General features: G+C 39.5%; 3 protein-coding genes across 4 annotated transcripts; 2 read left to right on the forward strand and 1 right to left on the reverse strand.

Moving 5' to 3' along the window:
- The first annotated feature begins 14,414 nt into the window (after nucleotides 1-14,414).
- LOC119778620 (GTPase IMAP family member 4-like) lies at nucleotides 14,415-16,095 on the forward strand. The gene is made up of 2 exons (XM_038277950.1): nucleotides 14,415-14,535; nucleotides 14,804-16,095. Exons 1-2 carry the CDS (start codon nucleotides 14,493-14,495, stop codon nucleotides 15,853-15,855), a joined length of 1,095 nt encoding a protein of 364 aa, XP_038133878.1. The 5' UTR covers nucleotides 14,415-14,492; the 3' UTR covers nucleotides 15,856-16,095.
- A 2,370-nt stretch (nucleotides 16,096-18,465) lies between these two features.
- asah2 (N-acylsphingosine amidohydrolase 2) lies at nucleotides 18,466-42,205 on the forward strand. Its single transcript, XM_038277953.1, has 21 exons — nucleotides 18,466-18,568; nucleotides 20,244-20,372; nucleotides 21,701-21,780; nucleotides 29,106-29,249; nucleotides 29,703-29,879; nucleotides 30,195-30,322; nucleotides 35,214-35,291; nucleotides 35,854-35,974; nucleotides 36,428-36,553; nucleotides 36,642-36,728; nucleotides 36,864-36,968; nucleotides 37,168-37,249; nucleotides 37,338-37,453; nucleotides 38,036-38,130; nucleotides 38,240-38,279; nucleotides 38,360-38,458; nucleotides 38,611-38,706; nucleotides 39,808-39,954; nucleotides 40,380-40,436; nucleotides 40,568-40,656; nucleotides 41,723-42,205. Exons 2-21 carry the CDS (start codon nucleotides 20,249-20,251, stop codon nucleotides 41,925-41,927), a joined length of 2,196 nt encoding a protein of 731 aa, XP_038133881.1. The 5' UTR covers nucleotides 18,466-18,568; nucleotides 20,244-20,248; the 3' UTR covers nucleotides 41,928-42,205.
- Nucleotides 42,206-45,905: 3,700 nt separating this feature from the next.
- LOC119778621 (protein FAM13A-like) lies at nucleotides 45,906-59,308 on the reverse strand. Of its 2 annotated transcripts, none has more exons than XM_038277951.1 (11): nucleotides 58,473-59,308; nucleotides 57,525-57,840; nucleotides 55,347-55,488; nucleotides 54,016-54,097; nucleotides 50,736-50,796; nucleotides 50,350-50,470; nucleotides 50,178-50,261; nucleotides 49,948-50,043; nucleotides 48,465-48,676; nucleotides 48,241-48,342; nucleotides 45,906-47,008 (listed from the first exon to the last, which is right to left on the reverse strand). In XM_038277951.1, the coding sequence occupies exons 1-11, from the start codon at nucleotides 58,684-58,686 to the stop codon at nucleotides 46,885-46,887; spliced, it is 1,554 nt and encodes a 517-aa protein (XP_038133879.1). In that variant the 5' UTR covers nucleotides 58,687-59,308; the 3' UTR covers nucleotides 45,906-46,884. The 2 variants fall into 2 exon arrangements, with proteins under 2 accessions (XP_038133879.1, XP_038133880.1); XM_038277952.1 differs by having other exon boundaries at nucleotides 57,525-57,837; nucleotides 58,473-59,307.
- Between the last annotated feature and the right edge of the window lie 1,640 nt (nucleotides 59,309-60,948).

Consider the following 60,948-nt stretch of genomic DNA (forward strand, 5'->3'; position numbering starts at 1 on the left):
AGTTACATCTGTCACGTTGACCAACTGATGAGCAAACTGGACCAGTGACCTTTTTAACTGTGTGTGCATACAGCTCTTGTAAGGGTAAGCAGCAGCTCACCGTCAGCCATTTTTGTCCAATAGATAGATAGAAAAACTAAGAATCACAGAAATAACATATAGTTCTTTCTATCATAACTCCTAAATATTACCTATATAGACCTTCATTCAGAGGAGACAGAGAAAGTGTTTAATGCAGTGTTTTAGGCATTATCTCCCTGCTAAGCTGCTATATGTCTGTTTAAGGTTGTTCCACACAATCTGCAGGTACACACTCTAAAGTTCACCAGCTGTATTTCTTGCTGCTCATAGCTTTGATGATTACAGTAGCTCCAGATATACCTGATTATATAGCTAATAAATCAAAAAGGTTTTTTTTATTTTTCTATTTTATTATTTTTTTTATTTAATCTTATTATTCAATCTTGGGGGTAAAAGTGTTAATTTATTATCTTTTTATACTCAGAACAATAGTATACATAATGCAAGCCTCTGAACCCTGTTACAAAATTTAGTGGGGATGTTTCTTGGAAATCACCAAATGTTGTACTCCCCTCAAGCTCAGGATCTCCTACCAGCAGTGGTGGGTGCTCAGGAGCTTCAAGACCATCACTACTGACTTAAAATCAATCCGAAACACTAACCTACATTCATAACCTTCTTTCCAACTGTATGCATTTCTTCAAAACCATTCTCTTAATTTTATCTATCTATCTATCTATCTATCTATCTATCTATCTATCTATCTATCTATCTATCTATCTATCTATCTATCTATCTATCTATCTATCTATCTATCTATCTATCTATCTATCTATCTATCTATCTATCTATCATCTGTCTGTCTGTCTGTCTGTCTGTCTGTCTGTCTGTCTATCTATTTAACAAAAACGGCTGACGGTGAACTGCTGCTTACCCTTACAAGAGCTGTATGCACATGCAGTTAAAAAGGTCACTGGTCCAATTTGCTCATCAGTTGGTCAACATAACAGATGTAACTGTTTGGCTCTCAATGACACACACATGATCAGGAAAATTACACAACATTTGATTTAGTTAGATAGATAGATAAAAAAAAAAATAGTTTCATCCATGAGATGACAATACCTTACATATAGTGAGCCACCTGAAAAATAGCCTCTGCTCATTCAAATAGCATGCCTTATGAGATGCAGAACTACTGTTGAGTTGCCTTTATGCCCTCCCCTTGCCTTTTTGTTTATTTCCTTTTACAAAGCTTTTAAATTCAGAGTTATCGAACTATTTTGTATATTTAGGTGTCATCTTATGAGTATATATCAGGGGCCTGAAACTTGCACCTCTATAGCTTTAATTGGCTACTCGGACTCTGTACAAGGTCTCTTAATAGTTGCTAAAATAAAAAAGGACCAACTACTGGTTTTGAATATAGTATATCAATATATACAAATCTTAGAGGCTTTTTCAATTTTTAAGAATATTGACACAGAATTTTCAAAACAGAAGTATTGTATGTTGTTAGATATATTTTTCTCGTCATTGGCTTGGAAACTTTTCATTGTTGTACATAATGTCCATAAAAAATTTAACCCATGCTTACTTTTTAAGAAATGTTTATTTTTCAACACTAAAACTTTTTTTTTTTAACTATTAAAAATTCTGGCTAAAAAAAAAAAAAACACACTAAATTAGATTTTGTTTGTGCCATATATGATACATTGGATATTTCTGTACAATCTATGATGGATTGTTTATTCACTGTGTGTGTCAGATTGAACAATTTTTTAAGAACAAAAATATCACTCTGATGATATAGAGGTCTTAAAAACTCAAATATGATGCACTTGGTACTAAATGGTTAAAAGATAAAAAAAAACAAAATGTTGTTTTATAAAATGGCAAAAAAAAATCCTATAGCAGATATTCAACAAAATTAATAGGTTGTGTTTTATTTAAAGGTCATGCAATAGTTATGTCTCAAATGCTTTGATTTAGTAGGGCTTGTAGTAAAATGGCTCTTTGGATTAGAAAGGTTGAAGAAACCTGATTTACTGCATTGTTGAGTACTGTAGATACATGTCAACTGGTTGCATTGGTCTAAACACAGCTCTGCCACAGAGATTAAGTGTTTTCTATATAGATGATTGTAATTCAATGGGAGTTGTCTTTGAGCGTGTGTGATTTCCTTTTTTCCTAGGTTTGTTCTGGAGGTGGGCGCTATTTAGAGTGTTATTTATTTTAGTTGCAGTACTTGTAGGATGATATTTTATTATAACTGGTAATCATATTTTCCTATTCAAATATCCATCAAAGATTTCCTATAGTATTTAGGTGAGTGAACTCTGTTTCCATTCTGTTACATTTTAGGAACACTGAAACAAAGCCTTGATGTACTTTGGGTCTACTTTAGCTCGCTACCTATAAAGTGTATAAAACAACAAGACAAGATTAAAGTTAAAGGGATTTTTTTGGTGACATTAATTGGTGTAGATCAATGGATAAATGCAGCAGTCCTCCTGAAAAAGAGGTGATGGTTAGAACACCTTAGGTTGAATTTGCATGTATAGGTTTGACTTAGATTTAGTCTTCTTTCAGAAAATCAGATTTCGAACTTGCCCCATACTGGCCCAGTTAGGGGGCCACCCAAACATCAGCATTTTATGTCCTCTGATTGGTCAGTCAGACCAAAATGTTTACAGCCAAGTTAAATTAGTGACAATCTGCATTTTACATTCACTTTTGGTAAAGGTTTTTTCTGGCCCCAGTGGCTGATATTAAATGGAGATACTAAAACTTCCTGTACAAAGACAGAAGGATGAATTTTGTATATATATAATCAGTATCTCTAGTAACAGTGATATATTTTATTTTCATGCTTTTGTGCTATTTTATCTGGTAATTAGATGCATATTGGTGCCCACTAAAGGCCTATATGTACCGCCCGCCGCTGCCTACCACCTTCACAGATATAAATCAGCTGGCAACTAAGACTAAATCTCATCAAACCTATACATACAAATTCTACCTAAGGTGTTCTAACCATCACCTCTTTTCCTGGGGACTGCTGCATTTATCCATTGATCTACACCAATTAATTTTACCAAAAAAAATTTAAAGGAAAATTTTCTGTAGTGTCCAGGATGAAATCGAATGATCGACACCAAAATTTTGACGATTGGTCCTGTCTCTGCTATTTGGCTCATGCAGAATCCCCCCCTGGCTGCTTCAGAATGGCTTCCATAGTGCATGTCCGATAATGTCCTTAAAACAACCTTAAACGTTCTTTTTTTAAAATATGCTACTCACCGGGTCGTCAGCGTTGTTCAATGACGTTCCAAAAAAAGTTTTGTGAAGAAAAACCGTTCCTGTCTTGTTTTATTTAGCATTTTGTAAATCCCAGAACTATTTTTTTCCGATACATCACATCCGCTTATAAACTTCCGCTTCCCGTTCGAATCTGAAGCGTTGCACACTCCAGACCACTAGTTGGCGACGGTATCCTCTACCGTCAAACTGAAAGTCCAATATGTCCTCCTCAAGAATCCACCTTTCGTATTCCATTTTCAGAGTTTTTTAAAGTGTTTAACAGAGACGTTAGCACCTCGACGTCGGAGTACACAGAGTGAAGCAAAAACACTTGGGCCTTGCGAAAAGACTACAACTAAGTGTAAACAGGCCCCATTTCCGTTTCCGGTGGCGGAGGGATATTGACTATTCCAACAGAACTCAATGGGATTTACAAAATGCTAAATAAAACACTACAGGAACGTTTTTTCTTTACGAAACTTTTTTTGGAACGTCATTGAACAGCGCTGACGACCCGGTGAGTAGCATATTTTAAAAAAAGAACGCTTAAGGTTGTTTTAAGGACATTATCGGACATGCACTATGGAAGCCATTCTGAAGCAGCCAGGGGGGGATTCTGCATGAGCCAAATAGCAGAGACAGGACCAATTGTCAACATTTTGGTGTCGATCATTCGATTTCATCCTGGACACTACAGAAAATGGGCTAAAAGTGTTAAAAACTGGAATTTTCCTTTAACTTCAATCATGTCTTGTTGTTTTACACACTTTATAGGCAAAATAAAAAAAAAATAAAAAATAAGACAAGAGTCTATGAGATGGAATATCTTCTACTTATTCTAGTATATGTTTCCAGTGTATTTTGCTGCCCTCTGCTGTTCAGTTCCTGTCTGATAAAAGATGCTTTGCAATGAAAATAATTTTTCAGTTTTATTTGATTGATTTCCCATTTAGAGCATGATAGGTTTTATTGCAAATCTCTAATGACATCTGTATCTTTCACGAGCTGGGATATTATAACAGGCACCTTGAGCTGTAGTTCAGGAGAGGGAAAACTGGACATTCATTTAACCACTAAGAAAGAGTCTAAAGAAGACTGTGAGAGAAAGAGACCTGAGGATTTGTATCAATTTGACTTTTACATCTTCAGCAGTCTCTCTAAAAATGTCTTGAATCTTTTGGACTGATTTCTTTTCCTCTTCAGTGAACCTGTTCAGTGCAATGACCACCAGGAAAATGTAGGGCCCAGGAGCAGCCAAAGGAATGCAGAGGCTAAAATCTTTCACTGTTTTATACTCATTAAACCTGGTATCAGACAGGCCAGGTGTGTCAATAACAGCAATCTGGTTTCCATCAACAGCTGTGTTACATTTGGAGCAATCCACAGTCAGTGATCTGGGGCTGCATTTAGACTCGAAGCACCGTCGCCCAGAGGAACTCTTCCCACTTCCAGTCTTCCCCACTAAAACAATCCTCAGCTCTTTGTTGTTTGTCAAGTTTGTACCAATTAAGAATAAAATTAATTTGCATGTTTATACTGAAATGTAGAAATAAAGAACATGAAGCTCGTGTTCATGTTCACATTTAGGATGTTTTAAGCTGAAAAGAGGAAAGGCTGAAACATAGTTATACTCAACTGTAGAAACATGAAAAGAAAAAAAAATGAAACTCTGATACTCTGTTCCTATTTTCCTCCCTTCTCATTCATCTTCTTTCTATCAGTCTTCTAATCTTCTTCCTCTCCTATCAATATTACACTGATCTAAAACAGGGAGATAATACAATAAAACTCCCTTCCAAAAACATATGATCTCATCATACATATTATTATCATTATGATGGTGATTATTATTACTATTATTGCTGTTTTTGCTGTTGTTATCTTACCCTCTTTAATACTAAAAAGTAGTTTTGCACTGATACCGATACCAGTATCCGGTGGGGCCCCGATGCAGCACTAAAATGGTGGTATCAGCGAGTACCAACAAATAGCAAAAAGTGAGAAAAAAAGGTGCAAAAAGTTTGTTCAGCTATTATCCCCTACGGTGGCCCAGAGGGGTTGTGATATGTTAAAGATTATTATCATATTATTTCTGACTTGTCTTTCATGTGCTTAAAATGAGATCTAAGGAGCCTCCTATTCATTCTGACTGCAGCTGTCTGAACTGTGGTCTGGTCCAAGATGGACTCCCTTCAGGCACATCCGCCGCGCTGTCGACAGCTTCCAATGAGGCATCTACATATACAATATAGATGTGTATAATGACCATTGTTACGTAACTTCCGTTGTAGTTTCATATTTCCGTTGCGGCTTTTACATTTCCGTTTAGGCTTTCATATATATCTGTTGCGGCTTTTGCATTTATATTGCAGCTTTGTATTTGTGTTGCGGCTTTTGTGATTGTTTCGTGGCTTTTGTATTTGTGTTGCAGCTTTTATAATTGTGTTGCGGCTTTTTTATTGCTGTTGCGGCTTTTGTATTTGTGTTGTGGCTTTTGTATTTGTGTTGCAGCTTTTGTATTTGTGTTGCAGCTTTTGTATTTGTGTTGTAGCTTTTGTATTTATGTTGCAGCTTTTGTATTTGTGTTGCAGCTTTTGTTTTAGTGTTGACATCTCTGGGCCCCCGTAATCACTGATTCCAGGTAGACAATAAAAGTTCTACTGGATTCACTTCATATTAGTCTGCTTCACAAAGGTAAGCCGCTGCTTGACAAAGCCATGGTGGCAATTATTTTACATCCAAGGAGTATGCAGTTCTTCATACATACACACATCGATTTCAAACAGATAGTATCGGTTTGGTATCGGCCAAAACTGCACAGCCAGGTATCGGGTATCAATATCAGGGCCAAAAAATGGCATCAGTGTAACACTACTAAAAAGGCTAATCACCAAAATATTGGGAGCTACAAGTAAAAAAAAAAACCTAACAAATGAATGTTAAACAGGTGTTTATCTCATTGTTATTCTCAGATCATTCAGATCTTGTCTCATTCAGTTTTCCTTTTACTGCCTCTTATCTTTTATAATGAGGAACTCATATATCCAATCTGAGTGGTAAAAAGCAGACCTAAGACAGGAAGTCTATCTCATAAATCACAACCATGAAACAGCCAAAAAACGTGTAACTCTACTTACAATAACTAACTATTGGGTTAAATTAACTAAAGATCACCAATAAGTTCTACAAACATCTTTAGGCAAACCCTTGTTTACCCCTGGAGAAAAACCGTACCAGATTGGCCCCTTACAAGGAGTTTTCGGTCAATCTGTTTAATCTTATCTCAGTCTATTTCCTCAGGTCAGCTGCAGCCAATGGTCTGTCTCTCTTTTTGTCGATTAGCTCTATTTACATACAAATTACATTTCCGGTCCTCATCTTTAGTAAAACAGACACATCAAAGCTCTTTTTTTATTGACCTGTATGATGATCCTCGCACTGGAGGTGATTCTGTTCTCAATTAACACTCCGGTTCATTCTCCACCCTCCATGCAATTAACCTCTACTGGTTTCACCTGTCGCCACCTGCATGTAAGTTCTGTCCTGATCATTTCGGGTCAGGCCAGTAAGAACCTTCCAGCCCTTGTTATTGAAGACCAGTCTGTCTGCCTGCCTGCCTGCCAACCGACTTGTCTTTGTCCCTCGTTTCTGAGCCTACCTGATCCCTTTCTGTTGGAGGCTGGAGAAGTTCCACCCTTCTCCAGCAGAGTCCGCCGTGGATCCTCCTGAGCAGAGCCTCCTGCACAGCTGCTGCTCGTTACCATCATCAGAGGATCCACTACTTAAGCTGTCTTCAGACCTTGCCTCAACGCCGCAGTGTTGATCCAGTTGGTTAGCACCTAAGCCTAGAACCTCTGAGGACCTTTTGTTGACTTTTGAATCCAAGCTGGATTCTAACGTTATCTCTGTCTTTCCAGGAAACCAGTTTTTTCCCGCGGAGCTCTGGAAGAGCTTAACCTGCCGAGCCTGCCCTCTGAGCCAAACCTGAAGACTCCCTCTGGTTTTCTATGCAGCTCTGGACCAAGAGCTGGAAACACTAACCAAGGTCGGCTACCTCCTGAGAAGCAAGACGCTGAAACAGCTAGCGGACTCTGCTACCAAACCTTCTCCAGTTCCAACAACCTCCCTCTCCAAGCTTCATTCAAGGACCCACAAGGTACAAGCCAGAAACAATCCTAAAGACAAGTCCCTAAGTGCTCCGCTAACTAAACTTTCCTCCACACAGACTCCGGTGTACCTGTCTCCCAGGACCAGAACCAGAACCCGTTCATTGTGCTTGTGAATAATAAACTCTGTTAAACCTTTGAAACTGTTTCCGTCTATTGGTGTTCTGCATCATTGGGTCACATTTGAGAGCCAATCATGACAGAACACTGCGGCCAAACACAAGGCCCAGCGGATCACCTCACCCGTCATCTGGAAGAACAGGCGGCCCAACTCAATGGACACGCCTTGGCCTTACGTGAACTAAACACCCGCATTGAGATGCAAAACCAGGTAATCCACGGCTATGCTAACTATGTAAACAGTGCTAACGCCACGCCAGCAGCGCAACCATTTCCGGGTCCGGTTCCCCCTCCGAGGTCACCAGCCGTGACGTCACCTGAGTTCCGTCCTTGCCTCCCTGAGAGATTCTCCGGTAATATGAAGGATTGCAAGGGTTTTTTATTTCAGTGCCGGTTACTTTTTCAAAATTCTCCCAACAGTTTTTCCATGGACTATAAAAGAGTAACCTTTATTCTTTCCCAACTTATAGGAAGAGCTCTGGAGTGGGCTCAAGCCAGATTCCCCTCTGATCAAAGTCTCAACTGCCGATATGCTGACTTTATTTCTGAATTTTCCCAGGTTTTTAACCAGGAGACGGACCAAACAATTGACTCTCGTTCCCTTTTCAGTTTAAAACAGGGAAATTCTTCTGTGGCTGATTTCTCAATCAACTTCCGGGTTAAGGCAGCCGCTTCCGGATGGAACCAAATCGCTCTAAAGGGGGCTTATTTTATGGCCTTAAATGAAAATATTAAGGACGAACTTGCTACTCTCGACGAACCAGCTTCCCTCGAAGAATTAATCAAGCTGACAATAAGATTGGACAACCGAATCCGAGCTAGAAGGAGTTCCAAGCCAGGAAATCTAGGATCTCATTCATCTGCTCCTGCTTCAAATAATGTGTCTGTTATTTCTCCTCCCACAGAACAGTTGCCTAAGTTGAGACCTAAGGTCCAGTCTCTCCCTCTGACTGTTCAGGCTTCTCATTCTGGTGACATGGAAGAGGTACCTATGCAGGTTGGACACACTAGGCTCACTCCTGAAGAAAGACAAAGACGTTTTCTGAGTAAACTCTGCATTTATTGTGGTGAGAGTGGACACTTCATCGCTTCCTGTCCGGCTAAGTTAAAAGCCTGGGCCCGCCAGAGGATCTGAGGAGTTTGGCGGGCCGAACTAGTTCTAAGAAATCTCCTCGATTGTTTCTCCCAGCCACCTTGTTTTTTGATAATCAGAACCTCTCCTTCTCTGCATTTATTGATTCAGGCTGTGAACGGAACCTCATTGATTCCTACCTCGTTCAACAATTAGGAATTGAAACTATTCCACTTTCTCAACCACTTCGTGTCTCTGCAATTGATGGGAAAAAACTCCACCAGGTTACCCATCAAACTCAACCCCTCGAGCTACTACTCTCAGGTAACCATCGTGAAACCATCACATTTTTTGTTTTTCCCTCTGCATGTTCGCCCCTGGTGCTCGGCTTCGAATGGTTGGAGAAGCACAATCCACGTATTAACTGGTCCGACCGTCACGTGGAATCCTGGTCTACATTATGTCATGAAACATGCCTTCGTGCGGCAGCCCCTATGGTGGGGCCTCCTAGAGGTGGGGGGGAGATGGACTCTCCTGACCTTTCTACAGTTCCCCCTGAGTACCATGACTTGGCTCCGGTCTTCAGTAAGGTCAGTGCTACGTCCCTTCCACCACACAGACCATATGACTGTGCCATTGAATTACTACCTGGAGCACCGTTACCCAGCAGCCGTCTATACAACATCTCCAAGCCCGAACGAGAAACCATGGAGAAGTATATTAACGAGTCTTTAGCTGCTGGAATTATTCGCCCATCTTCTCCTCTGGGTGCAGGGTTCTTCTTTGTTGGCAAGAAGGATGGTTCTTTAAGACCTTGCATTGATTACAGAGGTTTGAACCAAATAACAGTTAAGAACAAGTACCCTCTGCCTCTCCTAGCCTCTGCCTTTGAGCCTGTCCAGGGGGCTACAGTCTTTACCAAGTTGGATTTGAGAAATGCATATCATCTCCTCAGAATCAGAGAGGGAGACGAATGGAAGACTGCCTTCAAAACCCCCTTAGGTCAGTTCGAATATTTGGTGATGCCCTTTGGATTAACTAATGCCCCCGCCTGCTTCCAAGCTCTAGTGAATGACGTCCTCAGAGACTTTCTAAATGTGTTTGTGTTCGTTTATATAGACGACATACTCATTTATTCAAGAAACCTATCTGAGCATAAGAGACATGTCCGCCTGGTGTTACAGAGGTTATTGGAGAACAAGTTGTTTGTCAAGGCTGAAAAATGTGAGTTCCATCAACCTTCAGTGACCTTTTTGGGGTTTGTGCTCGAGGGCGGGCAGGTTAAGCCTTCTGAAGACAAGATAAAGGCGGTTTTGGAGTGGCCGGTTTCTGAAAATCGCAAACAGCTACAGAGGTTTTTGGGATTCGCCAATTTTTACCGCCGGTTCATCAGGAACTATAGCCAAACAGCTTTACCCTTAACCTCATTAACGTCTGTTAAAAGAACTTTCCAATGGTCTCCCGAAGCTCAAACTGCTTTTGAAAAGCTGAAATCCTTGTTTTCCAGAGCACCCGTGTTAATTCAGCCTGACCCTTCTAAGCAGTTCATCCTGGAGGTTGACGCTTCTGATTCTGGCGTTGGAGCCGTTCTGTCCCAGAGACTCGACACAGACCAAAGGATCCATCCATGTGCTTTTTTCTCTCGTAGGCTCTCTTCAGCAGAACAGAACTACGGCGTCGGAGATCGTGAGTTACTGGCCATTAAGTTGGCATTGGAAGAGTGGAGACACTGGCTAGAGGGAGCTGAGCACCCGGTTCTAGTTTGGACAGATCACAAGAACCTTGCTAGCATCCAGTCAGCCAAACAGGCCAACCCTCGTCAATCCAGGTGGTCCATTTTCTTCTCAAGATTTAATCTCATTATCTCCTACAGACCCGGATCTAAGAATGTGAAACCAGACTCCCTCTCGCGTCTTTACTCCGTCGACCAACCTGAGACACCTGAGCCTGTCCTTCCGGCATCATGCACTGTTGGAGTTGTGAACTGGGAGATCACTGATCTCATTAACTCCGCCCTGGCCTCGGAACCCGACCCAGGTAACGGTCCGGCTAACAGAACCTATGTTCCATCTTCCGTCAGGTCCCGATTGATACAATGGATGCATGCTGCCAAATTTTCCGCCCATCCGGGAGTCAGTAGAACCATCGCTCTCATTACAAGACGTTTCTGGTGGCCCTCGCTTCACAGGGACGTAAAGGAATACGTGCTGGCCTGTCCCACTTGTGCCAGAAACAAGGCCTCGCACCAGCCACCCTCGGGTCTGCTACAGCCTCTTCCGACCCCTTCTCGCCCTTGGTCCCACATTGCTATTGATTTTGTCACCGGTCTCCCAGTCTCTCGAGGTATGTCCACTATATTCACCATTGTTGATCGTTTTTCCAAGTCATGTCATCTCATTCCTCTCAGGAAGCTCCCCTCGGCATTCCAAACGGCTCAGCTTCTTGTGAAACACGTCTTCCGGTTACACGGAATTCCCCAGGAGATTCTGTCTGACCGTGGTCCTCAATTCATATCTCAAGTCTGGAAAGCATTCTGTGCGGCTCTGGGCTGCAGGTCATCTCTGACTTCTGGCTATCACCCACAAACTAATGGTCAAACCGAACGTATGAACCAGCATCTCGAATCCACCCTCCGCTGTCTAACCTCCAACAACCCCTCCGACTGGTGCCAATATCTACCTTGGATTGAATACGCCCATAACTCCCAGAGATCTGCATCCACCGGTCAGTCCCCGTTCCAGGTCAGTCATGGTTACCAACCTCCACTTTTTCCCGCAGATGAAAAGGAGATATCCGTCAGAACCATCAATCTGCACATCCGTCGCTGCCAGAAGATCTGGAAGGAAACCATCACCACCCTCAACAGATCCTCTGAAACCACAAAACGCTTCGCTGACTCCAGGAGACGTCCCGCTCCCGAGTACTCCATTGGACAGGAGGTATGGCTGTCTACCCGAGACATCCCCCTCAAGGGTATGTCTCGAAAGTTATCCCCAAGATTCATTGGTCCGTTTAAGGTTTCCCAGGTCATCAACCCATCTGCAGTTCGTCTCCAGTTACCTCCTACTCTACGCATACACCCCACCTTCCACGTTTCTCAGATTAAGCCCGTGGTTTCTAGCCCCCTGTGCCCACCATCCGACTCCCCACCACCCGCCCTGGAAGTCGATGGCCATCCTGCATTCACCGTCCGTCGCATAGTGGACTCCCGTCGGCGAGGTCGCGGCTGGCAGTACCTCGTCGACTGGGAGGGCTACGGACCAGAAGATCGTCAGTGGGTTCCTGGCTCTTACATCCTCGATCCTTCCCTGATCGAGGAGTACGAGCGTTCCTGCCCATCAACTTCCTCCGGACCGCCAAGGGGCGGTCGTTGAGGGGGGGGTACTGTTGGAGGCTGGAGAAGTTCCACCCTTCTCCAGCAGAGTCCGCCGTGGATCCTCCTGAGCAGAGCCTCCTGCACAGCTGCTGCTCGTTACCATCATCAGAGGATCCACTACTTAAGCTGTCTTCAGACCTTGCCTCAACGCCGCAGTGTTGATCCAGTTGGTTAGCACCTAAGCCTAGAACCTCTGAGGACCTTTTGTTGACTTTTGAATCCAAGCTGGATTCTAACGTTATCTCTGTCTTTCCAGGAAACCAGTTTTTTCCCGCGGAGCTCTGGAAGAGCTTAACCTGCCGAGCCTGCCCTCTGAGCCAAACCTGAAGACTCCCTCTGGTTTTCTATGCAGCTCTGGACCAAGAGCTGGAAACACTAACCAAGGTCGGCTACCTCCTGAGAAGCAAGACGCTGAAACAGCTAGCGGACTCTGCTACCAAACCTTCTCCAGTTCCAACAACCTCCCTCTCCAAGCTTCATTCAAGGACCCACAAGGTACAAGCCAGAAACAATCCTAAAGACAAGTCCCTAAGTGCTCCGCTAACTAAACTGTCCTCCACACAGACTCCGGTGTACCTGTCTCCCAGGACCAGAACCAGAACCCGTTCATTGTGCTTGTGAATAATAAACTCTGTTAAACCTTTGAAACTGTTTCCGTCTAGTGGTGTTCTGCATCATTGGGTCACATTTGAGAGCCAATCATGACACTTTCTGGATTTCTCTGCCTTCCTGAGTCTTGCTCTGTGAGATTCTAGATTCTGGATTGACCTCCTGTGTTCCTGACCCTTTTTCTGCCCATGGGTACCTGAGCCTGCCCGCCCCCTTAACTTTCTGTGTTAATCGGAAATTGGACCTGGCACTGGAACCGGAGAAATCTGCTGGATTATCCCCCTGTACCTCTGCTGCATTATTGGACCCTGTTATCGGACCTGAACTACCTCTGGACAAACGCCCCTGGAAAGCCCGCACTGCCTGTCAGTTTGTCGGCCACTCAACAGCCAGTCCCCACCAACAAGCGGATGCCTCCAGTCCCTGAAGCCTCCTGCCTGTCTCTGGTTAGTATCTCATCAATTCTTCATTTCTAACCTGCCACTGCAGCCTCTAATCTGTCCCTCTGCCTCTAGGACGTTCTGGCCCGTTAACCAGAGCTGCTCACCCGAAAGCTGGCACTGTTTAACCCTGCCTTTTCAATAAACTTTTTAGGCATCACTGACCTGTCTCGATTGAATCTTAGGTCTGAATCCAGTACATTACAACCTGGACATGAACCAAACATTTATCATAATGATCAGCCCAATTCAAATCAAATGAACCGATTAACACACTCACAATAATACAGGGCAACTGTGTACGGATGTGATAATGAACTTCCAAGTGTTATTAAAAATTGGTGCGCTCTGCACCCTTATATGTGAACAGCTGCCAACCAGCTAGCTAAAAGCTGTTTCTGCACATAGCATGCTCTCGCTCTCTTCCTACCGTTATTAACTGTCTACACACAAAATTTACCTCTTCATTCATAAAACAGCAAAATCTGTGACATTTCCAGGGACAGCTTTAGCCTAGGACAGGTGGTCCAAAACGAGGACTGTCCCCAGAAATCGGGGACATCTGGTCACCATACAGTAGTTGACAGCCACTCGCCTTTAAGCCGTCACGGCCACAACGAAACACCAAACACCTCTACACAGCATCTCCCCACTAATCAAATAAATCATTGCGCTGCGGGAAGGGCTGTTGTGGTTTGTTTAGGATCTTACAGATTTTGTTATCATGGAAATGAAAATAATTTTCCATTGTTAATGTGATTATAAAGCAGTAAATGCATTAAAATTGGATAAAAACAAGCATGCATCATCTCTCGATTCTAGAGTATTAATAATACATTAGTTTTATGTCATTCACATGGTGGAAAACTGTTTTGGAAATAAAACCATGTTCATTTGGAAATAGAAAATTGGTACAAGATTTAAAAAATGCATTAAAATAGAAATAAGTGTGCCTCATCTTTCAAGTATGAAAGAAAAATGTATGTCAATAAAAAACAACACATGAACGTTATCCATGGAAACCAGTGTAAAGGCTCTTGTCTCAGTGCAGGCACTGAAAGAAAAAAAAACAGACAGCCTTTCTGTGTTTTCAGTTTCTCTAAGAGTTGCCATTTCTTGTAAATGCTGCCGTTAGAGTAAGGGGAATACCAGCTTTAACCTCAGGGTAGGACAAATTTGAAGGTGCAGCTCAAATAACAGTAGGTGGAATATCAGTGTATATGGGTTTTCCCTTGAGGGTTTTCGTTACTGCAACACAAAAAAAAAAAAAAAAAAGAACGTTTCAGTTTCATTTTGACAAACTGGTTTATAAAAGGAGCAGGCTGCTTTCATAGTATTCACTACTGCTTCATCTCAGCATCCTCCCTGCTCTCTTTAGCCTGATCATGGAGAAGCTGGACTTCAGCTCAAACAAAGCCAACAACTCTGGTAAGTCAGGAAATACACACATTTTTTCCAGCTATTCTGATAGAACATAAACATACAGCATTTTGATATTTTCCTCTTTTAGGCTTGAATCATTATGGAAGTTGTATCAGTTTCAGTTTCTTTTTTATATTTATTTATACAATTGAGTATAACTATGTTTTAGCTTTTCATCTTTTCAACCTAAAACATCCTAGATGTTGTTTCTGAGCTTATGTTCTTTATTTCTACATTTCAGTACAAACATACAAATAAATTTTCTTTGTTACAGGTACAAACTTATCAAACAACAACGAGATGAGGATTGTTTTAGTGGGGAAGACTGGAAGTGGGAAGAGTTCCTCTGGAAACACCATTTTAGGGCGACGGTGCTTTGAGTCGAAATGCAGCCCCAGATCACTGACTGTGGATTGCTCCAAATGTAACACAGCTGTTGATGGTAACCAGATCGCTGTTATTGACACACCTGGCCTGTCTGACACCAGGTTTAATGAGGATAAAACAGTGAAAGATTTTAGCCTCTGCATTCCTTTGGCTGGTCCTGGACCCCACATCTTCCTGGTGGTCATCGCACTGCACAGGTTCACTGAAGAGGAAAGGAAATCAGTCCAAAAGATTCAAGAAATCTTTGGAAAGGATGCTGATAAATACAGCATGGTTCTCTTTACTCATGGAGACCTGCTTCAAGACACCACTATAGAAGAGTTCTTGGAAGAAAGCTCAGAACTACAGGAACTTGTAAAAACATGTAACGGCCAGTATCATGTGTTCAACAACAATCAGAGTGATAAAAAACCTCAGGTCACTGAACTGCTCCAGAAGATAAAACATATTGTACATAAAAATGGAGGAAGTCACTACACCAATGAGATGTTCCAAAAGGCTGAGAGAGAAATCCAAGAGAGGAAACAACGCCTGCTGAGGGAGAAAGAAGAGGAGATGCGAAAAGAGAGAGAAAAACAAGAGAGAGAAATAGAGGCACAGTATCAGAGAGAGATGCAGAAAATGAACGAGATTCTTAGAGCTGAGAGAGAGAGAGAGAGGGAGAGAGAGAGGAAGGAAAGAGAGGAAGAGAGAAGAATGGCCCAGCAGAAGCTAGACGAGCAGAAGAAGAAGGAGTTTGGGAGGCTAAAGGAAGAAATACAAAGAGAGAAAGAGCAGAGACAAATTGAGATGAAAGCCATGATGGATAGGATGAATGAACAAAAAGAAAGAGAATTAAGACAGCATAAAGAGAGGCTGCAAGCCCAATATGAAGCAGAAGCCAGAAGGGCAGCTCACTATCAGAGCCAGACGTCGCCTGAAGTATGTGCTATACTGTAAATATTTCACAGAAATCATTGTGTTCTCTTTCTCCCACAGTCTCCTTTAGACTGTCTTTCTTTTTACTAGTTGAATAAATGTGCAGTTTTCCCTCTCTTGAACTCCAGCTTAAGGTACCTGTTATAATATTCCACCTGAATAAAGATATAGATATAATCAGAGATTTACAAGCAATCCTATCATGCTCTAAATGGGAAATAAATAAAATAAAACTGAAAAATCATTTTTATGGCCAAGGATCTTTATTTATACCAGAACTGAACAGCAGGGGGCAGCAAAATACACGAAATAATTACAAATGATTCTGACTTTCTGGGTATATAGTTGAACAACCTTAAAGTAGAAGATATTCAGTCACATAGACTTTCCCTCTTTCTTTTTCCTTTTTTTGCCTACAGAGTGTGTAAAACACCAAGAACAGATGAAAGTTAAAAGGATTTGTTTGTAATGTTGTAGATCCTGGAGTCAATGGATTCATGCAGCAGTCCTGAAAAGGTGATGGTTAGAACACCTTAGGTTGAATTTGTATGTATAGGTTTGATGAGATTTAGTCTTACTTGTCAGCTGATTTATATCTGTGAAGGTGGTAGGCAGTGAATAATATCAATTCAATTCAATTTATTTCTATAGCGCCAATTCACAGCACATGTCATATGAAGGCACTTTACAGTTCACCAGATCATACAGTCAATTAATTGAATGTTTACCATCTTTTCCAAGAAAATCCAGTTGATTGCATCAACTCATTGACTCAAATGCAATCCCTCACACTAAGCATGCATGCAGCTACAGTGGAGAGGAAAAACTCCCTTTTAACAGGAAGAAACCTCCAGCAGAACCAGGCTCAGTGTGAGTGGTCATCTGCTGAGACTGGTGTTCAAGGATACAGAACCAGAGATACAAAAAGCAACCGTAAAAGGCGGCCTGGTCCAGAAAACACACAGCCAGGCAGACGAGCTCCAGGCCAACTGCCATGTCAAAGTATGAAGAGAGCACATCCAGCCAGTTGCGGTCAGAGAAACAGGAAACTGGAAAACATGCCGATCTCCAACATCTTTAAGCAAGGGTGTTGATGGAAACAGCACAGCTCTCCAGGATGGTGTTACAGCCAAACAGGAACATAAGAGGCAAAGGTACTATGGGAAAAAGCAGAGTGAGCATAACATTAGACATTGAACTAACAGATTCTGCAGAATGGGAGAATAGAGACAGAATGAAGCAAAATGATGAAATGGGGGTCCCTATATCCTCCAGAAGTCTAAACCTATAGCAGTGTAACTATAAAGATAGCTTAGGATAACCTGAGCCACTCTAACTGTAAGCTTTATCAAAAAGTTTTAAGTCTACCCTTAAAGTAGACAGGGTGTCTGCCTCACGGACTAAAATTGGTAGTTGGTTCCACAGGAGAGGAGCCTGATAACTTAAAGAACTGCCTCCCATTATACTTTTAGAAATTCTAGGAACCACTAGTAAACCTGCAGATTGAGAGCGAAGTGCTCTATTAGGAACATAAGGAACAATCAGATCTCTGATATAAGATGGAGCTTGGCTATTTAAGGCTTTATATGTGAGAAGGAGGATTTTAAATTATATTCTGTATTTAACAGGAAGCTAATGAAGAGAAGCCAGGATAGGCGAGATATGATCTCTCTTTTTTAAATTTTCATCTGAACTCTGGCTGCAGCATTTTGGATCAGATGAAGGCTTTTAACTACAGTTTGTTGACTTCCTGATAGTAAAGAATAATAAAGGTTTATACTTTAATTTGTTTTTGGAGCACATACTTTTTCACTTTTACTTGAGTAAAGAGATCACGTTGATACTTCAACTTTTAGCAGAGTGTTTTTAAACTGCAGTATCTATACTTCTACTTAAGTAACAAATGTGTGAACTTTTGACAACACTGATCATATTCTAGGTAAACAGGACCAGCTGCTCTGCTCATCATAGTGAGCTCATAAGTAGCTTTTTTTCTTGCTTGCTGGCCTCTAAATATCCAAACTGTCTGAGGGGCATTGGAGAAGGGCTGGGTAAGACACAAAAAGAAATAACTTAAATAACAGCAAAGTCCTTTTCCTTAAACTAAAAAGAAAACCAAAGGACAAGACAGGCAGTTGCTTCCTACGTAGGAAACCTGGGAAGGTCTCCTACATAGAAAAAAGAAAGAAAAAAAAAACTATCTTTATTTCTTTTCTCCTCTCTGCCATTCTCCCAGATCCACAGTAGGTTAGGCAGATGACGATAAATTAGACTGTTTGGGTCAAATTCTGATTTACTCTTTTGTTAGACATAAGCTTTATCTAACCCTTCAGCTGTTTTGGTAAATCACATCCCCACTGAATTGTGTTTGCTTTATACTAATCTTCTGAATAATATATATTTTATCAGATGGATGTGAAACGAACACTGTTATCCACAACGCAAAGAACCAAACCCCTGGTTCTGTATTGCAGCCACAGATGCATTCTAAGATTGAATAACAAAACAAACCTTTTTGATAACATCTTTATTAGCTATATAATCAGTTATATCTGTAGCTAATCATCAAAGCTATAGAGCCGTAAGAAATTCAGCTGGTGAACTTTGGAGTGTGTACCTGCAGATTGTGTGGAACAACCTTCAACAGACAGATAACAACTTAGCAGGGAGATAATGCCTAAAACGCTGCATTAAACACTTTCTCTGTTCCAAGCTGAGTCTCCTCTGGCTGAAGGTGAGTTTGATGTATTTGACTTTCTGAAGACTTTTATCACATCCGCTTGTTTCTTCATGTCAGAAACGAAGAGATAAAGCTTCCGAGATTGATTATAGAACACAATTGAACAGAATATGTGAGAATAAAACAGGTTTCAATGATAAGTTTGACGGTATAGAAAGAACCAACGTAATGCTTGCTCAATATTGTCTGATCAAACAACATTATCTTTATCTTATTTTTTCTATACAGAATGTTTTGTAGATGAGGTGGGGAAAAAATACTATGATTAGTTTAAAGATTCACAGCTTTAACATCAGGAAATTGGGTAACACAGCAATAAATCAATCTTGAAATAAATATAACCTGTATTGGTACTTAGAAAGTACAACTGTAAAACATCAAAAACGGTTAGACAATTAGTTTTAAAGCTCTACAAGTTTGAAAGTTTTATCATATATATGTTTTTTTAATTTAATAGTTTACCTAACAAATCTCCAAACAAACCATTTTTTTTTTGCAACATTAACCTATTTGGCTCTCACCACAGCACAAATACATTCATTTATCTTTCGTTTAGCTGAGGTTTTTGATTCTCCTCTCTATAAAAAAGAAAGTTTTAATCAGCTGCTGCTAATCAGAGTTACTCATTAAATTATCATTATTGATTTTAACGCTTCCGCAATATAAAATATGAGGTTCAACAGTTTATTGCATGAAGCGCACAGGTGTGTGTTTGCAATATGTGAAGTGATGATCCAAAAGAAAGGAATGTCACTTTGCATTTGTCTGAAAAGATATATTATAATTTTTTGAAAAGATATATTATAATGCTATTATTATAATCTTCCTGGGAGTGGTTGCTACAGTAAATTCAGCCCAATAAATAAAATCTATTGTACAGACCTTGACCTTGAAAACTAGAAATCATGCAGGACAGCTAGAGAACTGATATGTATGACCAGGTGAAGGGAAAAGAAGAATTTTCCCTCTAAAAGCAACATAGTGGCAAAGATCAGGTATGTAAATCTGAATCTAAAAGATGCATATCACCTTTGGAGCAATGTCCACGTTTAAAGAAACCCAACAGCATCACAACAAACCTTCTTCTACCTGCAAAGCATCGAACAAAGGGAGAGATAGTCGTTTTGTCTTGATTAAAAGGTGCAAGAACAGACTTTTTTGCAGTTTTGAATTAATCTTAAGGACTTTTTTTTGCATAGCATTAAATCAAACACTATCCATCAAACAGCTCAAGCTTGGCACTAATTTGGTTGTCAACAGGACTGTGATGTAAAAAAAGAATAAACATGACATCATGGCCTAGTCAAAGTTCAAACCTCAACCTGACTGAATTCCAGTGGAACCTCAGAGAGCTGAGCCAAAAGCTAATAAAACTACTAATAAAATAAAACCTCCACAGAGATCTGAGCCCTCAGAGATAAAATCAGTAGAAGAGGCTTTGAAGGAGGTTCTACAAGCTTTTCTCTATGAGTGCATGTTTAGTTCTAAATGCATAGTTTCAGTATTTTGATATATGAGACAAAGTATTCATCACCACTGCAGGCTATCAGGATCATTCTTTTTTTTGAATCATCGTGTTGGCTAATTTATTCAATTAAAGAAAATAAAACTCACTAAAGTTTATTGATAATTCCTTTTTTCCCCTTTTTCTTTTTTTAAACACAATCAGGCACGATGGCAGGCAAGAAGTGTTGTAGACTTTCTGCCCTTCAGGTGGTGCTGATCGTTCTGCTCGTCATTGTGACAGCTGTCTGTGTGGCACTGGCTGCAGTGTTGATTGTCAAGACAAACAAAAAAGGTAAACAAACAAACTGCTAAAACAGTATAAGCTGTTTCCTGTAAAAACAGCAGAAGCGTTCAGGGAACAAAACTGTCGCTTTTATTATAATTTTAAACCTGAATAAATTCTCATATAAACATTACACTACCAAAACTAAAATATATTTCTAAATCTAAAACAGTCTTAAACATGTTTATATGGTGTTTACACAGACACATAACAGTTTGCTTCCATTATTTCTTCATTAAAACACAATGACATTTATTTTCTGTCTTAAATCAGGATGAATCAAATTGTTTCAAATGCTAAATTAAATATTCATAACCTGTATAGTGCTTCTGGATAGATGCAACCTGCATTTTGTTGCTTTGTACTTGTGACAGTGTAAAGGCAATAAAGTTGAATTCTATTCTATTCTATTCTATTCTAATAGGTAGTGAAGTATAATTTAAGAAATTATTTTCACACCTTGTTAAGATCCAGAGATTAACACGAAGTTCCTCAGTATTTAGGTTAATGGTCATTAGCTGTTTATGTTAAGTCAAACATTTTTGACACCTTTACAAGATTCTTAAAATAATTTGCTGGAAATTGCGCCCAGTTTTCCTCAGAGAACTGGTGTAAGGTGACTTTTCTAACACAAAGTTCTTCCCACAGATTTTGTATTAGACTGGGATTAGAGCTTTGCAATAGTTACTTGTTTAACTTTAGTTAAACAAAGTCAGGCAGTTTGTCTAACTATTATTCCAGTATGCTTTGGGTCATCGTTAAGATATTCTTTAATATTTTCTTCAGAATTCTATCTCTGACCCCATATAACATAACAGACTGGTTGTTATGATCATACTTCAATTTTAGTTTCGTTAGATCAAAGGAAATGTCTCTAATTGGTCGTTTTCCCTAAGTCTATTTGTTACTGATTATCTGGTTTACCTGTAAGGCTGAGACAAGAGGCAACTTTAATAAAGTTAATTTATACATTCTTCTGTTAATAAGTCTGTCTTTATAAAGATGCAAAACAGGTTTATAATGTAGGTTAATAAAAAGATTTAGCTAAGTTTATCAAAAGTTCAGTTTATGTCTAAGAATGACTGCATTTTACTTTTTTCAGATGATTAAATAGTGTCATTTTTACAGCCTTTGAGTTTACCCAAAATCAAATTCAGATTAATGATAGAATTTGTGAACTTCATTAAACATTGACTGCCTGACTGCTGCTACTTTCACTGAACTGTTTCAGATAATCACTGGTTAATTTTTAGCTGCTTGAGAAGCAAAAAATTATTTAGAGTAAGGTGTTAAAAAAAAAAAAAATCAAAAGATTTTCAAATTTTCTTTTCCCTCAGAAACCAATCCTCAGGGTACACCTTACCTGATAGGCGTCGGCCGAGCAGACTGCACAGGACCACCAGCTGAAATCCCTCTGGTCGGTACAAACACACTCCAAGCACTTCATTATTCAGTCAGAGAAATTTTACTAGTTTACAAAACAGCAGACAACAATTGGTGAAGAATAACAACTCCCAAACCCTTTCTAAGGCATTCCTTAAAAGATTTCTTACAGAAAACATCCTTTTAAATTGCATTCTCAATAGTTATTTATTTTATTGAAGGCTTGTTGATGGCTTTAAAAATTGCAACATATGCTTTCAAACAAGTTAGAGGAAAATTATTACCGTATTTTCACGACCATAAGGCGCACCGTACTAAAAGGCGCACTCTCAGTTATGTGTCCCATTTCTGTATTTAACACACACATAAGGCGCACCGGACTATAGGGCGTGTTTTTTATATACAGGTACACAGTGTTGTGCCTGAACGCGTTCATTGAACGAAAGTTCATGAACTCGTATATATTTTGGGCAAACGTGAACTGAACGTACTGCATTATTTCCTGGTGAACGTTATTGTGAACTCGTTCATTCTGGTGTCTGTGAACGGCACGCTCTCTCAGTTCAACTCCGTTCAATAGGTTGCCAGATTTCTATAGAGCCCTCCAGGCGAAACCCCGGCTAAATCACACCGTAAACAGGCCTTAAGATGTAGCGGGGAAAAACACCCAATCTGGCAACACCAGCTACCAGCGTCGTAGCCTACAGCCGCGTGCGTCATCAAAACAAAATGCAGCGTGGAAGCCACAGCAGCATGGAGGCGACTTAAAACAGGTTTATGACCAGGTGGTCGGTGAGGATGATGGCAACAAGTTTGCCCGCCGGCTTTCAGTAAAAAAATCCGCACTTCAGTAACCTTAAATTCCTACCTCTACGACGGAGTATTAGGGCCATACATGAAGAGAAAAAATATTTTTGCCATGACGAGATTAAACTCGACATGTCGACTTTAAAGTCGACATGTCGAGAATAAAGTTGAAATGTCATGTTGAGTTTAATCTCGACGTGTCGACAATAAAGTTTAAATTAGTTCAAGAGAGCCAACCGCTGCACAGGATACATGCACAGAATCCTATACAGTTGCAGCACGTCAAAGACTACCTTCACTCTTAAAACGCAGACTGCAGCTGTGGAGCGCGGTTGCTCTTTTCTCCAAACTTTGGAATGTCGAGATTAAAGTCGCCACGATATATCAACTTTATTCTCGAAATGTCGACTTTAAAGTCGACATGTCGACATGGCAAAAATATTTTTGCCATGTCGTCATGGCAAAAATATTTTTTCTCTTCATGTATGGCCCTAATATTTCGTCGCATACCTCAGCCTGGTCCCTCAGTTTGTGTTAGTAAAATCTTCTTGAGCGGAGGTCTTCAACAGGGGATCTGCGACCCCTAGGGGTCTACGGAGGTACTGCATGAGGGTCTGCATGGTTAGTTGATATTTTTATATTCCCCCCCTGCATTTTTTTCCCCCACTAATTGAAATGTCTTTAAATACTCATTAACATGAAATCAACACACTGTAGTAAACAGATAAATGGAGGCAGAAGATGTCTTTCAGTCATCAATGCTCACATTCAGCGACACACAGGAGCTCTTTCAAGCTGGGCACCGTTTCCTTCACAACACCTGTCCCATCAACCAGGAATCAGAATCAGAAAAACTTTAATAATCCCAGGGAGAAATTAATTTCTTTACATTACTCCATCTGTAATAGAGTGACTATAGGACACAATTTCATACAATATATATAAATAGGGGGTCCCCGCTCCATCTCGCCATCAGTTTGGGGGTCCTTGGTCTGGAAAAGAAGACCCCTGTTCTTGAGGGTTTTACTATCCATGTAACTTGTTTGTTAAACCTGCCTGGTATAATTTTCCAGGATTCCAGTATTCCTTTTTAGGATGTATTGAAATGGAATTTCAAATGGAAAAAATTATTAAAATAAAAATATAAAACATTTGCACCTTAAAGAATACTTTCCTATTTTTCTTTTAATAATTACTCATAAAAAAGACCATTCAAGCAGCACATTTTTCCTGATGTTTTTGAGAATATACTGTAGGGGTGAAAGCTGCAGCTGCTACTAGTGTGAAGTGAATGGACAGCAACAAAGCATTAAAGCAACAATGGGGAAATGCTGTCCCCTCAATGCTAATGTAAACCCTGGTTGGATAAGGATTCAAAACTGGATATGAAGATGAAATCTGACGCACAGTTTCAGTGTTACAACTGATAAAATAGTTGCTGTCTGTGGTTCTACAGTAGGCTATGGTGTAATTGAGCAATATATGAAAAAAAAAGAAAAAAAAGAACTATGAACTAGTTCGTTTTTTGGAATTGTGAACTATGAACTGAACTGGTTCATTTTAAAATGTGTGAACTGAACTTTGAACTAGTTCACGTAGAAAGAGAACTTTCCCAACACTGCAGGTACATGTCCTCTACTACCTTTAAATAGCTCTACTGCATATTTAAAAATACAGCGGGGGCAAAACTGAGTATGACTGTGCTTTATTCATGTATTTATTACAAAGTATTAATCAAACCTAGCAGCTGGCCGTGAGACAGACCAACATCGCAGATGACACAGCGCTGTGATCATTCCTAAATTAACTTAAAATCCTGAAACCTGCCGACGGAATATGTTTGCTTTTATTGCCGGTATCCTGGTGCCTGCAGTTTAAATTTTTTAGATGAAAAACACCTGCCAGCTGCCGCGGTGAGGCTGCTGTTGAAGGGATTTACTGTCGGTGCACCGCTGGTATGTGGGGGTCTGAGCGCCTCCGACAGAAATAGTATAGGCACGATAATAATCTGGATGAACTGACTGCAATTATTAAGTTTTCAGGTGGACTTTCTCACTTAAAAACATATTAAAACTACTTTATTCCCACTGATCACAGCAAATATAGCTGCAAGATTTAGATTATTTAGATGAAAAAACACCTGCCAGCCGCCGCGGTGAAGAGGAGGAGACCCGCCCAGAGGCTGCTGTTGAATTAAGTTTTCAGGTAGAAAAATAGAGCGGGAGCAAAACTGAGTATGATTGTGCTTTATTCATGTTTTTATTACAAAGTATTAATCAAACCCATCAAAGTCATCATCCTGTGTTTCTGAATAAAACAGCTGCGCTAAATCAGACATGCCAATTTCCCCTTCTTCGCTGTCAGAGTCACTTTCCGTGCAGCGCGGCTCCTCAGAAATAATGCCGGCTTTTGCGAAAGCTTGAACAACAGAGCCAGCAGACACGTTAGTCCAAGCATCAACAATCCATCCGCAAACGGTGGCGTAACTTGCCCGGCGCTGCCTTCCACTTATCCTGAAACTGTGGTCTCCATCTGTCATCCATCGCTCCCACGCCGCTCGCAGCCTTACTTTGAACGGCTGCTTCACACCGATGTGGAGCGGTGGAAGTTCCTTTGTCAGACCCCCCGGGATAACGGCGAGCACAGTATCCATTTGATTCACCTTTTTTTTCACATCGGCTGTGAGATGGGCACGCAGCGATGGTGATGCGTGGAAAAAAGCACCTGGTCTCCTTACATACACCTGCCTCAGCCACGCTTTCATCATCTCCTCATCCATCCAGCCTTTTTCATTTGCGTTAATATCATATGTAATCAGAGCGCTGTGTCTGTCTCGCTGTCAGCTCCCAGATCAGCTTCTCTGATTGGTTGATGCGGCGCGTCCAGCAGCAAAACTTCAATTTTTCCATCTCGAGCAGCAGCAGCGCGATGCGCTGCGCCTGCTGCTCAAAAACGCGCTGCGGGACCTTTTGCTGCGCCTATACGCGCGTCAACCATTGACTTTGCATGTAAACTCGCTGCTTCTGCTGCACCTGCTGGGTCTGGTTCACACCGATGTCGAGCGGTTGAACAGCGAGCACAGCGTTAATTTGTTTCCCCATGTTTTTCACATCAGCTGTGAGATGGGCACGCATGGAGTCACATATTAACAGCAATGGTGATGAGTGGAAAAAAAACACCTGGTCTCCTTACATTCAGCCACTCTTTCATCATCTCCTCAATGAGGTGGTCTCAAAAGTCGCAGTTACAACACACATAGGGCGCACCGCACCAAAGGGCGCACCGCACATTTTGAGGGGAAAAAAAGACGTTTAAGTGCGCCTTATAGTCGTGAAAATACGGTATATTGACTTTATGTTGGGCATCAAATATCTGGAAGTTTGTGTCAATTTATATGATTCCTATGATGGATCAGGTGGATGGGTTCAGGTCCAATAACTACCTTGAAACTCTGTTTGTGGGCTACTACTGTCCTCTGATGGCTGTTCTGGAATTTACAGGCTTTTTTGTTGTTACTGGGTGTAATATTCTTCAAATACACCAAGGGCCAAAAAAACAAATTTTCTACAAGCCGAAGGCCAGACTAGTTAAATGTTTATTAAAACATATTGAAATGAACATAGCCTATTGATCTAAGACCTAACACATAGATTTAAAAAAACAAAATATTAATATCAATATTATTAATAAACTTTTATGATATGAATACATTTATTAAGATAAATACATAAATGAAAGTGCATGCATTATATACTGAAAATACATTACCATGCTGCTCTATGATCCTACCGATCACTGCTTTCAAATAGTAAAATAAGAAAAAAAAATCAAATCAGTTGTATTCTCTCTCATAGCTCTTATTTGCATTTCTCCCTGAGTCTATTTAACTGAAAAATATAAATAAATGAAATAAAATACAAAAAAACAATACTTCCTTCAAAGAAAAATCAAGTCTTGTACAAAGACATGTAAAAATGTTGTGATTAATCACGGCAGTGGATCCAGAATTCAGCCAGAGGTTCTTTAAAAGAGGAATTTATCAAACAAAAAGCAGAGCAATACCAAAAAGGACCGAAGAATCAAAAAGACTACAGACTACAGGTGTCAGCATAGGCTGATTGGAGCCAAAATAAAAGGAGCCTGGATGGAGGGAGGAGCGAAGCTGATCCTGCAGAAACGCTGCCCAGCGAGGGGCAGGTGGGATCCCCCAAGCTCAACAAAAGGAGGAAGAGGGAGTTTGGTGTGTGATTCAGAGCATCAATTTGGTCTTTGGCAATGTTTTCCAACACAGCTTCTGACTTCATCCCAGATTGGATTCTTAAAGGAAAATGCCGTGTTTTTAACATTTGACATTATTACATCATGTTCTACTCACCGATATGAGTTTTGTATCATTTAGAGCCGTTCTGAAGATATTCCGTTATATCGGTTATATCCAAGTAACATCTTCCTATGGGCAAACTACTTGAAAGTACAAACTAAACTGTTCATAATGTATTCTTTATGGTAGGCCAGCATTCATAACATGTAGGCGAATCACTGTCCCCCAGACATCCGCGGTAGAACATGATGTAATAAAGTAAAATCAAGGGCCCAATGTAAAAAACCCGGCATTTCCCTTTAAAGGGGGAAAAGCAAAAACCAAAACAATCCAAACATGCAAAGCACAACAAAAAACACAATCATGTTTTCCCCTGGGAATATAGTGTTGGTGCTTGCAACACAATTGCACCAACACTACATTGCCCACAATGCAGCGGTAGCCCACAAAGTCAAAGCAGGGCGCACAATCAGTAGTGGCCTGGGGGCCGGTTCTAATGGTAATTACATATCATCCAGGGGGCCATGGATAAACAGTTTGCGGGCTGGATCCGGGCAACGGGCCTTGACTTTGACAGATATGTTCTAAGGATTCTGATATTCTACAGTTGTTTAAAGTAAGCGAGTCAATAGCTGGACAACCACATTAGAGATAGTCTGATCTTTGTCTTTCCCGGCTTAAATATATTCCTCTTTGATCTAAACATAATACTAAATTACTGCTAATAGGAAATTTAATAAACTTTGTATCCTAAACTATGTGACATATTTACTTTAGTATGCAAATCACTGTGTTAATGATAATGACAGAATCCCATGCAGATATGGTTCAGAGTAATCCCGAGGTCCTATACTGTCAAACCTGACCATGAAGAGGGTTTCTGTCCCATCCTAGACACCAACAGTTGTAATAAAACAGTAATGATACAGAAATTGATAGCAAAATCTGTCTGGTGTCACGGATTCATCCTGGTGTTGGTTTAATATCAGTTAGTTATCAGCATATTATAGCAAGCAACACTTTAGGCTTTCGTAACATGCTAGCACATCTAAGGAAAGTGTTTGTCACCGGAAAGTTGACAACAGAAGATTAATCTGCTTTGGAAATCAAACTCCAAAGTCTGCAACAGAGCCTCTTTATCTGACTGGGTGTGTCGGCCTGACAACTTTTAAGGTATATCAGCAGAAGTCTTTCATAACACAGCTCCACATAAGTTACCAAAAGAAAAAAAGAAAAAATTGTGGATATGCTGGAATTTTCAAACGAGAGATATGGATCAGAAAACATAACCAGACAAAAAACATCTTTATCCGATCTACAGCAGGCAGAAAGATGCTGCCATTCTGAAGGAAGAGGTAATTTCTCCAACTGAAATATAGTTTCTCGCATATGTGCCATAAAACAGGTGTCTTCTTTCGAAATTATTTGCATCAAACATGTTATCCCCACATTATGACACCATAAAATCAACATGCCCGCCCTCTTCAACTCCACCTGTTTGTTAATCCACTATGCCAGAGAAGACAGTCAAAGTAGAGACACAAGCATTGCGCACTACTGCCTTTATTTCTTTAACCTCTTACACCCTAAGGGTATATAAATAAATTTCTGCCTGACAAAAACACACAAAAGTAAATAACTTATAGCCTCAAAGCTATTAGATTTAAGAAGAAACTTTTGGTACGTCTGTAAAGGTAAGATGTCATAGAATCGTTTTCTGGTGTCAGCACCATTGTAGCTCTGACCCTGCCTGAAATATTAGGGACAAAATACAAAATATTTTGCATTTTTTGAACCTCGCCAAAATTTTCTCTGAAATAAACATTGCAAAACACTACCAAAATATTATTTATAGCACAAAAAAGTAGTACAGACTTTCAAATCTAAATGTTGTGTAAAAATATACCAAATTTGAGATGAATGATATTTAGATGAATCATATTTATTTTAGAATGGTATTAGTGAGAAATTTCTTAGGCGGAGAGGCCATTTTGGCACATTTATCCATAAATGTCACCAAACTGTGCCAAATATGTTTTTTACATCAATACTGGGGGTTTGGTAAAACTACGAGGTCATGTAGCAGCTGGACCCGCCGGTGGGTCCGTAGGGTTCAAGGGGTTAAGGTGAAAAGGTGGACCTGTAATAGCGAAACTTAGCTTTAATCTTCATTTAACAAGACTATTAAAGCATATATCTGCTCCAATTAAGTTTTGTCCTTTGTATTTTAGATGGGTTATGCAAACTCTCAGCAGAAAGCTGCAGGGATACACACCCGTCTTTACAGTCGAGCTTTCATCATCGATGATGGGAGTCAGAGAGTTGTATTCGTCACTGTAGATGTGGGGATGATTTCTCAGAGGCTAAGACTGGAGGTAAATAAAACACATGTGTTATTCCATGCACATATTAAAGATGAAGCACCGGTCTTTCTTTCTCAGCTTATTTTCAGGGCTTCCATATGGTGCAGACTATTACTTTCTCTTCTTTTGGTTTAAAGCAAGTTTTAAAAGCAGAAACTACAGTCTATTATATTCTACACAGGTTTTGTTTTAATTAAGAATCAAGAATCTCTATTGTAATACCATGATAAAAAAAAATCAAGCATATTTTGTAAAAACATCCATCTGAATGGGAGCAGATAGGAGAAAGCTGAGGTGGTTTATGGTTGACCCTGTAACGACTATTCAACAGCCAAACATAAGTTAACAAGAGTCAAACATTATTTCATATTGAAGGCCTACCATGATGCTTTTAGAGCTTCATTTTGAATTTCATACCTGGTCCATTATGGAATTAAGGTTCTTCTATATGCCCTATGTTTGCAGGTTCTAAAGGCTTTGAAGGAGAAGTATGGAGAGTTGTACAGACATGATAATGTTGTCCTGAGTGGGACACACACCCATTGTGGACCAGCAGGTTATTTCCAGTACACCCTTTTTATGCTTGCCGGTAATGGATATATCAAGGCATCCATTGAGCCACTGGTCAGCGGCATCGTAAAGGTTTGTCTCTAACTGCACAAGGGATCTAGTCTGCGTCATACAATGATGAGTGGTATATGTATTGGGCGGCTCTATGATCAGAGACTTATAGTGATGAAAAGTTCAAGAACTTTGGAGAGTAGAGAAAAAAAAATCCAGCCTGGACCTTACCTGACATATTGTATTTCAGATTCTTTTTTTCTTTAATATTTTTGGACTTGGATGAAATGTTTGGATAAGAAAACACAAAAAGATTTTAAATCGTATAATGTATAATTATCATACTGTATAAGCTGGGTAGTACAAAGCTCATAAACATCTTAAATTTTATTTCAGAGCATTGACATTGCCCACAGTAAGATGAAGCCAGGCAGGATTTACAGAAACAAAGGAGAGATATACGACAGCAGTCTGAACAGAAGTCCTCACTCCTATCTGAACAACCCAGAAAAAGAAAGAAGCAGGTATGAATGGATGATCTTTTCTCAACTGGTTTTATTGCTTTGCCTTTATCTTGATATCCATCCATCCATCCATCCATCCATCCATCCATCCATCCATCCATCCATCCATCCATCCATCCATCCATCCATCCATCCATTACAGATGGATGGATGGCCGAGGCGCCATCCATCCATATATATATATATATATATATATATATCTATATATATATATATATATATAGATATATATATATCTATATATATATATATATAATATTCATTGTTTCATGTTAGCGGGTTAGGACATAAAACTATTGTGTTCAAGTAACTACATATAATACCAAAAGCGGTTGCATTTTTTTTTTTCAGTGAAAGCAGTGAACAACAACATAAAAAGGCAAACCTACATTTATTCTCCCTTGTTTAAGATGACACAACTATTACTTCTCTTGTTCCACATTTCAGGTTCCCAATTCATATAGATACATGCTGTGGTGGAATGAATATCTGCTTTACATTGTAATTGTTGCTTCCTGATGCTACATTCACACCAGATGTGCTTTGGGCAGCTGTTTCATTTTTGATGCTTGCACACATTAAGGTCAAACACACATCAAGAGAATCTTTGATGCTCCTGAACACATCCACTAAAGTGTGTCCGGATGCATCTGATGCTTCTGCTGCTCCTGTGTTCCATGACAGAGTTTGGCTTTGCTATATTTTCTGTGACAAATGGGTAAAGGTAGTTTTTATATGTTTAAGCAAGAAAGTCTACCTCAACAATAGTCAGTGCAGTCAGTTCATCAAGATTATGATCTTGCCTCAAAATATTTCTTTGCTGTGAGAGTTGCTCAGATCCCCACGTACCAAAGGTGCCGGTGTGCTGTCATTGGGCATCATCAGCAGTAGCTGGGGGATTTGACCAGTGTTCGTCACGGCTGGAAGTAGATGTTAGCATTTTTCAGGTATGTAGTACAAACTGAATAATAAAAGCAAACATATTGTGCTGGCAGGTTTTGACATTTTACCGTATTTTCACGACTATAAGGCGCACTTAAACGTCTTTTTTTTTCCTCAAAATGTGCGGTGCGCCCTTTGGTGCAGTGCGCCCTATGTGTGTTGTAACTGCGACATTTGAGACCAGCTCATTGAGGAGATGATGAAAGAGTGGCTGAATGTAAGGAGACCAGGTGTTTTTTTTCCACTCGTGCCCATCTCACAGCTGATGTGAAAAACATGGTGAAACAAATTAACGTTGTGCTCGCTGTTATTCAACCGCTCGACATCGTTGTGAACCGGACCCAGCAGGTGCAGCAGAAGCAGCGTGTTTACATGCAAAATCAATGGTTGACGCGCGTATAGGCGCAGCAAAAGGTCCCGCAGCGCGTTTTGAGCAGCAGGCGCTGCGCGTCGGGAGCGTTTAAGCATCTGCCAACGCGCTGCTGCTACTCGAGATGGAAAAATTTGAGTTTTGCTGCTGGACGCGCCGCATCAACCAATCAGAGAAGCTGATCTGGGAGCTGACAGCGAGACAGACACATCGCTCTGGTGACATATGATATTAACGCAAATGAAAAGGGCTGGATGGATGAGCAGATGATGAAAGCGTGGCTGAGGCAGGTGTATGTGAGGAGACCAGGTGGTTTTTTTCCACGCATCACCATCGCTGTTAATTTGTGACTGCGTGCCAATCTCACAGCAGATGTGAAAAAAAAGGTGAATCAAATGAACGCTGTGCTCGCCGTTATCCCGGGGGGTCTGACAAAGGAACTTCAACCACTCGACATCGGTGTGAACCGGCCGTTCAAAGTAAGACTGCGAGCGGCGTGGGAGCGATGGATGACAGACGGAGACCACAGTTTCAGGATAAGTGGAAGGCAGCGCCGGGCAAGTTACGCCACAGTTTGCGGATGGATTGTAGATGCTTGGACTAACTTGTCTGCTGGCTCTGTTGTTCAAGCTTTCGCAAAAGCCGGCATTATTTCTGAGGAGCCGCCCGGCACGGAAAGTGACTCTGACAGCGAAGAAGGGGAAATTGGCATGTCTGATTTAGCGCAGCTGTTTAATTCAGAAACAGAGGATGATGACTTTGATGGGTTTGATTAATACTTTGTAATAAATACATGAATAAAGCACAATCATACTCAGTTTTGCTCCCGCTCTATTTTTCTACCTGAAAACTTAATTCAACAGCAGCCTCTGGGCTGGGTCTCCTCCGGTTTCACCGCGGCGGCTGGCAGGTGTTTTTTCATCAAAATAATCTAAATCTTGCAGCTATATTTGCTGTGACCAGTGGGAATAAAGTAGTTTTAATATGTTTTAAGTGATAAAGTCCACCTGAAAACTTAATAATTGCAGTCAGTTCATCCAGAATATCACCCTGCCTATATCTGTCGGAGCCGCTCAGACCCCCACATACCAGCGGTGCGCCGACAGTAGAAATCCCTGCAACAGCAGCCTCTGGGCCGGGTCTCCTCCGGTTTCACCGCGGCGGCTGGCAGGTGCTTTTTCATCCAAATAATCTGAATCTTGCAGCTATATTTGCTGTTATCAGTGGGAATAAAGTAGTTTTAATATGTTTTTAAGTGAGAAAGTCCACCTGAAAACTTAATAATTGCAGTCAGTTCATCCAGATTATCTATTTCTGTCGGAGGCGCTCAGACCCCCACATACCAGCGGTGCACCGACAGTAGAAATCCCTTCATCAGTAGCCTATAGGCCAGGTAGCCTCCGGGTTCACCGCGGTGGCTGGCAGGTGTTTTTCATCTAAATAATTTAAACTGCAGGCACCAGGATACCGGCAATAAAAGCGAACATATTCCGTCGGCAGGTTTCAGGATTTTAAGCTCTGTCATCTGCGATGTGTCTGTCTCACGGCCAGCTCCCAGGTTTGATTAATACTTTGTAATAAATACATGAATAAAGCACAATCATACTCAGTTTTGCCCCCGCTGCATTTTTAAATACGCAGAAGAGGTATTTAAAGGTAGTAGAGGACATGTACCTGTATATAAAAAACGTGCCCTATAGTCCGGTGCGCCTTATGTGTGTGTTAAATACAGAAATAGCACACATAACTGAGACTGCGCCTTTTAGTACGGTGCGCCCTATGGTCGTGAAAATACGGTAAGTTAATTTAAGCGTTAATAGACAGTTTCAGAGGAGAGATCATAGCGCTCTGCATCAGCAGTGCTGCATCCGTCTCCCTGCCAGCTCCCAGATCAGCTTCTCTAATTGGTTAATGCGGCGCCTCGGGCATCAAAAGTAAAAATTCCAACTCCAACATCTGCTGCTTGCAAAGCTCGTCACATACCTAAGCGACCTCAGATGTGTCAAGATGCGCTTCTCCTGTTGCTCTAGATGCGCTGCAGTTCCTTTTAATGCACCTTAATGCATATCAACCATAGACTTTGCATGTAAACCAGCTGCTTCTGCTGCTTCAATCCAGTGATCTCTATTTATTCACTGGATTGCTGATTGCCCGAAAAAAGTGAAGCCACCGTCCGCCATGCTGGTGCTCCCCACTCCCATGTTCAGCAATTGGTTAAAAAAAAAACCAACAAATTGTCGGTTGTGGGGAGTCGTTTCACAAAAAAGTGGATGTGCTAACCAAGAAAATCCATATATATGCAAATGTAACCTATAGTATAGTATGTAGCGTAACATTAGTCTAGCTATTTCGGACTGATTCCAAGACATTGACTGAGTTAACCATTGACATTGTGTCTAACGTTAGAAAATTGAAGGTCAAATACATAAAAAGTAATTCACTGTGTAATGTAACTTTAGTAAAACTATATATTTTATTCTATAATTTGATATATATATATATATATATATATATATATATATATATGAATGCGCAAATAGAAAACTGAATGCGCAAATAGAAAACTACTACAGCATGAACAGACATGTACTTTATGTGTAAGATTAAATTACCATAACAATTAAATCAAAGCCTGTATATTACATGTACATCATCAATTTAGCACTTTAAGCACATTCGTATTATTATCCTCCATTACCCACATTAATGTTAATGCGATGGATTTGTATATGTCATATTGCATGATTTAGAGACTTTATTGACTTCATAATGACTATGCAATGTGATCTGCCTATTTTTTGTTATAAGTTGAAGTAATGTAATTATGCAATGAAACAGCAAGTGTGTGTCCAAGTGATGAATTTATCTTTATTTCAAAAGTCTGAAGTTCCCCTGAAAATGAGAACATCATCGTTGTCCGATGCTGCAGCCCACATATTACTTACATTGCAAGCAGTCTAACTAGGGAGTACCAATATGGCAGCCGGTGGCTTCACTTCAACCCCGTACTACCAACAGGCAATCAGCAATCCGGTGAATAAATAGAGATCAGTGCTTCAGTTGTGTGCGGTGTGAACGTAGCATCAAAGTTTTAACTCCCAGCTAAACACAGGAGAGTCCAATTCTCCTACAAAATCCTGCTTCTAGAGAATTGACCAGCACGTTAACAAACTATATTATATTAAAAACTAAAAATTCTCCTGGTAAACTAATTTGTTTTTATTTTTTGGGGGGTGTTTAGCAATGCTTCGCCTTGTGGGTTTTCTCTACCATGACACAAAACATATTTATCTCTGAATGATTTGAATTTGTTTTTAAGATTATTTTTATTATTATTGAACCAGCCTTTAGCTGTGTTATAGTAATTGCTCACACAAGGTAAATTAAACTACCTGAAGGAACCAAGGATATCTTAAACCTGCTAAGAATTACAAAGTTAGTCTTACTGATCTGTGTCGATACCAATAGAGAGATGAGACCTAATATGAGAGAAAAGCAGCTTTGCTTTTTATTCAACAAGTCCTGCTTTAATCAACTTTTGAAGAAATTATTAATGAATGCTGACATTTATCACTTCAGGTACAAGACGAACACAGACAAGCAGGTGTTGGTGCTGAAGTTTACAGATCTGGATGGTGATGGGATCGGTATGATCAGGTAGAAAAAAGATTTTTAGATTATATGATGAAAACTAGAAACTTTGTCTTCTTGTAAAAATTAAAAACAAGTTTAACAAGGTTAGATAATCTGTTTGGGTTGTTCTAGATTTTTGTATGAACAACTAATCAGAACCTGAACTGCTATACTTCAGAGAAAAGCCCATCTTATGTTTGTGATGGTATCTGTAAATAATCTGCTATATTTCACTCTGAAATATGCATTAAATAAATGCATCAGATTTCCATCTTTTCAGTGTAAATGGGTCGAGAATCCCGACTCTTCTGTCTAACTTCTGTAAAACTGATATATATGTTGATAATAAAACAAATGTATTAAGAAATAAAACAAGCAGATCCTAGCTACTTTTTGGTCTAACCATCTTACTTATTTTCTGCCATAAAGTGTTATGTTTCTGTCACAATAGATCATTACTTTTCAATTTTTTTCTAAAACAAATGTGGAGCTTTTTTTCATGTCAAACAACATTTTTATTCCCTGGTTCAGTTGGGTGTGAATATAGATAACTGTTAATAATCTTCTCCTTCTTCTATTATCACAGCTGGTTTGCTGTACATGCTGTCAGCATGAACTACACCAATCGCATGGTGAGCAGTGATAATATGGGTTATGCTTCCTACCTGCTGGAGAGTGACAAGAACCCTGGAGAGCTACCTGGACAGGTACTGGAATAATTTTTCCGTTTTTTAATAGTAAAGCTTTTAATTACTTTTTTGTGAACCTTATTTTGTAAGGCCATCTCTCACCTGACTACCCTTTGTTATAAATAGCTGGTAACTTACTTTTTCTAATAATAGATATTTTTTCACTTTTATTTTGCCAGAAGTTTTCTGAGGTTGTTTGATTACACTCTGTCCGAAATGAAGCTTAAAATTGAGAATTTCCAGTTTTGGCCCCTTGACTCTAGAACTTTAATGATGCTATTTATGCTCCTTTAAGTATTTGTTTAAGAAGCAACCAGCGGCGTTAATGTTTTAATTGACTCCACTGCATCTTACCTACTTGAAATCCAATGAAAGACTATTACTTTTACATTTAAGCTGAAATAATATATTTCTCTTCTTATTATTTGAAAACATATATTTGAAGCTTTTTGATCATATCTTTTTGTTCAGGGAGGTTTTGTTGCTGGTTTCTCCTCCAGTAACCTTGGTGATGTCAGTCCAAACACCAGAGGACCTTATTGTGTGAACACTGGGCTTCCCTGTGACTATCTTAATAGTTCTTGTCCTATCGGAGGGGTAAAAAACAATCATGCATATACAGTACAGAAATAGACAACAACAACTGCTGACAATATTAGCTGAACTTTGTGTTTATCCCTTTCAGACTAAAATGTGTCAGTCGTTTGGGCCAGGAGCAGACATGTTTGACAGCACACAGATTATTGGTCACAACATCTACATGAAGGCTAAAGTAAGCTGTTAAATTGGTAACTAAAAAATATATATCGGTTGTAATGAAGAATTAGTTTACTTTCAAAGAAAGTATACTGGTTATATCACTGTTCTTAAGAAAATGGCTGTCGATGTCTGCTGCTGCCCCTTACAGGAGCTGTATGCGAACGCAGTTGACGAGGTCACTGGTCCAGTTCGGTTTGCTCATCAGTGGGTCAACATGACAGACGTGACTGTTAAGATCAATGACACGCACACGGTCAGAAAAATTACACAATATTCGCTTTATCATGACAATGTAGAACAAGACACATTTATTGGAGAAGTAACTCTCTTAGATCATACAAGTCAAGCATCCTTTACTGTCTGTCTATCTGTCTGTCTGTCTGTCTGTCTGTCTGTCTGTCTGTCTGTCTGTCTGTCTGTCTGTCTGTCTGTCTGTCTGTCTGTCTACCTAGGTCAGTACATGTAAACCAGCTATGGGTCACAGTTTTGCTGCAGGAACAATAGATGGAGGAGGAGACTTGAATTTCACTCAAGGTATTTTCATCTTATTGCTATCCCAATGTCTCTGATATGTCAGTCACATTTTTAGTCACTAAGCTTCTGTCTCTCACTGTGTGTGAAGGTGCTGTTGAGGGAGACCCATTCTGGGATGGGATTAGGGATGCTCTGCTGGGCCCACCATCAAACGAGACACAGAAATGTCATCATCCCAAACCAATTCTGATCAGCACAGGCGAGGTGAGGCAGAGCAGATATAAAGTCCAAACTTGTTGATTTCTTTAGAGGATTCCACCTGTTGCCAAAGTGAAAGCTTGCCTCTCTAACTATGCTTGGGAAGGTTCCCAGTCATCCAGGTCATAGTTATTCCAAAAAAAAAAAAAAATTAAAAGAAATCCAATGGACTTTGTTTCCAAGCTTGATGACGTTTTGCTCCCCATCCAGGACGCTTTTTCAATTCAAAATGTCAGGAACAGTGTTTAGTTATTTCTGACATTTTAAGTGGCCCCCCTTTCAGACATTTATGGGGCTAACAATGAGAAGCTAAATGACCCCCATTCCAAAGGGGTGGACCCATTTGTCTGTTCCAATTAGCATGTTTTCAATACAAAAACAAGACTTTGTTGGGCTACTGTATAAAACCTCGAACTCAACACTATTCCTGGCATTTTGAATTGAAAAAGCTTCCTGGATGGGAAGCAAAACGACTTCTAACTTGGAAACAAAGTTTTTAATTTTTCTTTTTTTGGACTGACTAACTAGTTTAAGACTGTTCATGTGAAGTTTCAGTCACCCTGAAATGTTTGTCTCTCCATTGTGCAGATGAACTGGCCCCTTCCATGGCATCCTCAGATTGTGGATGTTCAGATCATCGTCATCGGATCTGTAGCAGTTCTAGCTGTCCCTGGAGAAATGACGTAACATGTTTTACTTACATTTTCACTACCAATAAGGAAACTGAATGAACACTCACTTTGTTGATATGACTGTTGCTTATAGTCTGTATTTCTGTGGCTGTTTCTAAAGCACTATGTCAGGGAGGCGTCTTCGAGAAGCTGTCAAAGAGGTGAGCAGCATCAAGGACACTAACATTGTAAAGCTTATTACCAGGCATTGATCTAAAGATCTTACTATGTTGTTTATCAGGAGCTGAAGTCTTCAAGTACTTTCAAAAACACAGAGGTGGTGATTGCTGGACTTAGTAACATCTACACTCACTATATAACCACCTACGAGGAGTACCAGGTATGTGTCTGCTGAGCCATCAGAAATGTGGTCTTTGCATCACTTTGAGCTAAGGGAACAAATTTTGCTGATGTTTCACCACGAACTTTATAAACTAAGGATTTTGTAGTCCTGTTTTTTTCACCAAGCAAATGTACGCCTGCATGTTTCAGGTGCAGCGTTATGAAGGAGCATCCACCATCTATGGCCCACACACGCTCACTGCTTACCTGCACAAGTTCTGTGAACTAGCCAAAGCCATCGTCCAGGTGTGTTAGGCAATCAATAAGTTTAATGCTTTAAGCATATGGATATTTATCCATTGATCCTTTCCTGGTTCTTATTGCATCGCCGACACATTTTTCATTAATGTCTAAGCTTAGCCATCATCTAAAGGTCGGAGGAAAAGGTAGGTATCAGAATCAGAGGACCCACATAAAAGGAGCAAAAATCTAGTATGAATAAAAAAAAAAAACAAAGCAGTAAATTGCAAACTACAAAAATTAGTTTCCTAACCAAGAGAAACTGACTTGAATTAAGAATATTGATCTTAGAAGTTCAGATATTAGATGTTTTCACTTATTAAGGCCCTTTATTAATAAGATAATTTTACTTATATTAAGTTATTATATCTAGAGCACTCTTTGATAGCTTTTATAACTTATCTTATGTAGATTTGATACAAAATCAAGTTATATCATGCATGCAGATACCAAAACCAATGATTAGTAAGACATTTTTTCTTGTCTTAAGTTTTTAGTCTCAAGGTGTGATCTTCTACACTGGAAACACGATCTAGAAATAAGTAAAAAATTCCTTAAGTTAAGTGTATTTACCCTTAATTTCAGTAGGTAAATGAGATGGTTTGCCAATGGAATGAGTATTTTTACTTTTAAAAATAAGATAAATACAGTAAATCCTCTAATATTGGCCTGTACTGTATTCCATTAGCGGCTGGGTCTCTAATAATGACCTGTCTCGCTGTCGGTGGAGGTAAATAATGCACTTGAAATAAGACAATGCAATTTATTTTTCTTATTTTAAGCGTAAATTGTCTTGTTCTTGTCCTTTATCCAAGAACAAATGCACTTATTTTAAGAAAAAATTACGTATCTAGATTTCATTTTTTTCCAGTGTAGCATAACCGTTTGCTTATCAGAAAACGGGAATACAAGTAGCAAAGATGGAAGGACAGCTAAAAACTAAAAACAAGGTTATGTTGGGAATGTGCCCAGGCTTTGTCTATGTTTCTAATTTAAAAATTTTACAAATTGATGTTAAGACATCTAGATTTTGCCAAAATGAAAGAAAATGGATAACACACTGAACATTGGCAGTATCAGTTTATTTGCTCTTCTCTGTTTTTTCAGGACAGAGTGTCAGAGTTGCCAGTTGGTCCTGAGCCTCCCTTCTTTACAAACGTTTTTAGTTTAATGGGTACAGCAGCGGCGGACGGGAAACCTGAAAACACCAGCTTTGGAGAGGTTCTGGAGCAGGTTCTTCCACTCTATAGACAGGTAGGACACCTGAATGGTATATTTCAAAGATTTTTAGGCCTAATGCCGGTTTTGTTTCTCTGGGTCTGTAGCTGTCATTCTTATGTACCTTTAATGACTCCAAAAATAATTCACTGACTCAATAAATCTTTTACTGTTTTAGCATAAATTATCTAGCAGCTCAATCGTTTAATTTCTTACCTTTAACTTTTATATAAGGCTTGTTTTAGGAGAACAATTGTTACATGTTACAAATTAATCCAAAATATTATATGTAGCCTAATTAACTGTCAATATTTCTCCAATAAAATGAACACAGATATTAAACCAGCATTTCACCGTGACAACTTTATTATACTCAAAGTAAATCCAACTGTGAAGATATGGTTAAATGCGTATATGCTATTTCAGTGTAAAATTAACTGCATTTCTGTCTTTTTTTTTAGGGAGATGGAGTCTCAGTCACATTTGTTGCAGGAAATCCTCGGCATTCAGGAGACATTGTAAGGAAAAAGCATTTTATTTTGAAATATTAGAGTTTTCTCAATTTGTTTCCCTTTGTTCTATAATGTCGATTGTCTTACAATTAGCTTTTCTTCCTCTCTTACCTCTTTGTTTCTTTGTTCCGTTGCAGAGAGATAAAACATTTGTCACCGTGGAAATTTATGATAACAGAACAGAAACCTGGGAGGTTGTTTACAATGATGCATCATGGGAGACCAGGTTGGTTTACATACAAATATTTTAGTGAACAAGGAGATCAAACCCTTAAATCTGAAATCACATTTGGAGGAAAGCAGAGTGGGGCAGCGGAAGCATGCTGGGCCTATAACCCAGAGGTCGGTGGACCGAAACCACCAGATTTAAGCCTGCTCAAAAATGAGCAGTGACATTTTGGGGGAGTAGCCGCCTAGTGATTACAGTATAGGGCATAGAGCTTGGAATCCTGAGGTTCTGAATTCGAGCCCCACTCCCACAAGACTGCCGCTCTACTGTAGGTCTCTGAGCAAAGACCCTTAACCCCACACTGCGGCCCAGCACCCCACAATGGCAGCCCACTGCTCCCCAAGGGGATGGGTTAAATGCGAAGGTAAATTTCTCCAATGTGAGATCAATAAAGTTCAATTATTATGATCAGGAATGGAATATTTAGCCATGGCTCAGTCAAACCATTCTGTATGCTACCCATTTAATCAGAAATGGGATTTGTTTCTTGTTTCAATTACCAGCCTAGGGTCCTTCTGCATGGAGCATGTTCTCCCCATGCATGCATGGATTATCGCTGTGTACTAACGTTCCTTCCACAGTCTAAAAATAATAATATAAGGTTAATTAGTGACAGGAAATTGCCCTTATAAGGGTGTGGATATGTGTGATAACATTCATACATGGACAGAGAGTCACATCATTCTATCGCCATCAAGCATGTTGCCCTGTGAGAAACTGCTGATGTGTCCATGGTGCACCCAGCCTTTCAACCATTGACTGCTGGAGATAGACACCAGCCCCCCTGCGGAAGAAGATAGATGGTTCAGTGTAGAGGTTGTTTTTTTTCTGATCTAGTTAGGTTTGGTCATCTTCAGGAGGATTAAATATAATTTTGTTTTACCTGATTTAGTGACATTAATGTACAGCTTTTAAGCTGGAAATGCTTGAAATCTTTGTCTTCTGTTTGGGCACATGTTATTTAGGGACGTTGCATATTTTATTTGTGGGACAGACCATAAATTAGATTTCACTTAAGTTTCTGAAAGCTTGAGCCAGAACTGAACCCCAGTTATTTTTGCAGGTTTCACTGGCTGAAGGGTTCAAATCGAGAGAGTAACGCCACAGTAGAATGGCACATCCCCCAATCAGCTCCTACTGGCTTCTACAGGATCAGACACTTTGGGCATTACAAAGAGCTGCAAGGCCTGAAACCCATCATCACACCATATGAAGGCTCATCCGATGTCTTCACAGTCACGTCCAACTATTATTACTCAGATAATTGACTTGTTCACAACCACAATTCCACATCATAGGAGAACCAATCGCCTCGTGGAGCCTCTATAAAACTTTCAGATTTATTTCATCAACACCTCAGAAAACTTTGCCCTGTATATTAAATGAATGAGCCACAGCAAAATTTAAAACTGCCAGTTTTTTTTTTTTTAATAAGTTATTAAATATAAACCCATATCTTTGTATTTCAATGAGTTGTAAGTCATGATTCTATTTCTTGTTTGTGGTTTATGCATGATTCGTTTCCATATAAACATATTGAACCTCATATTTCCTGTTTCATTTTAGCAGAGTACATCCAGTTTCTATTTGTGATGGTTTTATGGATGCTTTTATCTTGTTATTGTAGGTTTTCCTTTTATTTAACAGTCTCATCTTAAAACTATAGTCTGGATGTTAACCTTACACATTTTAATCATGTGGCTCCCCACAGCCGCGTAGCAAGCAGTGAAATAGAAGGTCTGAAAGTGAAACGAATAAAATGGTCCCCGCTACAGTATGAAATCAATGAGTAACACTCACCAATAACAAAACACGGTCCGTGGTCCACTATTGGTTCCTAAAACGTCAATCATGGTAATCTGCTGGGACTCCCATTCAACAGCAGCCTATGCCCCGTTGCCTCCTCGTGGTTTGCCACAGCAGCTGGAAGGCGTTTTTCATGTATGTAATCCAAACTGCAGGCACCAGGATAATAAAAGCGAACGTGTTTTGCCGGCAGATTTCGGGATTTTAAGTTAATTTAGGCGTTAATAAACTGTTTCAGAGGAGTATATAGTGCTCTGTATCATCAGTATTTGTCTGTCTCCCTGCCAGCTCCGAGATCAGCGACGCACTGCGGGACCTTTTGCTGCGCCGTTATGTGCGTCAACCATTGACTTTGCAGGTAAACTAGCTGCTTTTGCTGCCTCTGCTGCTTTTGGTGTGAAAGTAGCATTATGTTGTTGTGAGCTCGTGTCATGTGCACTCGGTCTCGGCTTGTTTCGTTCTCGATCTGAACCGAACACCTCGACAGACAGCATGCGCGTTCATGTGTTATGAAGGCGTGGTTTCGAGGGGTGGTCTGAAGGGAGATGCATGGTTGTGTATTTTCAAAAATATAGCCGTTTTTCCAAGATTTCCTACGGCACCTTTAACTAAGAATGAACTCATTTAAAAAAAAGGACAAAAGGGCAAGCCAATATTTATAACAAAAATATTTATTTTAAACTTGTCTTTATAGAAATATCTCGGCCAGACCAGGATTATAGATTACAGGAACAATATTAATCAACACAGCAGCATGAATAAGGTTACTACATCAACACTGACGTGTATTCAGCAGTTTAAGGAAGTCAGCAGACAACTGAACCTCAGTCAAGTAGAACACATTTCAGGGTACAGAAGACTACAAAGGTTCCTTTGTACATAACGGAAACCACACACTTTATTATGAATATCTTACATGAAACAAACCAACACATGCTTTTCACCAATCAGGTTTTACTTTATAGTGTTTTTTTTTTTTATGTTCAAGTCAGATGTCATATTTATGTAAACACCTCAGAAATGATTTGTTGGTGTTTATTTCTACAATTTTATTTAGCACAGAATAGTAGAAATGCATCATGGTTTGAATCTACTTAAACACTGACATTACTGATGTAATGGTTGAAAATTGAGTTTTGCAGCCTCTGGAAGCCCTTTTCTACACCTCACACATTCACAGATTATTTACAGATTTTCATCAGCACTTAATCTATTTTATGTTCAGGATCCAGATGGAAAACTAACTTTTACCAGAAGGATTATAACAGTTTGCATACTGACTTTGGGTGAAAAAGATTTCCCTTGTTGGATTTAAAGTGCGCTGAGGTAATTAATCATGCATCTCTGTTCATTCAGTAGTCGCTTTAAACACTGAGTGATGAATATTTAACTGCACCTAAAGTGACTTCACAGTAATAATCAAACATGGTTCTACGTTTTTGGTTTTAAATTATATAAGGAAGCAGCTATTAAGGATTAAAAGCAATTAGAAATATTATCGTTTCATTATATTTATTTTTTCCTTTATGTTGTGTTGTTTAAATAACAGCTTCATGTTAATATGAATAATAACACTGGAATTATTAAAGGCACAAATGTTGAACTATGATTGAAAAATATAGACGTATTAAATGCATGTGGCTTCACCTCACAGTCGGATAGTAATCATTGCCTTCATATTTTTTTTTTGGCGGTTTGCTAGAAATTTAATTCAATTTCGACCATAAACATGTAATAACAAAAGGTAGTCCCCTGTGTTATTTTCAAATGTAAACAAATGGTCTCTTTTTTTAAGCACATGCAGGTAAATTAAATGGGAACATTAAACTTTATATCATAAAGGACTTTATCTTTCAGCAGTTGGGGAAGATCTAAATAGTATCTATTTGCCTTTTTAAGACAGAGGCAGTGATGACAATCTACATAATTTGATATAGTATTCATTTGGTGATTCTGTGCTTTTTTTACTCACTAAGCATTATATTTGTTTTACACCATTTCTGAATGATAATTTTCTTTTGGCAGATATTGGATTGAAAGATTGGGTTGTCATACGCAAATAAGTTATTATTAATTATTAAATATTGAAAATATTTTACTTTTTACTTTCTAAAATCTTAGTGCAAAGCTTATCTCCTCTCAGCAGTGCTGTAAATTTTAAAAAGTTTTCCTCGCTAGTTGTCTGTTGTAGCCCAACCACAAGGGAAGTATTTCCCTCAGACCATCTGAGCTTTCAACCTACAAGAGCACACCTACAGAGGTTTCAGTTGTCATTTTAACCCTTTGTTTATTCTTCCATTTGCTTCGATTTATCATCATTTGGTAATAGGAGAAATTTCATAAAGATGGAGTAACCACCGCTACAGCCACAGAGTAGGCTTTGTTGAATAAAATATGTAATTAATGTGTGGCAATTGTTAGAGACCACAAAAATAAAGTTACAAAATGAAACATTATTTCTGGAGCTACTGTCTTCACACTTAAAGAAGCTATCCAAATCCAGCAGCACCACTTCAGATAATAACGTGGGCCAAAATAAATTTTTTCTATGTAAATTTTTGTCATCTTCATGTGGTAAAAAAAAAGTTTGCATTTTATCCATCTGTGACTTCATTGTTTCTAACCTTTATCACAAATCAAAGTTTACTCAGACCAGTTCACTCTTTCTAGAAAAATCCCATATTTCCCATATGTATGAGATGAAAGAAACATTTGCCAATAATAAATTGATCCTTTACTGGAGTGGAAATCATGACTGAAGCCTCACTAATATTAAAATGGGACCAAACAGGTGTTGAATTTAAGGGCAATTTATGGGTATAAAGCCATAATTCTCTAGACATACATAGTACATAGAGGGAGTCTGGTTTGGGGACAACAGAATTTGTTGGTGCTGATGTTGTTCTGCTGGTTTTCTTTAGCCAAGGCGGAGGGCAATTACTGCCACACATGGGGGAGTTTAAGTATCTTGGGTTCTTACTCATGAATTAGAAGGGAATGGAGTGAAGATCAAAAGACAGATCACTGCGGCTTCCTCATTAATGCATATGCTGCACAGTAGAGACTGACACGGGAGTGGATTTTCACTCCTGTCCTGTCCCACTCCCACAGAAAAAAATTGTGTCCCGTTCCGATCCCGGGCCAGAGTAGAACTCAAAATCCTGTCCCGTCCCACTCCTGGTGAAATTACTCCCACTCCCATCCCACTCCCATTCAGAATGACTCCCGCTCCTGCTTCACTCCCATTCTTGTTTTTTTTTTTGAGCGCGGGTGAAAAACTCAGAGCAGAAGCACTGTTGGTTTTTGGGTCGTGTAGTTTTTTTGACTCACATTATAGTGTAGGCTTTAAGGGAAAAAAACACAAAATGGCGGCGCCGCGCCAGTACTGGATTTTTTTTCTTTCTATTTTATTTTTTGGCATCGATCCTAGTTTTTTTTTAGTTATTATTGGTTTGCTCCCGCTCCCGTCTGCTCCCGTTAATGTTTAATCCTGTACCGTCCCAATCACGTGATCGTTACTAAAAATGTCAGTCTCTACTGCACAGGTCTGCTGTGTTTAAAAGAAAGCTGAGCGTAAAGGCAAAGCTCTTGATTTACTGCTTGGTCTACGTTTCATTCTTTAATACAATTTGTTATGACCGAAAGAACGTGATCCCGGATACCAGAAGATGGAATACTTTTATTTCATAAGGCAACTGGGCACTCCCTCAGAAATAGAATGAAGAGCTTTGCCATCTGGAATAAGCCCAGTTTAGAGCTGAGATGTCTCGGACATCTGTTTCAGATGGCCCTGGACGCATCCCTTTGTAGGGGTAACAGGCATGTCCCACTGGGAGGACACACTAGGGGTTAAGCCCCTTTGCCGGCCTAGGATACCAGTGGGCTTTCCACAGAGGAGTATGAGAGGGTGTCTGAAGAGGGGGAAGTCTTGGTATCTCTGCTGAGACTGCTGCCCCAGAACCCTTCCCAAGGTAAGTGGAAGATGCCAAGTAAGAGTATGGTAAGTCTGACAATTTAGACAGTTTAGCACTTTAGCATCATGTAACTCCCCATAAACATGTTTTCCATTGATCATGGTCATATTCAACAACTCTTTGGACCCATTGTACAAACTTGGTGAACAGATTTCCTGCCACTCATGTTGACACATAGCAACATTGCTGTGGAAGAATACTGTAAGTGGATTCTGCTATATGTTTGATATCTGAGAGGTCAAAGGCAAATCAGGTGGAATACCTGAAAAAGGTTGAAACACTTAAAAAATATCAGAATATGTGGGAAACATGTCAGAATCATATTCGAACACATCAGAAACACAGCTATCTTTCAGATATATAATAGGCTCCTGTCTGATATATGGCACACATTTTAACATCGGATACAGGTTTTTCTCTTGGTTTACTTCTGTGTTGTTTGTCCTCAGGGGGTTTTAGTAACATCCTTTTTGCTGAGCAGAACTTCCAGCAGTCGTAGCTTTGCTTTGAGCTGTTTGTATTCCTGGTATTCTTCCTTTATCGGAGTACGATCCTCCTTTTGGCAGACTCTGTTGGATAAACAAGTCCTAAATGTCAGCGCAGTTGTGGAAAATAATAACCGTCCTGATTACTTAAGTATGTGTCATAATCATAATATTCAGGATTACTCCAAGTTTTGAAAAAGTACCTAAAGTATTTTAAAGAACAATGCAAGGTTGTGTACTCTGTAAGCTGAATTTGATGTTTATAAATTACAGTAGGAAGTATATTTTTCCACAGAAAAAGGTTGCAGGTTATACAGTATGTGTTTCAGTGTTTGTCTCTCAAATATTTAAATGTCTGAAATATTTTAATTAAAACTAAATACTCTTTAAAAGAAACACTGACTACTTCCATTTTGATGGGTGTATTTTTATGTCCCCCCCCCCCCCCCCCAATTCTAACACTTGGGCTAAAAAGCACATTTCAAGATGTGATACACACATCTATTCTACTTTGCAAACTAAGCAAAGCCAAAGGTGGGCACAATCTAGGAAAATATGTTATAAATTGACAATAGTGATTTACAATCACTTCTTGCAAATAGTATAGAGTTAAAAAAATAAAAAAAAATAAAAAATTTCAGGTTGTTTAAAGGACCCATTACTAAACAACACACACCTTCTGAGTTCTAAGGCATGTTTTAAATTAGCAGGATGTGAAAAGAGGAGGTTGGAGTTACATAGGAGTTTAAGGAGGGTCGAGCAACACAAAAATGATCAATAGTAGCATGAAAAAACCTTGTTACAAATCTCTTTTTAACACTATTTGGTGTTATTTGACTTCCCATTCTGGAGATTGGAGTGATATCACAGTGCTAAGTTTGCACCTCTAAAATTTCCATCTTTTCAATTTCCACACAAGGTGTTTCTCCTGCTTTATCAACTTTATCGCACCTCAGAATTTTAGGGATTCGTCTGTGTTAGTGTTTCAGCTGCTGTCTTAGCAGGCAACACAGGAGAGTCTTTGAGGAAAAACTCAGCTGAACTAATTAGGGTACAGATATCTGTTTAAAAATGTAAAAAGGCTTAATTTGTTGGTAGAAACTCAACTAAGGTTATCAATAATATGTGCCTTGAAGCGGATTCAGAGCCATTTTCTCGATTCGAACAACAATATATATTTTTTTTTGTGTATAGATATGTTCCGTGATCATTAAGGGAAAACGTTACAATAGAGGTAAAACTTCTATCAACTGCACAGCCATAGTTACTTATATACTGTAGAGTGAGAACATTTCCAACAATGCTAGCTTACATACCGTCCAGTCTGACGGTAAAACTCATCCTCAAACTCCCTAAGAACTTTCCTTCTGATCTTCTTCTCAGCTCTTGTTTGCCGCAAACACTCCAGCAGCTGAGATCTGAACCAACAGGAGGATAGAAGAGTTAAACGACTAGTAGCTCTGTTACAATATGCTTAAATTAAGAATGCAGGTTTTCTGCCTTCTTAAAGGATGCAGAATATGATCTTGTATAGACACACCTGGAAGCTTCATGAAGGTTGGCAGTGGTGAGAGCAACCTGCTGACGCATGGCTTTCACCTCATCTATTGGGGACACAAAGGCGGGGTCGCTGTCCCGGTCACTGTCTTCTTCACTGGCCGCTGGCCATGTCACCCTGCAAGGAGGAAGAACTGGAACATCACTAACCAACGACGAGCTCAAACATTCTTCATCCGAACCCTCCTCTTCCTCCTGAGGGACAGAAAAGTAAAAGGCCTTAAAACCTGTATTCGTCAAACCAAATGCATTTTATATTCATCACATTTTGCAATAAAAAACAATCAAACAAAAAAACTAAAACACATTACAACAAAAGAGGTGTGATAGATGATAAACCAGTCAAGGTTGCATACTTCCTCTCAACCATGAATGATTTTCTCAAATATATTCAGACTTATCAGCATTATACTTTTCTGCAAACTTAGCAAAATATGCTAGTGTTTACTCTAAATTTGTGTTTTCCTTTGTTGTTTTTTTGTTTTTTAACTGGGTAAGCAGTCTTTAAAGTCTCTAAATATTTAAATAGCCCCGATCCCAACCTATAAAATCTTTCCAAGTTTAGATGAAGTAAAGTTGCTTGGGCTTATAGGGTCTAAATTAGACATATGTATCCAGATGCTCATATATGCCATAAAACTGTCACAGTCTTGGTTCTGTTATGTTTTCTTTTGAGTATTCAGTTTAACTTTCCTCAATGTTTTCTAGTTTCATTGGTTTAAGTTTTATTTTGTTGTGTTTGCTGGTTATATTTCAGTTCTCAGGTTTTTATGTGTTTCTCTCTGTTGCCCTCTTGTGTTGGACTCCTTTCTCCCTAGCTCGTTAGACTGCCCTCTTCACACCTGCTCCCAATTTGCTCTATAGGCCTCTCTTTGTTCAGTTAGCCATAAATACTTTCCTTGTGCACTTCCTCAGTGCTTATTCCTCGTCTAACTCCGTCTTACCCAGGGTCGTCATGGTTGTTTTCCCCTGATGTCTCCATGGTTCTGGTTTGTGTTTAATTTTTACTCTGGATTTTTGGATTCCGGTTTAGTTTAACATTTTTCAGTTGGATTTCTGGATTCCTGTTTTTGCTACCTTTGATCACCCATTAAATCTACAAGAAACTCACCTCTGCCTCCCTGCCTCTGCATTTGGGTCCTCAAACCTCAACCAAAACCTAATTAAAGCAACATATTATCTAATAGTAGGTAAAAGTAAAACGTTTTACATTTCATTTTTTTTTATATGTTTTTTTTTTTTGGTAAACTGATAAGTTAAAGAGAAAAAAAAAACTAAATCTGATATATAAATGTATAAACCAAAGTTGAACTTAAAAAAATACTTTTGTATCCAAGATGTACCACTTTTGACCTAGATGTCTGTAGATCAGATGTAGTACAGGAAAGTTTTTGTTTCTGATTTATTTATTTTTTTCTCAAGTAGTGAAACAGGTCCAGAAATTTTCTTATTTGTTTTTTTCTTACTATTGTGGTGATTGTTGGGCTGGCACACAGTAACCGTTTGATCATCTGGTATCGGTCATAAAGAGGCTTTACCAAGTTCTTCTCCTGTTTTGTTCCCTGGTGGATAAACAAGAAAAGAAAATTTACAGAATTTTGAAAATTACAGCATTTTGTCAGCATTTCTGCACACATTTGTAGAACAAAATAATGTGAAATGTTAGAGCATGGAAGGGTTTCTACTGGGACCTTACCGGTTGGCCATGAACACTCTCGAAATACAGCAGACATTTCTGCAGTGTAATCTTCTCCAGAACCATCTGTGCCTGTGTCATCTCCTGTTGACCAACATTAACAGACAGCAATTCAAACTAGAGTTATGCAGATTACATGAGAAACTGTGATAGGCTTTGAATTAACACCAACCTTTATGTTGTCTGGGAGACCCAGTGACTGCCTCTTTTCTCTAAGACGCCTGAACAGAGACTCCACAGTTTCTTCCAGAGATGGTTTGTGGTCCGATGTCCCCTGCTGGCTGAAGCCCGATCTGGAGATTAAGAGTGAAGAAACAACGGCAAGAACAAAAATATTCAAAAGATTTGTTCATTTAGTTAACATAGTAAGAAATGCACATTTAAATCTCTGTTTTTATTTCTTATAGTTTTAGATTGTGAAAAACCTGACACGGCTCAGTCATAGTGCTCTGTTTTGTCTAAGTAAATATTGCTGGCACAACAGGTAAGAAAGCCCACACTGTCCCCATGACCCAGCAACTAAAGGTAGATGTAAACAGTGGATGAAAACATTGCAACCTGGAGGAGTTGCTGGTTTCATCTTCTTTCGACTCAAACACTGACTGTCGAAGTCTCATCTCTGCAAAGGAAAGAATCAAAGATAAAAATATGCTCAATTACATTCACGTCCAGAACAGTGAGATAAAAAGAAACTTTGGTTCTGTAGATGGATATCCACTATTAACACAGTCATAAAAACCCTGTAGCTGCTGTAATAATTTCATTTTATTACATTGGCTTCTATTATTTGTAAGTTCTTAGCGGTTTAGGATTTAAGGTTATCAACCTGGTTATTCTTGCTTAAATTAATTTTAAATTCACTTTTATTCAGTTTGTCCAATTCACCTGTCATTTAAAGGCACTTTACAGAGACAATTAAACCAGGTCATACAGTCAAATTGATTCAAAGTTTTCTATCTAAGGAAAACCATCTGATTGCATTGACTCATTGGCTCAAAGGCAATCCCTCACGCTAAGTATGCTTGTAGCGACAGTGGAGAGGAAAACTCCCTTTTAACAGGAGAAACCTCCAGCAGAAGTGGTGGTATTTTTATCACAGTTTAAGTCTCTGAAATGCAAAGATGTAGATGATTTTCAGTATGGCAGTAAATGTCTGAGAAAAGCACTGATTAAAAGATCTTCCCAATAAATCTCAAGAGTTTGAAGACTTCCAGGAGCAGCCTACTATAAGCTTTGATCCCTCAGACATCAAGAGCATTTGATCATCTAGATTTAATTAGTTGGTCCAGCTCTACAAAACAGTATCATATTCACAAACTAAACAGTACAAAAAGAATCTCAACTTGTGTGTGGGTGTGTGTGTGTGTGTGGGTGTAGTAGCAGAATCAGCTTTCAGGGCTTTGGAGAAACTTGAGATGCACAGTCACCCTGAGAGAACATACTCTGTGGTCATATGGATCAATAATGTTGATGTTTGTTGGAAAATTAGCCTCCTGCCTATTCTAAGCAACAAGTGGCACTGATGCAGAAAAATCTAGCCGAAATGTCTGTGCATGCTGCCTTAGAGATCATATCATTTCCATGGAGAGAACTGATGCATTATTAACGAAGACAATAGAAAAGCAGTCTTCCAATTAAAAAGGCAGGAAGATGAGAGAACTACATACTATTACCGTATTTTCACGACCATAAGGCGCACCGTACTAAAAGGCGCACTCTCAGTTATGTGTCCCATTTCTGTATTTAACACACACATAAGGCGCACCGGACTATAGGGCGCGTTTTTTATATACAGGTACATGTCCTCTACTACCTTTAAATACCTCTACTGCGTATTTAAAAATACAGCGGGGGCAAAACTGAGTATAACTGTGCTTTATTCATGTATTTATTACAAAGTATTAATCAAACCTGGCAGCTGGCCGTGAGACAGACACATCGCAGATGACACAGCACTGTGATCACTCCTAAATTAACTTAAAATCCTGAAACCTGCCGACGGAATATGTTTGCTTTTATTACCGGTATCCTGGTGCCTGCAGCTAAAATTATTTAGATGAAAAACACCTGCCAGCAGCCACGGTGAACCTGGAGGCTGCCCAGCCTAGAGGCTGCTGTTGAAGGGGTTCCTGCTGTTGGTGTACCGCTGGTATGTGGGGGTCTGAGCGCCTCCGACAGAAATAGATAATCTGGATGAACTGACTGCAATTATGAAGTTTTCAGGTGGACTTTCTCACTTAAAAACATATTAAAACTACTTTATTCCCACTGATCACAGCAAATATAGCTGCAAGATTTAGATTATTTAGATGAAAAAACACCTGCCAGCCACCGCGGTGAAAGGAGGAGACCCGGCCCAGAGGCTGCTGTTGAATTAAGTTTTCAGGTAGAAAAATAGAGCGGGAGCAAAACTGAGTATGTTTGTGCTTTATTAATGTATTTATTACAAAGTATTAATCAAACCCATCAAAGTCATCATCCTCTGTTTCTGAATTAAACAGCTGCGCTAAATCAGACATGCCAATTTCTCCTTCTTCGCTGTCAGAGTCACTTTCCGTGCAGCGCGGCTCCTCGGAAATAATGCCGGCTTTTGCGAAAGCTTGAACAACAGAGCCAGCAGACACGTTAGTCCAAGCATCTACAATCCATCTGCAAACGGTGGCGTAACTCGCCCGGCGCTGCCTTCCACTTATTCTGAAACTGTGGTCTCCGTCTGTCATCCATCGCTCCCACACCGCTCGCAGCCTTACTTTGAACGGCCGCTCCACACCGATGTCGAGCGGTTGAAGTTCCTTTGTCAGACCCCCCGGGATAACGGCGAGCACAGCGTTTATTTGATTCACCTTTTTTTTTCACATCGGCTGTGAGATGGGCACGCAGCGATGGTGATGCGTGGAAAAAAGCACCTGGTCTCCTCACATACACCTGCCTTTCATCCATCCAGCCTTTTTCATTTGCGTTAATGTCATCAGAGCGCTGTGTCTGTCTCGCTGCCAGCTCCCAGATCAGCTTCTCTGATTGGTTGATGCGGCGCGTCCAGCAGCAAAACTTCAATTTTTCCATCTCGAGCAGCAGCAGCGCGTTGGCGGTGCGTCAGATACTTAAACGCTCCCGAGGCGCTGCGCCTGCACTGCGGGACCTTTTGCTGCACCTATACGCGCGTCAACCATTGACTTTGCATGTAAACTCGCTGCTTCTGCTGCACCTGCTGGGTCCGGTTTACACCGATGTCGAGCGGTTGAACAGCAAGCACAGCGTTAATTTGTTTCACCTTGTTTTTCACATCAGCTGTGAGATGGGCACGCATGGTGTTACATATTAACAGCGATGGTGATGAGTGGAAAAAAAACACCTGGTCTCCTTACATTCAGCCACTCTTTCATCATCTCCTCAATGAGGTGATCTCAAAAGTCGCAGTTACAACACACATAAGGCGCACCGCACCAAAGGGCGCACCGCACATTTTGAGGGAAAAAAAAGACGTTTAAGTGCGCCTTATAGTCGTGAAAATACGGTATTTATTTAGACATGTATGTAACAAGGATTGGAAAAATATAGCATTTAGGATTCTCCAAGGATTGGTATGACTGAAGAGGTTGTCAGAATATTATGCATTTAAAAAAAAAAAAATGAGTTAAAGAGAAGATATGTTGAATGGTTTGTGGACTGAAAAGAGGAACTGTTAACCACAAATATTCATAACAAATGTTCATTAATTTTCCTAGCCTTTTTTTAATGTGGCCTCAAACTACAGCTAATAACTGTTAACCTTTTGGAATTTGATTCATTTCTAGTTTTCAGAAATTAAAGCGTAAATACAGACCATGTTGTATTTTACCTTTAAGCTGTTTGCGAGCTTTTGCCAGCTCACTCATCACTCTGACCATCTCTGGGTTTGAGTATTTGTCATTGTGGGACGGCTGAAAAAACAAGCACAAGAGAAACAAAGCAAATCAGTTTAACTGAATTAAATCTACAACAAAAAAAAATCATAACTAAATGTGGTCGGAAAATTTCGATTTCTCTTATTTCATATGTTGATTTATCCTATTTACTCACTATAAATTTTTCTGTCAGTGTTTCACCTGCAAGGCCAGACAATTCCCCTGCATGAGGGTGTTTTTAGACAGGACCTTCTTCCCATAACAAACCAGATTCTTTCTCAAGCTTCATTCATAACATTTTACTTTTTAACCACAGTGTCTGTAGTTTATTTTGACTCTGACAACTTTCAGTTATTGCAAGTAAGGGGGAACAAACACTGCCCAGGCAGAACAGGTTTGATTACCAAGCACTAAAGGACTGCACGATGACCTGTTATCCATTGATCTCCATTTATTTAACTGGGGTGTATAGTTAAATACTTTTTTCCCACTACACTAAATAAGTTTACAAACTGCATCAATGAGTAGTTCAGGTTTTTCACATTACTGACATTGGAAGTTGCCCAGGGTGCCATTTAAAAGGGGTCGAACCATTGCCAGAATATATAATTAAATAACAGATACTGTAAATCAAATGCATTATTTCTATTGCTTTTCCACGCATGCATTTCAATTAAGTTTAGGAACCCCATATGTTGGGTAGAGTACCTTAACCTGCTTATTAGTATGGGGGTGCTTTCTGCAGAACTGTGCTGCCTTTTATACCTACTAAAAATATTCTTGCTTAAGGGGTATAGAAGTAGGCACCCACTTGAGTCACAGTGAGCCATTGTCTTTGGTTAAGGTCATATTGCTAATTTGAATAATTCCTCTTTTATTTTGTTTTAGTAATGTTGTACTTGAAAGTATAGTGCCAGTTAAAAGTTTTAACACACATTCTCATTCTTCTTTGTTTATGATACTACCTCTAGGAACTTCTTAGGATACTGGAAAACCATTTTAGGTGACTACCTAATGAAGCTATACCAAAAGTATGGAAAGCAGTAATCAAAACAGGTTCATGGCTTTTATTTAGAATCACATATTTAAATTTAAACTTTGATAGGTAGTGTATATATAGAAAGGAAGGACCCTTTTTCCATGCTTAGTATTTTGGTCCTGTTCTACTCTGTTGTTGAAAAGGTATCTGATAAAGATTTACATCAGCAAGAAGAAGGAAAATTTGCTTTTTAAGTGATTTAGGCAATCTGTACTTGATCAAACGACAATGGTAATGTTGAGTTACCTTGTAGTTCATTTCCTGCTCAAACTGATCTTCAAACCTGCGAACCCTCTTCTTCAGGCTCTGAATGTGTCGGGTTAGGAAAGGGATAGATGTGGGACATTCATCCTCTGAAACCTCATTCCTGTCCCCCAGACTCCTGCACCTATAGCAGGATGAAAAAGTTCAGATTAACAATGTATTTCAGCACACCATAAACCACAAGTTAGGGCCTTAGTCACTTTACATTAGACTTATGTGTCCGTTTTCTTATTTTTTTGTCCATGATACCCTTTTTGGTTTGTAGAGAACACTCCCCGCTTATTCTGATGAAATTCCAAAAAGGCAGCATATTGGACATAGATAGCTCCCTTAATTTTCAATTTTACAATAGTCTAAATGTTTGTTAAACCTTGTCTTCCTTTAGCAGTACACAGATTCAAATCAGATGGTATAAACATGATACTAAGAGCGCCTAGTGAGACATGAAAACCACCAACTAGGTCATAGGCACATTTGCCGCCCTGCCTCAAGTTTTGGCTGTAAAAATATTAAAGGAAACTAATGGAGCTGGTTATATAAGATGCATTAACGAAGCAGAGAAGTTGAGATCAAAATGACCATCATCAGTTTAAAAAGTACTTTGACCAAATGTCTAGAAATCCAGGAAAAGTATGTTTGGGATAATTTAGTCAGGGAAACCTTTAGCAAGCAATCCATTCTGTTAATTTTGTAGCGTTTCTCTTGGCTGTGCTGCTTCCATTACGTTATATGGTTGATATTTTGCTCCAATCAGATTTAAGCCTCTGTGTGTTGCTTTGTCAATCAAATGTGGCCAGGGTCTTCAGAATCAGTATTGCTGGCTGATGTTAGATTAACAATACTAGTGAAGAGCATTTTCTTCAACCAATCAGATTTCAGATTTGCCCACCTAAACGTCAGCATTTTCTGTCCCTGATTGGTGAGTCAGAGCAAAATGTCTACAGCCAAGTTAAGTGGCCAAGTTAAGTTAGATTTACTTTTGTCAAAAGTTTTTTGTTGCCTCAATGGCTGATACTAAATGGAGATACTAAGACTTCCTGCAGAAAGAAGATGCATTCTGTTAATAAATAATCAGCATCTCTGGTGTGTGTTATATATTTTATTTTCCTGCTTTATGCGCTTTTTTATCTGGTAGATGGATACATATTGAATCTGAACAGCTCCTGTTGCTATTAACATGGTGGAGCTGTGGTTATAGAATAGTAGTTTGTCGTTGTTTTAACTGGGACTCTTGGTCAGTTATAACCGTGCTTGTTATATTTCATATTTGAATACTATTGGTGGTTTCTTTCACTAAAATGTAAATGTGTACAATCCAACATACTTATGAACCTAAAACTACTGTGGTCAAAATGTAGACTTACTTTACAACCAACAAAACACTCAACTAAATAATTTACACGTAAGGAACATAACTTTAAGATAGACTTCCTGAACTTGACAAACAACCAGGCTAACAATTTTTAAGCCTAGTCCTAAAACAATTCTTAAACACAGACCTACAATAGGTCAGACCTACAGGTCAAATCTTACTATTTTGAGCAATGTGTCCAAATGTATTCCAAGAAAAAAACAAAAAAACATAACAGTTAATTGGAAATACAAAACTACCAAGTTCCAGCTCTAGATTTAAATAATACAATGTAATAAATTACTGTAGAAGGCTAAGGGAACATCCACCTTTGGTCCACACATCCCATCAGCTAAAAAAAGAATATCTAAAGATATTTGATGACATCATAACATGGATGTGGCATGATCCAGCATTTTCAGTATCCAAAAATCATTGACGCATCTAAATCAATGATATCCTGGACATCAGAGGCCATTTCCTGGTTGTTTTAAATTGATGTGTAATGGTCTAAACAACCTAATTTAATGACTGAATCGCCACATATGCTCTTGTTTTGCAGAAATCTGCATATGCCAAATTTCCTCAAACAAGGGTTATCAGTCACCAGTCATCAAGACTCAATGACTGTCAACAATGTGGCCATTATTAAGACAGCTGAATTGCATAATAGAATTGTTACATAATTAAATTTAACAATTAAAAACATATAAGATGCTGTCCCTTGAGGACGGGAGTCTGTGGCCAATTCTTTAAACCAAAGTACCTCCAACATGCAAAACAATGGCCTTGGCAGAGTGGACACTCACAGAATGTATTGCTGGCTGCAGGGTGGTGATGGAGCTGTATCTGGGTCAGAGTTGAACCTCAGGCTGGGACTACAGCACCGCGGAGAAGGCAGAGGACTAGGGAGTCCTGCCAACAGCTGGAGCAGAGCTCCACCTCCTCCCTGTGATCCTTCTCCTCCTCCCACCTCAATTCCAGGACTGCTCCTCTGTGGGGATTGATGAGGACTGTGGGAGAGCACTCCCTCAGAGACCAGTGGCTGTTGGCTGGGATGAATGAAAGCTGGTGGCTGATGTCTGGGGGGCTGTGAAGGTCTCGTTAGGACTGTCAGGAGCTCTGCTGAACAAAAATGACAGATAAATGGACCATGACACAGTCGTGTGTATTTCATTAAGACAGTCATTTCCCTTTGTTTTTATTCACAGTGTTTTTATTCATCAAATGCTTGTAAATAAGTTCCTACATTATAAGCTCATTAATACCCAGTGTCAAGGACAGCAGCTCACAGACATGAAATAGAAAGCAACTATGAACAGAGTTGAAAGGCAGTTTAAATCACCATAGAGGAGCTGTAGGAGGTCAGTGTGCTTCACCGTTTTACTTCTGTGGATATTAATAGTGCATTGCTAAGGGGCGGTGGGAGGCTGAAAACACACACGCATTAACACACCCACACAGTGAGAGAAGTAGGTAGGAGCTGATTCATCAGAAAAAAAATAACACGCAGAGACAAAAATCTGAAAACATTTCAGCTACTAAGAAGGAGCCAATGAAGGAAATCATCCTTTAAGATAGATAGATAGATAGATAGATAGATAGATAGATAGATAGATAGATAGATAGATAGATAGATAGATAGATAGATAGATAGATAGATAGATAGATAGATAGATAGATAGATAGATAGATAGATAGATAGATAGATGCAAAGACAAAAATAGCATGGTGGGGGCAGAGACCAATAGGTGTACCTGGTTGGTGCTTCTCATCTGTTGGGGCTCTGTGGCACAGTGCTGTGGTCCTCCCATCCTTCCCTCCCAGCTCAGCAGGGACACAGGCGCTCTTATGCTCCTTACTGCCCAAAGCAGGTGGGCTTTCTTCTGGGGATAGCCCCTGTGAGGACCCCCCCTCTACATCCAGAGCCTGGAGCTTAAGCAGAGAACTCTGCAGGCAGAAACAGAACATGCCAATACACCGATCGAGGGATAAACCAGGTCCCAAGACGAATGTGTCCAAAAAAGCAGCTCTGTCACTGAGATGGGTCCAGATATTAATCCGGTCCCTGGATCATGTTGACAGGGTAGGAACATGTATTTTTTGCTGCTCCAAAAATCATGATGTCCATTAAGTTAAAGGATAACTCACTCAGCCTTCAACCCAAAAAAATAGCCTCATTCCCTGTGGTCAGCCACATATGAAGAGATTGAACGCAGATTATCCCCTTTCAGCTATGTGCTCCAGGTGTAAATCTGTTGCAGTAAAATCCAGAAGCATGGATAATAATCTCCTGATTCCTTCTTCCAGTGCTGGTAGTGAGCGCTTTAGGAATTAGCACGCTCCGATCAGACTCTGCTCAGCAGGATGATTTTTTTTAATCCTCAGCCTGTCGTTTTGCACGTTCACTGATGATGATGATGGTGATGATGCAATGGTCTCCTCCCTTCCTCCCCTCTCTCTCCCACACTGTTTGAGCACCTCTCTCTTCTCCCCTCCCTCCCTGGCTGGATTACTCATCCTACGTCTTCTGAGGAAGAGCAGGGAGGAGGAGAAGGAGGATAGAGATGTTTGCTTGCGTCAGGGTTGGGGACGTGTGGGGATCATGTCTCTGTCTGATGGTGAGGTTTTTCCCGCATCAGAGGAGGAGGGCCCTGCTGACATCATCATCTCCATTCATAAAAGCACAGAAGGAAAGAGGAGAAGGAGGAGGGGGAGGGACGTCCTTTTCCTCAGGGCAATGAAAGCTGCACACAAACATCCTTCTCTTCATCAGTGACCCAAAGAAACAATTCAAAATGCTGCTCTGTTTTTGGGGTTAATGTTGTAAACAGTCTGATATGGTTTCAGGTCTGAAGCACAGATTATGAAACACAATAACATATTAAACCATTGCACCATTACTAACACAATGTGGTGATGCAAAAAACCTACAATAAGGTGTATAATTTAAACTATATTAGCCTTATACTAAATCAGTGCAGTTATTATAATGTAACTATTAAAATATTTATGTAATTTATGCAATCATTTACTCAGAATGCTGTTATTTATAAAATTAGAGTATTGGAAATAAATTCAAGCTCAGAGAGACCTGACGTTTTGAAAGTATATATTTTCCCCCTCTATCCGAACGTCCACTGACTATTATCAGTTCTGTCTAATATTCCAGTATGCTACAAGGTTGTCTTCTTTCTATTCTAACCAGTAAGTGACAAGTAGACATAAAGATCAAGCATAATAATCAGCAAAAGCTTAATGAATGAAAGGAGAATAAATACACATGTAATCAATAGATAAATTCAATTCAATTCAGTGGCAATTCACAACATGTCACCTCAGGTCACCTAACAGAGATGATTTAATCAAATCATACAGACAAACTGGTTAAAGGTTTTCTCACTAAGGAAATCTGTTTGCACTGAGTCACTGACTTTCAGGTCAGAATTTGTATTTCAAGACAGAATTTTTATCAACCAGATACGCATATACTGTAGTGACAGAAGACTATTATTTATCTATTTGATATTGGATAGTCCTTTGAGATTAAACATGTCAGTTAGGAGGGGTATCAAGAAACAGTTGCTCGCAAAGTGTCATTGATATTACAGCAGTCCCGTATGCAGCAACTGGGAAGGAAGAAACCTAAAGCGGAAACAGGATCAGTTTCATTGCCCTTGTGCCAAGGCCAGACAGGAGATCAAGAAGACAGAGGCAGATGCATAAAAAGGGATCCCAAAATGATTGTATCATAAGTTAAACAAAATTCCAGGCCAGATGTACCTACATTTACGAGAAAAAGCAGTAGGGGTAGATTATAGCAAGGTGAGGAAAAGTGGTCTTTATGTCCTCCAGCAGCCTAAGCCTATAGCAACATAGAAAACCAATGTAAAGAAGACTCAAGCAAAAGATTCTTGCATATTGTCCTAATTCTAATCTTGCAATTGAAAATGATGGTTAAACTAAAATTCAAGCAATGTGGATAAAGAATAACTAGAATTCGGAATAAAGAAAGGTGTATTTGACGTCAATCAAATTACAACTGGTTTATAATTGAATAAAGTAGAAAAATATTTTGTAAACACTGACTCATCATGACATATCTTATGGGGCGGTTCTTTAGTTAAGCTGAGCTTATAAACCTTCTATGTTCTACTTTGCAGTAAAACAAAAGGGTAAAAAGAGATACTTTCATCTGAGATACCTATTGAAAAGACAAAGTGAGAAACTGAA

This window comes from Cyprinodon tularosa, unplaced genomic scaffold, assembly GCF_016077235.1.
Source record: "Cyprinodon tularosa strain WSP-4 unplaced genomic scaffold, ASM1607723v1 ctg136, whole genome shotgun sequence".
Classification (NCBI taxonomy): Eukaryota; Metazoa; Chordata; class Actinopteri; order Cyprinodontiformes; family Cyprinodontidae; genus Cyprinodon; species Cyprinodon tularosa.

Excerpts from the sequence above, each read along its gene's own strand:
- LOC119778620 (XM_038277950.1), top strand. The coding sequence starts at position 14,493 with ATGGAGAAGCTGGACTTCAGCTCAAACAAAGCCAACAACTCTG. Across the intron at positions 14,536-14,803 it reads AAACAAAGCCAACAACTCTG|GTACAAACTTATCAAACAAC; the intron begins GTAAGTCAGGAA and ends TCTTTGTTACAG.
- asah2 (XM_038277953.1), top strand. The coding sequence starts at position 20,249 with ATGGCAGGCAAGAAGTGTTGTAGACTTTCTGCCCTTCAGGTGGTGCTG. Across the intron at positions 38,131-38,239 it reads GCTGTCCCTGGAGAAATGAC|CACTATGTCAGGGAGGCGTC; the intron begins GTAACATGTTTT and ends CTGTTTCTAAAG. Across the intron at positions 38,280-38,359 it reads TTCGAGAAGCTGTCAAAGAG|GAGCTGAAGTCTTCAAGTAC; the intron begins GTGAGCAGCATC and ends GTTGTTTATCAG.
- LOC119778621 (XM_038277951.1), bottom strand. The coding sequence starts at position 58,686 with ATGTTCTGTTTCTGCCTGCAGAGTTCTCTGCTTAAGCTCCAGGCTCTG. Across the intron at positions 50,262-50,349 it reads GTCTCCCAGACAACATAAAG|GAGATGACACAGGCACAGAT; the intron begins GTTGGTGTTAAT and ends GTTGGTCAACAG. Across the intron at positions 48,343-48,464 it reads AACCTTCATGAAGCTTCCAG|ATCTCAGCTGCTGGAGTGTT; the intron begins GTGTGTCTATAC and ends CTGTTGGTTCAG.